The sequence below is a fragment of the Danio aesculapii genome, chromosome 14 (assembly GCF_903798145.1).
Source record: "Danio aesculapii chromosome 14, fDanAes4.1, whole genome shotgun sequence".
Taxonomy (NCBI): Eukaryota; Metazoa; Chordata; class Actinopteri; order Cypriniformes; family Danionidae; genus Danio; species Danio aesculapii.
In genome coordinates, this window is record NC_079448.1 from 1,683,680 (window position 1) to 1,754,171 (window position 70,492).

The 70,492-nt window shown below is 35.5% G+C and overlaps 3 protein-coding genes across 3 annotated transcripts in view; 1 reads left to right on the forward strand and 2 right to left on the reverse strand.

Annotated features, from left to right (window-relative positions):
- The window catches only part of arl9 (ADP-ribosylation factor-like 9), a 7,466-nt gene extending 7,422 nt beyond the window's left edge, over window positions 1–44 (reverse strand). The window contains exon 1 of the mRNA XM_056472680.1: window positions 1–44. This exon is cut by the window's left edge and continues 636 nt beyond it. The gene's annotated coding sequence lies outside the window, so the exon portion shown is untranslated.
- Window positions 45–1,860: 1,816 nt separating this feature from the next.
- srp72 (signal recognition particle 72) lies at window positions 1,861–24,946 on the reverse strand. Its single transcript, XM_056472187.1, has 18 exons — window positions 24,821–24,946; window positions 23,936–24,056; window positions 22,441–22,564; window positions 20,788–20,931; window positions 20,583–20,694; window positions 17,309–17,340; window positions 13,822–13,946; window positions 12,860–12,917; window positions 12,633–12,764; window positions 9,430–9,558; window positions 8,623–8,695; window positions 8,481–8,545; window positions 6,596–6,691; window positions 5,726–5,907; window positions 5,272–5,409; window positions 3,784–3,821; window positions 2,830–2,989; window positions 1,861–2,458 (listed from the first exon to the last, which is right to left on the reverse strand). The coding sequence occupies exons 1-18, from the start codon at window positions 24,918–24,920 to the stop codon at window positions 2,275–2,277; spliced, it is 2,013 nt and encodes a 670-aa protein (XP_056328162.1). The 5' UTR covers window positions 24,921–24,946; the 3' UTR covers window positions 1,861–2,274.
- An 8,302-nt stretch (window positions 24,947–33,248) lies between these two features.
- Window positions 33,249–60,663, forward strand: adad1 (adenosine deaminase domain containing 1 (testis-specific)). Its single transcript, XM_056472474.1, has 11 exons — window positions 33,249–33,408; window positions 36,325–36,459; window positions 36,913–37,083; window positions 39,473–39,547; window positions 41,904–42,029; window positions 47,660–47,783; window positions 50,334–50,504; window positions 52,590–52,822; window positions 56,302–56,536; window positions 57,986–58,118; window positions 60,374–60,663. Exons 1-11 carry the CDS (start codon window positions 33,249–33,251, stop codon window positions 60,485–60,487), a joined length of 1,677 nt encoding a protein of 558 aa, XP_056328449.1. The 3' UTR covers window positions 60,488–60,663.
- Window positions 60,664–70,492: the final 9,829 nt, after the last annotated feature.

A 70,492-nucleotide genomic window follows, 5' to 3' on the forward strand; every position in this document is an offset into this window, starting at 1 on the left:
AAGGTGTACAGCGGCTAACGTGTTTGATAGCGGTAATGAGCGGCTGATCCGGCAGAGGGAGACACCGAGAACTCAGAGTCTAGAAGGGATACAGCTGCGGTAACGAACATCAATATAGCATGATTTTTGGTGATTAATTAATATTTGTACATTATTCTGAGGGTTGGGCTACGTGTAGACGTTAAAAAATTATCATTATTAATAATTAGTATAAATAATACTTGGTATATTTGCTGATTTTTACATTACTGGGATGGTCGGGGTAGAGGTATACATGAATAAAATACAATTTAAAGATAATTTCATAAAAATATGAATAATACTCGGTATATTTACTGTTTTTACATTACTGTGATGGTTGGGGTAGGGGTAGACGCAAATAAAATATATTTTGATGGATAATTTCATAAATAATATGAAAAATACTTGGTATAATTACTGTTTTTTTAATATTACTGTGATGGTTTAGAGCTTCCAAAGCCTGTCAGGGCTTTAATGGACTCCTGAGATCCACTAAAGCTGCGGACGAGAGTAAATCTGCACATTTAAAGGTGTACAGCGGCTGATATGTTTGATAGCGGTAATGAGCGGCTGATTCGGCAGAGGGAGACACCGAGACTCTCAGAGTCTAGAAGGGATACAGCTGCGGTTGCTCTCATCATTATAGAAGGAATTTTGGTGACACTGTACAACAATAATTAATATTTGTACATTATTCTGAGAGTTGGGGTACGTTTAGACGTTAAAAAATATCATTATTAATAATTAATATAAATAATACTGTTTTTTACATTACTGTGAGGTTTGGGTAGCGGTAGACGTTAATAAAAGACAATTTAATACGTAATTTCATAAATAATATGAATAATACTCGGTATAACTTCTGTTCTTTTACATTACGGTGATGGTTTAGAGCTTCCAAAGCCTTTCAGGGCTTTAATAATCTCCTGAGATCCAGTAAAGCTGCGGACGAGAAGAAATCTGTTTTTACATCACTGTGAGGGTTGGGTTTAGGAGCTGTATCCCCTTCTAGCAACAACCACAGCGCCGCCCGCTGGACAAACACTGACGTTTATTTCTAAAATGGTAAACATAAACACAACGGTCTGCTCTAGAGCTTCAAATAACTTTTAAAAGAATGAAATGCAAAAATAATGGGCGAATTAAAGGTTTAATAATCAGCATAACAGATTTATATAAGGATAAAACGTACTCTGTACTGTAACTCTTAATATAATAATGAATAAGTGATCAAACTAAATATGTTGAGTCTTTAGTATTTCTTTTAATACGTCATCAAATGGCAGAATTCTCAATACAATTAACAAATGTGAATTGCGATGATTAAAATCAATAAAACAGATTATTTAATTTCCCAAACTTTGCAATTAATTATAAATTATTTATTTAATAGACACTGCATACTAGTTTATTTTGATTTTAAAACACACAGGTAAGCTATACATGTGCGTTTGCAATCGTAGTGTGTGGAAAAAAACAATGCATGATATTTCATTTTTTTTTAAACTGAGGTCTCTAAAAACATTTAGCAAATGCTTTAAAATGTTTAAATGAATAAAAAATATTTATATTTATTAAAACAAACCACATTTATTTGACTATTAATATCATTTTATGATTAGGCATTATTATTCTTAACTTTTTATATGCAATTATAAGTTAAATAATATCACATAAAGCACTGCACAATACAAAGATGAAGAAAATATTGATTATATTTGTATAATTATTTCATCTATTCGCATCAAATTAAAGGACATTTAGAATCAGAGTGATGTTCGCAATTATGTCCAACAATGATCTTTAGTGTATAACATGTGGAAAACACTGAACAGCGGATGGGTTTTTCCAGGAATCTCTTTATTAAGACGTAACACTGGAGATCGGCCTCCGCTTGCTTCTCTGACTGAGGTGTTTGTTTTAAAATGAGCAGGGTTAAAAAATAAATATCTGAAATTTGCATAAACAGCCTCTATAGTGACACTGAGTTGCTTTATTAAGCATTCATAAACCAGGCAAAACAAACAGGAAGAAATCATCCAGAAAGAAAACAATCATCAACATGTTTCAAATAAAAGGCAGAAGTGGGAAAATGCCGTCGGCACCTCAACATTGATATGAATGCATGGACTGAACGGTAAATAAAAACAATGTATTGACAGAAGAGACAGCCTCCGATTCCTGTTCATCAAAAAAATCATGTCTTCGTCCTGCTGTGTGGTTCAGTGTAAAAGCGAGCGAGCAGAAATGTCTCTACCAGCCTCCTTTTCCTCCCTTCTTCTTCTTCGGTGGGGCTTTTTTGCGAGCGGCTGCAGGCGCGGCGGGTTTCTGCTGGCGTGGAGGAATCGCAGTGCTGCTGCTGCTGCTGCTGGGGGCGCCGGTGCCCGAGCCGGGACGAGGAGACGTGGGGGGACTGGTGGCGGTTTTACTGGCGTCACTGGGGAATAAAAACAACAATGCAGTCGATACAGCTGAAAAACTCAGTGAGTAAATGAATCAAAAAATGAATCAAGAAAAAAAAAAATCAAAAAAGGAGACCTACTATGCCACTTAACAAGATGTAAAACAAATCTCTGATGTCTCCAGAATGTATGTGAAGTTTCACCTCAAAATAGCACACAGATAATGTTCTCTAGCTCTCTGAAAATGACCCTGGCGTTTTGGTGACTGTCGCTTTAAATGCAAATGAGATTGTGCTCATTTTTAAAAAAGAGGGCGGAGCTACAAATGCCTTTGTGTCAGCATAGTGGCATATTTAAAAACAGGACTAGTGTTCTCTGTGTGAAAAAGGTCAAAGATTAAACTCACAGTTCAGCAGTAGCTCCAGATGTTGTGCCCTGCGTGCCGCGGCCGACCTGCTCCTTCTTCTTGCCCTTCTTTTTACCGCGGTAATACGAGCGCTCTCTCATTGGCAGCCAGCGCTCCGGGTCAGGACTCGACTTCGGGTCGTAGTTCTTAGGGAGTTTACCTGAGAGAGAAAAACACCACTGACAATCATCCTCAATCTCTGTAGTGCTAATTAAAGCAATAACACCCATGAAGCTGTGTGAACAGTCAGTTTATAACCGCTAGGAAGGATTGTTATTGATAATGATATGGAGTGGACCATCTAAAAACCCTTTCTGTTAAAAATTCACTGTAAATCACGGCTTGTTGCTTTTATAAAATTATTATACCTTATATGTGGCATGTTTACACAACAAAAACCAAAAAATACATTTATTTTGTTACTGTTTATTAGCGAAAAGGCTCCCAGCACAGCAGCTTAAAATGTAGCTCAACCTATCAGAATCAAGGACTAAAACTATTATATATATATATATATATATAATATATATATATATATATATATATATATATATATATATATATATATATATATATATATATATATATATATATATATATATATATATATATATAACTATAAATATATATACACACACACACATACAATATATATATATATATATACACACACATACACACACACACACACACACACACACACACATATATATATATATATACATATATATGCACACACACACACACACACACACACACACACACACCCACATATATATATATATATATATATATATATATATATATATATATATATATATATATATATATATATATATATATATATATATATATATATATACATATATAATGTCAACACCAAATTTTTCTTTTGGATGCAATTAATCATGATTGATCTTTGCCCAGCACTAATATTTCAGTCATCAGACGTACCTTTCTTCTTTTTCTTCTTCTTTTTCACGTCCTCTGGGCTGAAACAAAGCAACCAGTGTGTTAAACGAACAAGAGTCTAACAGCAAAGTAATTACAGCACAGAAATGACTGACCCAAGTGATTCTAATCATCAGTCAAACCACAAAGATTTAAAACATTGACCTTATGTTCACGACAGAAGTCAGAATGTTAAGAGTTTAATGTGCATATTCTGATGTATCTTACGGTTTATGCTGCATGCTAGAGAAACTATATATAATAAAAAAGCAAGTTTTTAGTAAAGCATTTTTATGGTTTTTACAGTCATTATAAACTGGGCTGCACGTTTATAGACAGTTTTATTCGTTATGGACAAATAAATAAGTATATTTTTGCAAACAGCAAGTTGCAATACCAATATACTAAAAAAATGCTTTTCTTACTTGGTGTTTTTGTCTTGTTTCTAGTCCAAATATCTCAAAATTCTTAAATTAAGATGCATTTTCTAGACAAGCACAACATTTTGTCTTGTTTTAAGACATGAGTCAAGATTAAGTGAATTTTACATGAAAACAATCTAAATAATCTGCCAATGGGGGAAGCAGATTATTCTTATAATCAAAGCAAAGACACGATTATTTTTAGTCTTAACTCATTCAATTTTACTCTACTCACTCAATTTTAGCTCAACTCATTGTTCAAGCTCTTGTTTTCTCCAAACTGGACTATTGCAACTCTCTACTATCCGGGCTTTCAGCTAACTCTATCAAACCTCTTCAGCTGCTTCAGAACGCAGCAGCACGAGTGGTCTTTGATGAACCCAAAAGAGCACATGTCACTCCGCTACTCACCCGTTTGCACTGGCTGCCAGTTGCTGCTCGCATCAAATTCAAAGCTCTGATGTTTGCTTACAAAGCGACCTCTGGCTTTGCTCCTTCATATCTGCTCTCACTTCTACAGATATATGTGCCCTCCAGAAACTTGCGTTCTGTGAATGAACGTCGCCTCGTGGTTCCATCCCGAAGAGGGAAGAAATCACTTGCCCGAACTCTCACATTCAATCTGCCCAGTTGGTGGAATGAACTCCCTAACTACATCAGAACAGCAGAGTCACTTGCTGTCTTCAAGAAACCACTAAAAACTCAACTATTTAGTCAACTATTAACTATTTAAATGACTAAATGTAAATGTAGTCTCCCGTTGGCAGATTATTTTGCTTGTGAGAAAAAAAACGCTTCATTTTGACTCATTATTTCTGAAAGTAAAACATTATTTACTGCTTGTCTTTTATGCTCCTTTAATTAAGAATTTGTAGATATTTGGACTAGAAACAAAGTTACAAAAGCTTATTTTGAAGTGTGCTTATATCTTAAATTAAGATATATAGTGATTTTGGTTTTATTTACATTAAATATATATGCACAGGAATAAATCTACTGAACCTTTGTCTCCAGATGGATTCTGGCTAAAGCCCTTTAGTGAGTTTTAAATGGAGTTAAACAGAGTTACCCCTGTTCTTTAGGCTGGCTTTCACCGACAACTTTGGCAGCTTTTTTCCTGATATACGTGGCTCCGTGCGAATTCTCCAGCTCATCGACGTCCACATTAAAGGCCATTTTGTCCGGCGAGGGAAGGTGTTTACTCAGACTGAAGAAAACCAAGCGCTCAGGAAAACACAGCAGAAAAATCAGGCTAAAACTATTTTAGGTCACATTTCACAGTGTTAACAAACCATTAACTAACACTACTCGCTTAAAAAACTACTAATTAGCTGTTTATTAATAAGGTAGATGTTTGGTTTAGGTGGGATAAGGGATCCAGAATAAGATCATCGTTTATAACTACTAATGAACAGTTCTTGACAATAGGCTAGTAGTTAATTGCATGAATTGTGACCTAAACTAAAGTGTTACCCAATTTTACTCTTCCATAACTAAGTAGATGCAGGCGTGTGTGAGGATACGCTTTGGCCTTGTCCTGATCCACCAGCGAGTATGCGGAGATGAGCTGAGCGAGTGTGTGGATGTCGTTGGTGTTTTGTTTCCACAGCTGCTCCAGGTCACTGGTGGCCTCTTTCTTACGGCCGTATTTCAGCTTGTAGTTTGCAGCCTCGCGCACCAGAGAAAGGTGGATGCTAGAGCCCGGCTAACAGAAGAGACTGATGTTATTTTGCAGATTTGGACTCGGTTGCATGAAAGTCCAAAGTGACTTATGATTGAGGAGGAAAGAAGAGGCAATACACACAACAAGTGCTGATTATACAAAGGAAATGTTTGTGGCTCAGACGATTAAGTGCTAGAGCAAGGTAAAAGGAATTTAAGCCTGGAATTTAAAGACTCAATACATAATCGACTCGATAAGGGAAAGAAAACAGCACAGATGATGTGCAATGCTCATGTTAATAGAATGGGTTGGCGTGGGTTTCCTCCGGGTGCTCCGGTTTCCCCCACAGTCCAAACACACGCAGTACAGGTGAATTGGGAAGGCTAAATTGTCCGTAGTGTATAAGTGCGAATGAGTGTTTATAGATGTTTCCCAGAGATGGGTTGCAGTTGGAAGGGCATCCGCTGCATAAAACATATGCTGGATAAGTTGCCGGTTCATTCCGTTGTGGCGACACCAGAATAATAATTGACTAAGCCGAAAAAAAAATTAATGAATGAATGAATTTTGATACTGGCCGTAGCTGTATCCCTACTCAGTTAAGAAATTGTTGCAGCGCTCTTAATAAAATCCCTTAACTTAGGGATTTTTTTTCACTCTTAAGTTAAATTACTGAAGGACTTTCATGCAACCGAGCTAATAAAGTCTCTCTGAATCCCCGCAGTTTTACCTGCTCTGACTGATAATACTGGATGGCTTGAGAGAAGACGTCGATTGCGCTGTCAATGTCCTCTTCGTGCGTGTACATCGTGATCAGAGCAGAAATCTGCGGGAAGAAAAAACACGAATCATTAATAAAGAGAGTGATAACATTGTTAAAAAGTCTGCAAAAGAAATTAAAACAGACTATTTAATTTAGTCAAAACGACTTTTCAAGAGCGTCAAAACGACTTTTTCTTAAGAGGAACTGAAAAGAAAATATTAAAATATATAGATATAATGCAAAAACATATTGTTTCAATAAATATAATTGGTAGCTTTAGTACAGAAGTATTTTATTGAAGTTTTTGTGCATTTTAGCAAATATATATATATTTATACAACAGTTATGTTTGGTTCTGAAATCTGATTGGCTGATAGCCGTGCGATATTAAAGTAATATCAGCACTCGTACAGCCTCTTCACCCTTATAGTGTATTACTCCGCCCACATAGAGTGGCAACAAGAGGACTAAAGTTTGACAAATATTGCTGCTGTTGGACAACCTAATGTACTTGAGGCTTTTTAGGTGACAATATAGTTGTTTAGATTGCAACTATGCTGTTTATTTATAAGGATGGCGCCTATTTTAAATACTTTTAAAAATTTGGGGAGATTTGAGCGCGATGGTGACCATCAGCCTGTCATACTGAGCAGAGCAAAGACGGTTGATTTTCTGCCACAAGATGGTGACAGAGACTGCATAATAAGTCCTTAGGGGAGAAAACTTGATTATGCTGTTGAACTGTTGTATAAACACAATATCACATGTGGAGCAGCGCAATATGGCTGTTTATTATCACTGGTGGAACACTATGGCACTGGGTCTGTGGTTTCAAGCCAACACACGCCTCCCACCAGTGCCGATATAGAGATATATAGAGATATATATATATATATATATATATATATATATATATATATATATATATATATATATATATATATATATATATATATATATATACACATACATACATATATATATACACACATATATACATATACATAAATATTTGTTAAATCTTAAGTTAAAACATCGATTTTGTTTTGAAAACATCTGAAAACAGCTTTTTTTTAATTATTTTTTTGTTGCAAAAATCTATTATTGATGCTGATCTTTGTACTTTAAATATCCTCAGCAGTTTACAGAATAAACAAGCTATTTTACTCAAACATACAACTACAAATCTTAAATCCACAGAATCTGACAAGTGTCAAGTGGTCCTAATTTCTCTTCATTTTGCACATACTCCAAATAATATACATATATAAATATTTAGTTTAGTAAAGATATGATTTATAAATAACTCGTTATATTACACTTATATTTATAAAATATAATAATTATATTCATATTAAATAAAATTTCAGTTACATATGAGACACATTATAATTTATACATAATTTATATAACATAACTTGTAACTTTAATGTTGAAGGACATCAACAGAACATCGTTTTATAGTTTCCTAAAAGAAATTGAATGTTAAAACTTTTAAAGCCCTTGGAAGAAACTTGGAAGTTGCTGCAGACCTTCATGTCAGTATGATGATGTATTTTAAATGGAATATTGAGAAGGGGGCGGTGCTTTATTTTTGTGCTCCTCCTCTCTTCTTTTACTCACAGCATAGTAACAGGCGGAGGGGCGTGACTAAGCATAATTCAGCCAATCAGAGTCAGAGAAGCAGATTTTCAGTGTTTGATTAACGTTTCCCAAAACAAACCGTTTTTTCAGTGTATTAACTTGCATGGATTAATTGTTCACTTTAAGACCAACAATGTGCGCTAGCAAAATAAACACTGCACATTTTTAAATGTCATGCAAAAAGCCAAAAAAACTAAAGAAACCTCACCATTCCGGGTTTGTATTTAAATTCTTCAATGGACTTCAGGATGTCACAGGCTTTGGTCACATGACCTGACGACGACACAGAAATAACACCTCTTTGTGAGTTTATTCTTCTCGATCAGTGTGTCAGTGTGTGTTTAGTTTACCTTGTGTCAGGTAGAGTTGAGCCATTGTGAGTTTGATTCCAGACGCACTCTCAGGATGCTGATCTGAAAACCTCTGCAGAAACACAGAAAACACGTTTATTTAAGCTTTTACTTTGCTTACGGATTAATCGAATCATTGGATAAATTAAGAAAAGCAGCTACAACTCAGGTGTGCTTTACTTTTTGAATAATTCAACAGCTCATCATCAATTATTCAGCTTATACTACGTTATCCACAGCTGCAGCACTGTTCAGATGTTGTGTTGTAGCACTAGTTTAATACACATCTCCTCCAAAGAATTATGGTGTGATTTTTGACTGTGAAATAAATGATATGGAGCTGTAATGCACTCAAAACCTGCCGGAACTACATGACACACAGCTCTCAAGAATGTTTTTTTTTTAAAGCATCCATGTTACTGTCAAATAAAACAGCTGTCAAGGCAACTTTCCCCCGTAAAAAAAAAAGCTTGCCCCAGTTCTTTTGAACTGTAAGAATTATTTTAACTTTAAAATGTGTCTTATGTGCAACACACTGCAAAAAACATGGGCATAAATGTCACAGATCTCCATCATTGTATAGAAAATCAACACAAAAGTAGTGCACTGGAATGGGAGGCATGCATTCTGTGTGCATTGGGCTCCTTAAAAAGTTCATCAGCCAATCAGAATCAAGCAATTAACCACTCTTTTTTTCTATTGAAACTTTATTTTTTTGTTAAATGAACAATGGAAAAGGCTCTGTGTTTGAGGTATAACAGGCTCTTCATATCACAAATGAAGGGTGTGTGGTGTGTGTAAATGTACCTGCAGGAGCTCTATGGCTTTACTGTGCTGTTTCTCTCTGCAGAGCTGAGCCACCTGGATGAGGACGGGTCTGGGGTGAGCAGGATTCTGGGTCTGGAGACTCGACAGCAGCTTATTGCACTGATCAGCCTGTGGAGGGACAGTCCAGAGGTCAAAAACAGCCAAAATAAAAAATTTAAATAAATATTATCATGCATGGAGATAGGGTTGGGTGATATGAGCTCAAATCAAAACCTCGATTAGACTGGACTTACACTATATAGGCTAGATTTACTCATCTGTTTGTAACTTGAGCAGTCAAAAAGCAATCAAAAAAACAAAATAAAAGTCATGCATAATTGAACACTTTTCATTGATTTTGATTATTTTTATTGCTATTATTTATTCGCTTATTATTTTCCCGCCACATAGTCCATTGTGTTATCATTTGTAGTGTAAATATAGACTTAATACACTGGATTTACACTATAGACTTCAATATAGACTGCATTTACTCATCTTTTTGTAAATAAAATACTCTTTTTTTTAAATATAATTAAAGTTATTGAATCATGTACTCTCATTTGTGTATATGCTCTATATGTAATGTACATATGCAGATATTTGACTGGACTTGTGAATATGTGCAGGTATAGATTTCTCATGGAGGAGCATGATTAAGTATCTGTACAGTTGTGGACGTGCATGTGCATATGTATTTACATTTCAAATATGTGTACTTATTATTATTTGCTGGCATGGGAGGGATTTGGGGTTTGTTCTTTAAAATGTCAAAAACTTTAAATAAAATTTATATAAAAAAGTGATTGAATCAAACTATTTATGCTTATTTGATGAATACTTTAAACTGAAATAAAAGCATTGCTTGAGATGAAGACTATAGACACTCTAATACATGAGACTTACACTTTAGACTTACGCAATATAGATTACATTTACTCATCATTTCGTATGAAATATTACTGAATCAAACTATTTGACTTCAGACTGAAATAAAAGCATTGCTTGAAATGAAGACATGCTTTCGAAAAAAGGTCACATTTCAGCAAGTTTCCTTCAAAAAATTTAAAATAACTTTTATTTTTGATAACGAAATAAATCAATAAATTTTCCATGTCAAAAGTGGAAGATAACCAGCATGTTATCAGCCTGTGAAGGGACAGTCTAGGAGTAAAAAAAAACTATCAAATAAAAGTCAAGCATACAGATAGGGTTGGATGATAAGAGCTAAAATCAAAACCTCGATTAATTGAACACTTTACATCGATTTTGATTATTGAACGATTATTTTATTTTTATTGTAATTATTTATTTACTTATTTTCCACCTAATAGTCCATCATCTGTACTGTAAATATACACAACTAGATTTACTCATCTTTTTCCTAATGAAAGAGCATTATTCTGCAATTGAAGTTATTCAATCAAACTATTTATGGTTATTTGATTAATACTTCAAATAAAGACATGTTGTGGAAAAGGTCACATTTCAGTTTTAAAGGGCACGTATGGTAAAAATCTACTTTTCAAGCTGTTTGGACAGACATATGTGCATGTATGGTGTATAGACCGTCTTATTGGGGTGATATAAACACACCCAGTGCTTTTTTTTTCAATTTAACAACATAAAAACGGTGGACCAATTGGAGCGGTTTTCAGACCGACCGCAACTTTACGTAGGAGAGCGGTCCCCCCGCCCACCAATATTGATTGACAGGCGCATCATCATTATATTCTCAGTTTGTTGATTCACGTCCGCCATTTTCAGCGTGAGTCGAAGCGATATCACTAAAGGAACACGCTAGCTTTATTTTTAGATGCAAGGCTCATTGGGCTCAACACAAGATCAATATTCTCCACATTATCGCTCTAATCGGAATTATTGGTTGTATCTTTAGGTAGGTTTGCAAACATGTGTACTTCTCATTGAGTCTACCTTATACTTCAGCCGTTTGCATTTCTCGCGATCCCAGAAGCTCCCTGTGATCTTAACTAGCATGCGTTTTACAATTCTAAACTTTGCACAGAAACCTATCTTTAGAATTCAAAAATGCGTGGTGCGACGATTCGGGACACTTCATGTTTCTGCTGCGCCACAGAGAGTGTCTGATGTGCTGTGTCGCGGCTTTGAGCGGTGCATCCGGTGCCTCAGTCAAAGTTTATTCAGTGTGCGTGGTTATTAGTTTCTGTGTACAAGCTCGGCACTTGAAACTAGCACACAGTTGGCTGTTAAACTGTACAAAGACACATGATTTTGTACTCTCTGCTTGGTCTGTGTCCGAGTCGTACATGTATGACTGAATGCTGTATCTCTCACTCCAGCTCGTTCTCGCAGTCTTCCTGTCAGACTCTGTTGCAAACGCAGAGCGGGTGAGCTCATGGCCCCGCCCCCTTGTTACGTTGGCGGGAAACCGAAACTAATCTACATGTGAAGCAACACACCCATAAATCAGCGAGCTGTGGACACGCCCCCAACATGACACACTTTAACACATTATAATAAACAAATCTGAATTGTGTTTTAAACTGAAGCTAAACTGGCACACTCAGAAGAACCAGAATATTAATATTAAATCAGAAAAAGAGGTAAACTGTGTGCCCTTTAATGTAAAAAGCAAGTTTCCTTAATAATAAAATAAAAGAGAAAACAACTTGAATGTTTGACAACCAAATAAAGTGAAAAACAACCAGCATCCTTTGCAAGCATAATTACAATGAAAACGAATAGAATTTTAAATCCTGCAATGAGAAAAATAGTAACTTGCATCTCCTTTCAACAAAATGCTGTGTGTGAGTGTATGTGTGTGCACTTCTCTATATGAAAACACAGCTTTATACATGTAACAAATGAAAGTCACAAAAATGAAAGTTAACAAAGCATCCATCAATAAAATACAGTTTTATTTGTATTTGTTTCTATTAGAACTTAATTTGTTAATTAAATGTACCGGCCGTTTATTACAAGGTTTTCGAAGCGTAATATACACAACAACAACCCAGTCAATATTGCACTGCTTAGTATTCCAAATCTCAATAAGTCATTTTTTCAACTTGGAAAAAAGATCAAGGTCCCATAATGCAATTCAAACGCATAAATAAATGAGGGTAAATTAAGACATGCTAATTGATGCATCGTTTTTACAGTGTAGGTTATAGATTTGTTCATGTTTTAGTAAAATCCAGCAGAAAAAAGCATCCACTCACCTGATTGGTGTACATGGCCAGCAAGGCTTTGTTGATCTCAATGGCCTGCAGCTGTTTTTTGGCCAGCTTGTGCTCTACGCCTTCAGCATTGGTCAGTTTCACCTTCTTCTTGGAGTCAAACACATTTTGGTCCTGGAGGTTCAAAACGCACAGATTGAAACCATTGCTTATATATGAGAAAGCATCTAATTTAGCTTTAGTCCTTTAAGCTTGTGATAAATGACTACCTTATTAATGGTGATGATGTTGTTGGCTGTTACAGCCAGCAGACCCACATCTGACGGCCTGAACATAATGAGACAAGTCTAAATTCACTGCACAAAACATAATGTGGCAACTTCAACACCAAATATTTCTATATTATGACTGCAAATTTCAGACAAATCCAAAGCATTTCAAAATGCTGCAAATAATTAATCCACACAAAAGCAAACAATGATTAAAAGGGGAAAAAATACATCATAATTATTCATAATAATTTTATTATTTAACAGAATGTGTTGATTTCTGAAATCTGCAACTTACAGAATGAAATCAACATCAAGCGCTCAAAACATGGCAGACATTTATAATGGTGTTGAATTTCACACTTATATTTACAGCATCGCTTTAATGATATTCATTTAAACAACAGATATAATTTATAGTGAATTCCAGTCAAATCTGTTTTATATTTTCACATTTCTGTTCTTAATATTATTAAATGTAAATAATTTGTTGTGGAGTAAGAGGACATAAAAAATACACGTCTACAATGTTTGTTAACATTTAATTTTAGATAATTTAATCTAATTTGTGAACAAAAATATAAATTACTTACAAATAATGCAACTTGTTTATTTTAATGTCTTAAAAAATTATTTTGACCCAGTGTAGCTTACAATACTACAATCATAAGGCAATACATTTTTAATTTGTGTAACCACCTTTTTTTTTTGTCAATTTCACTTTCTATGAGATAATATTCATGCATTTATTGTTTTTAATATCTCAGCAATGCAGTTATGACCAATCTTAGCTTATTACCAAGTGCATCTTAGATTCTGGTAAAATACTATGGTTGGCAATACACAAAATAGGTGGGTTTTATATTTTGTTTAACAACATTTTTTGCAATTTTCCATGCATATCCGGGCATATACTTCTTTGCAATTTAATTAATCTAATTATGAATAAATTGTGTACGCACTTGAGTTTAATGACTTGACTGTAGAGTTGCAGAGCGTCTTCGGTTCTGCCCTGCAGCTGAATCACATACGCCATCTGAGAGTGAATGACGGCCAGTTCAGCGTCGATGTCCTCCTCCGTCATATCCTAAAGAGGATAAATCACAGCAACCAAATCACATAAATACAGTCAAAGTCTAAATGATCCGCCCTGCTCAGCAATTTTTATTCTTTTTGAAATATTTCCAAAGCGATGTTTAGCCGACCTGCTGATGACACTCAGATCTACCTAGTTTTATTGCCTAATGACTATTAGGCAGCCCCAATTGACACCCTCTCCCAATGCATGGATGAAATAACAGTTGGATTTTCTAAAACACTCTTCAGTTAAACAAAGAGAAAACTGAAGTCATTGCATTTGGGAGCAGAGATGAGGTTCTCTAGGCGGATGCGTTCCTTGGCTCTAGTGGTCAAGCAACAAAAATAAGGTCAAGAATCTTCTAGAGTCAGATCTGAGTTTCAGCAGTCATGTTAAAGCAGTAAGTAAATCAGCATACTACCATCTCAAAAACACTGCAAGAATTAGATGTCTTGTTTCCAGTGAGGAAACCTATTCATGCTTATCACCAGTAGGATAGATTACTGTAATGGACTCCTCACTGGTCTTCCCAAAAAGACAGTCAGACAGTTGCAGCTCATGCAGAACGCTGCGGCCAGGATTCTGACCAGAACCAGAAATCAGAGCACATCACAGCTGTCCTCAGGTCTTTACACTGGCACCCAGTTAAATTCAGAATAGATTTTTAAGTATTATTACTGATCTATAAATCACTAAATGCCCTAGGACCTCAATACATTACAGATATGCCCACTAATTGATCGCTCAGATCAACAGGCTCAAGTAAATTAGAAATTCAGTCAAAGCAGGGTGAGTCGGCCTTCAGCTGCTAACAGCGCCCCCTACTGCTGGAATCAGCAGGAATGATCAGATGTGCTCCAACATTAGGCATTTTCAAATCAAGACTGAACACACATTTGTTTAGCTGTGTTTAACAAATGAGCATTGTGCTACGTCCCACAGATCACACCATCATGTCTTTCTTTTCTTTTTCATTACTTTAAAACCTGTTTTAATACACTTTTATCTGTTTTTAATCATTTTTATTCATTTATTTGTATTTTAAGTCTTTTTTTATACTTGTTTATCTAAAGAATTTTTATTGTGTATGAAATTTACAATATAAATAAACTGGTCTTGCCTTAACCAAGGACATTTTCACAGCATTTCCTATAATATTACTTTCTTCTGAAGTCTTGTTTCTTTTAGTTAGGCTGGAATAAAAGCAGTTTTAATTTTTAATACAATGTTATGGTCAATATTATTAATTCCCTTAAGAAACATATTTCTTTTTGATTGGCTACAAATTAAACAACTGTTATCAACTAACTTGCCTAATTAACCTAATTAAGCTGAATACTAATATCTAACTAGTAAAACTGAGGATTAAGTTTATAATTTTAGTTTGTTGATGTACATCTGTACTTTGTACATGGGTTATATCTAAATGTAAATAATTTAATTGTTTATTTTAATTCATTATTATTATTATTTATTCATTTTTTGTGTGCACAGTGGTCCCTGTTTAATCACGAGAGTTACCTTCTTAAAATCACCCGCAATCTGTGAAATCCGCAAAGTAGTCTGCTTTATTTTTTACAATTATTATAGATATTTTAAGGCTGTAAAACCCCTCACTACGCACTCTAATCACTTTTCTCAGACAGGCAATAACATTTTCACACTTTTCTCTATTTGTTTAAACACGCACGTATCTTCTACCTTCCTTTAGCATGTCCAGAATCCTACTTTTTGTGCGATGGTTAGCATCTTTCTCTGTCTTCTGGGTGCTACTGCAGGTGCTTTTAACGGTACAGAATGTTTCGTCGACATTAGGGTGTTTGTTGGGGAGAAAACTCACACACACAGTACAGCACTTCAGAGTCACACTGCTAGCGCTTCATGTCAATTTGGCAAGCTGAATGCATTCTGTACTGTACAGGAGACACAGCATGGAGAAGATTGATTGACAAGGGTCTACAGCCAATCAGGACCCAGAACACAATGCGCTAATCAGGACGCAGAGCACAATGCGATGTAAATAAAAAGCATGTCAAATTGCACTAAAAAACTGTGAACTGCGTTATGGCGAGGGACCACTGTAATTGTTATTTCATTTTGTTTATGGGGGAATGGTTGGGAATAATATTTGTTTAAATTTTTCTGTGAAACCATCATGCTACTTCTGTAAAAGTTTTATAAACGGATCAAAAACAATAAATAAAAGTGCATATTTTTCAGACCCCCTAGCTTTTCATAATTCCACGACTGCTGAACCCGATGCAAAATCAACAAAAAAAATATATATATAATAATAATAATATATTTCTAAAAATAAAAAAAAAACGCAAAATTTTGTGATCCTGCAAAATTGTTAATTAAACGCAAATTATCAACAAAAAATGTAAATAATCTCATAATATATCTAATTCCAAACCATATAATCAAATGATATTTATTTTGGTTAGCAATTTATTATTTTACACGACTTATAGACGTTATAAACGCAGAGCATGTGATGTATTTGAGTGTCTCTCAAAAAATGACGTCTCACCTGCGCCCTCACAATCATTACATACATCATTACATGTTTTGAAGCCTGTGCAGTAAGCAGACGCAGATGAAGTGCGAGTAATTTACATGTGAAGTCAATGCAAAGATTGGATTAGACATCCTAGGAGCTTTGTGCGTTTGACGAGCTTCAGACTGCAAAAGAAAGTGGAAAACATCTAACAAACGGAGCAATGAACAGACAGAACAGCAAGCTTACAATGATGGAGATTGGTTCAAGGATGACGGCCGCTGGACGTGACTGAATCGAAGGACATTATTTGTACTTTACATGTATGGCTGGTATTATGATGTTTGTGAAATCGGTAAATGATTTTGTTTAAGTTATTCCCTGCAGTTAACTAGAGAAAACGCTTCCCTGCCATTGACGAGTTTTACGGCAATCTGTGTTTTAGGTGTATTACGTTAGGGGAAGCCCTAATGCATGTCCTGAGTGTGGTACATGATGTCAGATGGTCTAGGGAGTGAAATCTGAGAGAAAGTAAGATCGTGGATAAAAAGAAGAGCTATACAACCTTCCTTTGGCTTAATCCCTACCGTTTTAGATCTGGTCTTGACAAGAGACCAAAATAAACAAGGTTTATTTTTTGGATTTGTGTCATTGTCATTGTGTCAGATTGTGTTAGATGTGCACATCTAACATAGTAGACTACTTAATATGGTAAATCATTTTTATATATATTAATAATCGCAAAATTGTCCGCAAATTTCTGGGAATTACAACTAAAAAGTCATTGTTATCACAAAAAAAAACCTTGAAAAACTAGGGTGCCTGATTTTTGCAAATACATCAGATCACAAATTTGGAAAGGATTACTCACCGAGTCCTCGGCTAAAGACTTCCTGCAGAGCTCTGGGGGAACAAACAAACAAAAAAAATAAATAAACTGAGGAAAAAACACATAAATTGATCGGCTCATTCATAATTTTCTCAGCCAAGTCATATTATCCTTCAGAGATGAAGAAACTCAAAGTGAAACTGCGTAGGCGTCCCGGCGAGCTAAGTTTGCAGCAAAACTGCTGAGATATTCATAGTTTAACTCAACCACACATTTACATCCACCTGGATCAGATTTATCATGCTAATCACTTCAGTCTTTGACAAATATAAAACAAACCAAAGCATTTTAACACCGACAGATTTTATGAATAAAACCGAAAGCTGTAATGCCCTGCTGGTGGTCTTTCCTGGTGATAAATAATTTGGCAGTTTCAGGATTGCACAATCTTTCCCAGCAGATCAGCCCACGGGATTGAGTAAAGCTGATTAAAAACATACGATCACCAGAGACGCTCAGTGACCGCTGTATGGTTTTAGAGATCTGGTCTCTATTGAATGTTTATGCATATCACATGTAGGGGTGTGACGATAACCGCATCACCGCCATAATGGGATGTCAACCGCAGTGATGTGGTTATTAACGTCATCACCGCCCATTTTAGTTTATTATTTATTTTTGCTTGTGAATCTTTCAGGATTGTATAGAAAAACAGAATAAACTAAATAAAAGGAATGAAGGTCTGCCCTGAGTATTTTCCACTTAAATTACAAATTTAGATTACTAAACGAAAACACTGAATCCTTTTTAATAACCAGCATAGGCTGTTTTTATTTTAAGCTTTAATAAAGCAGGCCTACTAACTCAAATCAATCGCTCCACAGAATATGAGCATTTGTAACGCTGTAATTTCTATATCCCAATCCCTTTATCAACATTTTTAATACAAGTCATTATTTTAAAGATTATGACTTGAGAATATGATTTTACATCAAAGCTGCACTTTTCTCCTCCCTCGCGCTGAGCTCAGGTGACGGAGTGTTGTGAAGTAGTTAAACTCTCAAACTGGCACAGGAATATCAGTATATTAATATAGGCTTTGCTAAAAGTCTCGTCAAATGTAGGTCTTTCATTACAGTAACAGACACGGATGCTGCGACCACGGTGATACAAATATTTTTACTTATTTAAAGTAGGCTATAGCATATAATAATTGTGTGTAAAGACATTTATAAAAAAATGTAGCTAATATATCACAGGGGTTTGTGTAGCAGCAATTACAGTGGAGCATTAATTAAATCCTTTTTTCCTGTGGAGCGAAATAAACACTGCACAGTTGTGTAGCGGAGGGGGACGCACAAAAATATATAAATCAGATCATTTTCGTCGGAAGAAAAATATTCTTTGAAAGAATTTTGTTTTGTACAATTTGTATCTTAGTTTTTGTCGGTCAGTTATTTATAAAATAAACAAGATAGATAGACAAACAGAAAAATAGATAGATAGACAGACAGACAGATATACAGACAGACAGACATAGATATACAGACAGACAGACAGACAAATAGACAGACAGACAGACAGATATACAGACAGACAGACAGACATACAGACAGACAGACATACATATACAGACAGACAGACAAATAGATAGATAGACAGACAGACAGACAGATATACAGATATACAGACAGACAGACAGATAGATAGATATACAGACAGACAGACAGATATACAGACGGACAGACAGACAGACAGACAGAAAAATAGACAGAAAAATAGACAGATAGATAGACAGACAGACAGACAGACAGACAGACAGACAGACAGACAGACAGACAGACAGACAGACAGACAGACAGACAGACAGACAGACAGACAGACAGACAGACAGACAGACAGACAGACAGACAGACAGACAGACAGACAGATAGATAGATAGATAGATAGATAGATAGATAGATAGATAGATAGATAGATAGATAGATAGATAGATAGATAGAGTTGTTAAGGTATGCTAGATGGTTGAGTGTTTGCTAGGGTGTTGCTAAGGTAGGATAGATGGATAGATAGAAAAAACAATATACACGCATTGTTTAATATTAATAAACTGTGCTCTATGGTTTTCTAGGGAGCCTAACAATATTCAGGTACAAATGAATGTAAAGTAACATGTCCTCATATAAACAAAGATGATTAAACCTTGTTAAAATCACAAACTTTATCATTTCTTGTGCCTGAATTAGGGCTGTGAGATTTGGGGAAAATATCTACTTGTGATTTTTATTGACAGATGTTGCGATTTCGATTTGATTTGCGGTTTAATTTTGTAGTCAAGCTTCAGCTCAATAATCTGTGGCTTCTTACTGCTAAAGAAAGAACTGAAAGGATACTAACTTACCAAAACATTTATTTAAATTTATTTTTAAATATTCAGAAACGAAACATTTTTTTCCCCAGAGCAAACAGTAAACACAAATAAAATTACTTTTCCTTTCTGTAAACAAGCTGAACTCAAATTAGAAAGATAGTGTAGCTTATTATAAAAACAAAAAATATATAATTATAAAAATACAGAACTAACGTGGCTGAAACAACTCTGAAAGTGTACTTTGCTGTTGCTTGCTACTAGATTGAGTGTCACTGGCAATACTTTCAGTATACTTTTTAGCAAGACACTCCTCATATAGCTGCCTGTGGTGCTTTTTTAGGTGCTGGTTGTTGTATTTCCTCGTGCTGTGTCAACAATTCTTACAAATTAGCAGTTTTTGTTTGGTGTCTGTGACTTTGAAACCAAAATATTCCCTTATTACAGATGTCCTATTTTTCTTTGATATTAATTCATCTGTTAATGCTTCAGAAGCAGCAAATGTCATCTTCCTGCTTTCCTATTTGTTTCTTTTTATTGTGGGCATTCTGCATAGTTTGGTTGCGCAATTCTGATTGGATAGAATGAAAATGTGCTCACTCTATTGGCTAGTAAGACTAACACACAGACGGCAGTCACGCATTTGCTCTGGGTGGGAGAAATCAAATAATACACATATATTTCATATCGCAGCCTCTTGACATTAGCTAATCGCAACGTTTCAAATCATGAATCGATTTCAATTAAACGCACAGCACTGGCCTGAATGCTTCAAGCCAATACACATCCTATCATGTATTATTATCAATGTTTGCAGAGTATTGCTGCTGCATATGTGAAAACTGGAATGAGTGTCTGTGCCAGATGGGACACAAATCAAATGTCACTTGAACTATGTAGTGTAAATGCAGTGTAAAAATCCCAGAAATTAAAGGCATGAACTCTGACCTTCAGCTTTCTGCAGTTTCTTCATGGCCTGGCCGAGCTCTCCTTGACCAATCAGACAGCAGGCAGCGTTATAGCACAACTCATATGAGCTCTCTGGTAAACCCAGATCTTCCTGAATACAGAAAAAAAAAACCTAATCAGATGCTGTGTGTGCAAATAAAAGCAAATCATCAGACATTTAAAGATGATGGTGTGTGTTTCCCACCGGTGGGGTGTTTTCCCAGGTGCTCTGAGCAGCTAATACAGCAGACAGATTGGTCTTCCTCTCCTCTTCATACTCGTCCTGAGAGTTTCTGATCAGGTCTTTATACACAGCCAGACACTCGTCGTACCGCTCCAATCTGTACAACTACAAAAAATAGATTTATTAACTCATCTCTTATAACTGATTTATTTTCTCTTTCCATGATGACAGTAAATAATATTAGACTAGATATTCATCAAGACACTAGTATTCAGCTTAAAGTAACATTTAAAGGCTTAACTAGGGTAATTAGGGTAAAGTTAGGGTAATTAGGCAAGTCATTATATAACAGTGGTTTGTTCTGGAGACAATCCAAAACTAATATTGCTGAAGGGGGCTAATAATATTGACCTTAAAATGAGTTTAAAACAATTAAAAACTGCTTTTATTCTAGCCAAAATAAAACAAATAAGATGCAGTGGGTAGCACGATCGCCTCACAGCAAGAAAGTCACTGGTCACTTATGATGATGAAGACCAAAACTCCCATGATTCCACACTGAGTCAAAGAGTCATCAAAATACACCTTTGTTTGTTGTGAATACACGCCCTCTAGTGGACAAAATTACACACTGTCCCTTTAAGAAATATCATCTTATAGAGATCGTTCAGGCCAAAATGACAAAAATACAAACTATTTAGTCTCCCTCTAGTGTTTTCAAACATTTATGAGTTTCCTTTTTCTATTGAACACAAAAGAAGATACTTTGAAAAATGTTCAAAACCTGCAACTATTGACTTCCATAGCCGAAAAAACAAGTGCTATGGAAGACAATGGTTACAGGTTTTCAACATATCTTCTTTTGTGTTCAACAAAAGAAAGAAACTGGCAGCAGTGTTTATTAGTGTTTATCACAGCGGTGGCTCAGTGTTTATCACTGTCGCCCCATAGCAAGAAGGTTGCTGGTTCAAGTCCCGGCTGGGTCAATTGGCATTTCTGTGTGGAGTTTGCATGTTCTCGTTGTGTTGGCGTGGGGTTCCTCCGAGTGCTCTGGTTTCCCCCACAGTCCAAACACATGCACCATAGGGGAATTAAATAAGCTAAATTGGCTGTAGTGTATGTGTGTGAATGACAGTGTGTGGGTGTTTCCCAGTGTAGGGTTGCAGCTGGAAGCGCATCCGCTGCGTAAAAAACATATGCTGAATAAGTTGGCGCTTCATTCCGCTGTGGTGACCCCTGATTAACAAAGGGACGAAGCCAAAAAGAAAATGAATGAATGAATGAATGTTAATGTTCTTTGTTTCATATATTATTTATTTAAATGCACTTATTATTTGCAAATAAGAAAATCAATAAAATGAAAAACTAGGCAAGTCTTAACACTTAAGCAAGTCATTGGACAGCAGTGGTTTGTTCTGAATCGAAAACAAATTGAATATGATGTAGTAGTGTTAACGCCATGCATAACCTTAATGTTAAAATGAGAACACTAGTGGAAATGGTACTCAAGCAAAAATCTGTCATCAGTTTAATGACTCTCTGGATTGTGTTCAAAATATCAGGCATTTGAATGGACGAGCGCTGCAATTTCTCAATTTATCAAAGCTCCATTGTTAAATTAGCATCTTTGAATTGAAAAAAAAACCTGTAGGACACAAACTACAGGATTCTCACCACTTGGCCGTAGAGCTCCTTGAGTTTGTCTGTTTGCTCTGGGATTCCCTGGATAGTTTTCAAGGCGTTCTCCACTCTGTTGAGACGGTATTCACAGTAGGCCTTCTCGAACCCGATCATGTCACTACAGAGACAAAACCCAAAACACTTTCATCCATTTTCACCATTATTTACAGAAGGTTAGTGTAGTAAGAATCACTGTATGATTTGATAATGTGTTAAATTACTACTTAAAGATTACTGTGCAGCCAAAAAACAATTATTTATATTTATAATGTTGAAGTCACAATTGTTATTATTTTTTAAAAATATTTCCAAAATGATGTTTAACAGATTCAGGAATTTTTCACAGTATTTCCAATAATATTTTTTCTTCTGTAGAACGTCTTATTTGTTTTGTTTCGGCTAGAATAAAAGCAGTTTTTATTTTAAGATCAATATTATTAGCCCCCTTGAGCAATATTTGTTTTGGATTGTCTCCAGAACAAACCACTGTTATACAATGACTTGCCTAATTACCATATCCTGCCTAGTTAACCTAATTAACCTAGTTAAGCCTTTAAATGTCACTTTAAGCTGTATAGAAGTGTCTTGAAGAATATCTAGTCTAATATTATTTACTGTCATCATGGCAAAGAGAAAAGAAATCAGTTATTAGAGATGAGCTATTAAAACTATTATGATTAGAAATGTGTTGAAGAAATCTCTCCGTTAAACAGAAATTGTAGAAAAATAATATAAAGGGGGCTAATAATTCTGACTTCAGCTGTATATTTAAGCTCCAAACCACCAGGCTTTATCAATTTGTCCCCAATATAATACATTTTAGTATGACCACTTGTTCTATGGTACAGATTAAAATAAGTATGTTTAATGGTTTTTTAATATCTACAGGTGAAGTCAGAATTATTAGCCCCCCTGTTTATTTTTATACTCGATTTCTGTTTGGTGGAAAGCAGATTTCTTCAACACATTTCTAATCATAATAGTTTTAATAACTCATCTCTAATAACTGATTTGTTTTCTCTTTGCCATGATGACAGTAAATAATATTTGACTAGATATTCTTCACTAGTATTCAGCTTAAAGCGACATTTAAAGGCTTAACTAGGTTAATTAGGTTAACTAGGCAGGTTAGGGTAATTAGGCAATTTATTGTATAACGATGGTTTGTTCTGTAGACTGTCGAAAAAATATATAGCTTAAAGGGGCTAATAATATGGACCTTAAAATTGTGTTTAATAAATTAAAAACTGCTTTTATTCTAGCCGAAATAAAAGAAATAAGACTTTCTCCAGAAGAAAAAATATTATCAGACATACTGTGAAAATTTCCTTGCTCTGTTAAACATCATTTGGGAAATAATAAAAAAATAAATAAAAATTTTAAAGGGGGGCTGTATATAGAAAATCCTTAGTTTATTAATAGAAAATCTATAAAATGTTCAAATAATAAAAACAAACACTAGTGCTGAAGCCGTGCTAGAGCGTCTCACCTGGTCAGTGATTTAGTGTGAGTGTTTATGACATTAAGAGCCTCTTTAAAACCTCCATTCTGAATCAGACAGACGATTTTACAGCGCAGCGCCGTCACGTCATCCTTGTTATCATGAAGAACTGTGAAAACAAAGCAAGAATCAGTAAACAAAACTTACTAGATGCATTACTGAGAAAATTAAAAAGCAAGTTAACAATATGGCTGTGCATTATGATGATATACATTGTTTGGACAAAATAAAATGTCTATTGTTTCATTTTAAACTCTATTATTTATTTAGTGGTGTGAAAAAACCTAATAAAATAAAATGAAAACCCTTTACATGTGGTATATATGTAAATATATAATGTCAATACACATGTAAATATACAATGTATATAAACTATTTATTGGCCGAATTTACAGAAATGTTATTATATTGTTATACATCGTGAAAATTATGTCATATTACTCAGACCCAGTTAACAACAATGTAAAATCTCTCAAATTAAAACTTGTATACTAACAGTATAATGTCATTAAGTAAGATTAAATAAAAAACACACACATTTGGATCTTTAAAAGGGAATACAAAACGAAGACATCTGTCAGCCTGTTTATATTTAATCCAGCCCCTTATGACACGTAATCACTCACACAGACCCCTAAAACCCTCCAGAAAGTCTTCAAAACTACGAAGACACGCTTGAAGAGTTATAATATTGAATTAAACACAACATTTGGCTTCAAAAATCAGTCTTTTGTGTTAAATAAACAGAATATTAGCGAATCTGCTGCACTGCAGGTTAGACACATGCTACGGGGGACAGCTGAGCTAAACAGTGATTTATATCTCCAGTGAAAATATCAGGGCAAAAATGTGACTGAAATGTTTTTGATTTACTTTTGTTGACAGCTTTCAGTGCTCTAGTAAAATCTCCGTTTTGTCCGCAGCGGTTGATTTCGGTCCAGAGAGCAGCAACGGGCCCCGATCCGCTCGCCATCTTCAGCCATATGAGCGGAACCTGTGTGCGGCAGAATAAGAGTCTCACCAACCACCGGTTAATGCAATAAAAGTCAGCAACCTGACGAGACTATTACATATAAACGAGAATATTATATTAATATCATTCTATATAAATCAGTGGACGCGATACATAATAACAGACTTAAATAAAACATTTTCATTTTGGGTATCGTGTCATATTAGTTTGTTGTTGTTGTTGTTGTTGTTGTTGTTGTTGTTGTTGTAGGTTCTTATACCATTCAAATAATCTTTATTTTTTTATTTTATTTTTTAAATTATTTTAATATAACAATGTACATTGTGTCACGGCAGCTTAACATAAATGAAAAAAAGAGCAAATAATAAGCTTTTTATTGAATTATTATATTTCTTCTGCATGTGTTTACTTACTAAATATGATTCACAATAAAAAAATCTAAAAGCATTTATAATATAATATAATAGCAATATAATTAAAATTATATAGATTTTTTGGGGGAAATTATAATGATGTTAGTTAAAAACCTGTAGTTTTTTTGTCTTCTATTGGTGGCATATTAAAACCAATACACTGACTGACATAAGTCTTGTCGCTGATCCCAGTTGTAAGAGCAACAAATAATAACTCAACTTCTAGATGATCATTTGTAAAAGTGGCAGAAGGTGGATTTTTTTCTGATGAATCATCTGTCGATCTGCATCCTAATCATCACAAATACTGCAGAAGACCTACTGGAACCAGCATGGAGCCAAGATTCTCACAATAATCAGTCAAGTTTGGTAAAGGAAAAATCATGGTTTGGGGTTAGACTCAGTATGGAGGCGTGTGAGAGATCTGCAACATCAACAGCCTGAGGTATCAAGACATTTGTGCTGCCCATTACATTACAAACCACAGGAGAGGGCAAATTCTTCAGCAGGATAGCGCTCCTTCTCATACTTCAGCCTCCACATCAAAGATCCTGAAAGCAAAGAAGGTCAAGGTGCTCCAGGATTGGCCAGCCCAGTCACCAGACATGAACATTATTGAGCGTGTCTGTGGTAAGATGAAGGAATCATTGAAGATGAATCCAAAGAGTCTTGATGAACTCTGGGAGTCCTGCAAGAAGGCTTTCTTCACCATTCCAGATGACTTTATTAATCAGTGATTTGAGTCATTGCAGAGATGTATGGATGCAGTCCTCTAAGCTCATGATGGAGTCAGACACAATATTCATTCTGTTTCCTCTGCAGCATGAGCACATATTCTATACTGGACATTATTGAAGGTTCAATGACAAGACTTTTGTCTAAACAAAGTCAGACCTTACTGTCCTAATCAAATCATTAATAATCAAGGCATGATCATATTTTATTGTGCTCAAATAAGCATCATCTAGAGGTCTTTGCCTTTCATATTAGCCACTTCTGAAACCAAATGATCAACTAGAAGTCCAGTTATTATTCGTTGTTCCTAAAAGTTGGATAGGTGACAAGACTTTTGTCAGGTAGTGTAAATCCTAATATAATATGTCACAAACACACTAGAGACTCTTAAATCGAACTGTTTTTAATTGTAAAAAATGTATATTTTGTAATGTTTTAATGGTATTTGTAGTGGGGAGAAAAATAACATCTGTCATTTTTAAAAAAATTAAGAAATTAATACAGTAAACACACTGTAAATCTATTAAACATGACTCTACAGATATACCATACACAGGCTGTGCTTCCCGGATTGTTAAGCACTTTTAAAGATCTCATTTTCCCACGTGAGTATTATTATCATTTTTATTTTTGCATGTTTCCTGATACGCAAAGCAAAAAAGACAGTATCATAAACAACTTCTACTCTCATGTGAACTGGTATAAAAATATTTATACAGCAGGAATAAAGCCTTAACGGATACAGCATAAATGGTCCCACAGTAAAAAGCATATTTCGGTTTTGTCACCCAACATCCTCGCATTGTTTGGAACAAAGGAACTGATGTTAGTCCGGGAAGTAAGACTTCCATATTTTTAATAAAGCAAAGGATGACCAAAAAACCCACCAAGGTCACTGAAAGGCTGCTAAATTGAAACCAAACCCATAGACAAGCCGATCATTCATTAATTTCATTCATTCATTCCTTTTCCTTCGCCTTAGTCCCTTTATTCATCAGGGGTCGCCACAGTGGAATGAACCGCCAACTTATTTACATTTACATTTACATTTAGTCATTTAGCAGACGCTTTTATCCAAAGCGACTTACAAATGAGGACAAGGAAGCAATTTACACAACTATAAGAGCAGCAGTGAACAAGCGCTATAGACAAGTTTCAGGTGTTTCAGGTGTCCAGCATATGTTTTACACAGCGAATGCCCTTCCAGCTGCAACCCAGTACTGGTAAACACCCATACACACTCATTTACACACACATTCATACACTACAGCCAATTTAGCTTATTCAATTCCACTATAGTACATGTGTTTGGACTGTGGGGGAAACCGAAGCACCTGGAGGAAACCCACGCCAACATGGGGAGAACATGCAAACTCCAGACAGAAATGTCAACTGGCTGTGCTGGGACTCGAACCAGTGACCTTCTTGCTGTGAGTTGACAGTTATAACCACTGTGTCGCCCTTAATCTCTTTGTATAAGCAGCAAATGACACAAAACACATGAAAACATTCATATGAATTGTTTAAAGACTCCTCGGATGCTCATGTGGTGTTTCTGAGGTCAGGTTATGTAGGTCAAACCTTATCATTGCACATCTCAGATTTCTTTGATAACAATTCATTCATCATTTTCTGCTTCTCTGCACTGGTTTCCAATTACATACTGGCTTCATTCATTCATTTTCTTTTCAGCTTAGTTTTATCCAGCATATGTTTTACGAAGCGGATGCCCTTTCAGCTGCAACCCAGTACTGGAAAACATCCATACACATACACTCATTCACACACATACAATACGGACAATTTAGCCTACCCAACATGCAAACTCTACACAGAAAAGCCAACTGACCCAGCCGAGGCTCGAACCAGCGACCTTGTTGCTGTGAGGCGACAACGCTACCCACTGTGCCACAGTGACGCCTATAATGAAAATATGGAATTTCATATGCAGCAAGTCTCTTTATAATGTTCATTGTTAGTTGGACCATTTGATCTTTGGTTTTCTAGCTTTGAGTAAATTCTCATTGGACTGAATTAGGCAGGGATAGATTACAGCATTCACTGCATAAAAACATATTTATTCAAATTGTCTAGATTTTGCCTAATAGAATTCTCGCTAAAAGGTTTCTTATTGTAATAATAGTCAATATCAATTTTCACCAGAAGGGGGCACCGCAAATCAGTTCACAAATTGAACAAGAGCCCATATTTACTGGTACTTTTCCAAGACTTTGTGCATTGGTTACAACTAGATTTAGAAATGAGCTGTTTTAATTGAGACACAATATCTGCTCCAGTGAAATCAGGGCACATGTTTACCCTCCCTGTAAAACACAAAGCTGTTATTAAATCAATGTTGTCATAAATCAAACAGTTCTATCAAGTCTTTTCATTCATTCAGTTTTCATTCACTTGCATCAGCTTATTTACTTTATTCAGGCATCAGGATGTCCAGCAGATAATTTTTTCCACATATAATTTTTTCAATATTATGCATTTTTTGAGTTTAAAAATAACGAAAAAAGAATGATTTTAATACATTTTTAAACAAAATAGTTTTAACAAAGTAAAAAAATACTAATTTATATCGTCTTTACCATGATGACAGTAAATAATATTAGACTAGATATTCTTCAAGACACTAGTATTCAGCTTAAAGTGACATTTAAAGGCTTCACTAGGTTTAGCGTAATTAGGGTAAAGTTAGGGTAATTAGTCAAGTCATTGTATAACAGTGGTCATTGTATAACAATCGAAAAAAAAGATCTTAAGAGGCTAATAATATTATCCTCCGCTTTTTCTACATGTTTAAATAAATATAGTATTTAATAGCCACTTTAGTATGTACACCTTACTAGTACCGGGTTGGACCCCCTTTTGCCTTCAGAACTGCCTTAACACTTCATGTCACAGATTCAACAAGGTACTGGAAATATTCCTCAGAGATTTTGCTCCATATTGACATGATAGCATCACACAGTTTTTGCAGATTTGTCGGCTGCACATTCATGATGCCAATCTCCCGTTCCACCACATCCCAAAGGTGCTCTATTGGATTGAGCTCTGGTGACTGTGGAGGCCATTTGAGTACAGTGAACTCATTGTCATGTTCAAGAAACCAGTCTGAGATGATTCACGCTTTATGACATGGTGCGTTATCCTGCTGGAAGTAGCCATAAGAAGATGGAGACACTGTGGTCACAAAGGCTGTGGCATTGACACAATGCTCAATTGGTACTAATGGGCCCAAAGTGTGCCAAGACAATCCTCCCCACACCATTACACTACCACTAGCAGCCTGAACTGCTGATACAAGGCAGGATGGATCCATGCAATTATGTTGTTGATGCCTAATTCTGAACTGACCATCCGAATGTGGCAGCAGAAATGGAGACTCATCAGACCAGGCAACGTTTCTCCAATCTTCTATTGTCCAGTTTTGGTGAGCCTGTGTGAATTGTAGCCTCAGTTTCCTGTTCTTAGCTGACAGGAGCGGCACCTGGTGTGGTCTTCTGCTGCTGTCGCCCATCCGCCTCATAGTTGGACGTGTTGTGTGTTCAGAGATGCTCTTCTGCAGACCTCGGTTGTAACGAGTGCTTATTTGAGTTACTGTTGCCTTTCCATCAGCTGGAACCAGTCTGGCCATTCTCCTCTGACCTCTGGCATCAACAAGGCATTTGCGCCCACAGAACTGCCGCTCACTGGATATTTCCTCTGTTTCAGGCCATTCTCTGTAAACCCTAGAGATGGTTGTGCGTGAAAATCCCAGTAGATCAGCAGTTTCTGAAATACTCAGACCAGCCCGTCTGGCACCAACACTCATGCCACGTTCAAAGTCACTTAAATCCCCTTTCTTCCCCATTCTGATGCTCGCTTTGAACTGCAGCAGATCGTCTTGACCATGTCTACATGACTAAATGCACTGAGCTGCTGCCACGTGATTGGCTGATTAGAAATTTGCATAAACGAGCAGTTGGACAGGTGTACCTAATAAAGTGGCCAGTGAGTGTGTATATAGATTATATATATAAAAATAATGAATACATTCACAATTATTTTGTCTTTAAATGTATTTGTGGCCCAAAAACACTATGTATCTTTCAGTATTTCTCCTTTTTTCAGCCTTATTGCTGCTTTGTCAACAATATGTTGATTTGTTTACAGTAAAAACAAGTGGTTAATCATCAGTCTGGGCTCTTTTCCAGCATCTCGACTAATTCTTTGTTCTCTTCCGGAGTTGCTGCACACACAGAAATATACTCAAAAAGAAAGAAAGAGTAAGTGCCAAGGAAACAATTGACACAAATAAAATGCCAGGTACACTGTATCATATAGATCATTAAGGACTGCTGACAAAGTGGAATAAGTACTCCTACATAATGTATAAATATATATATATTTAGATGTAAGATAATATCTGCAACCCATCCAACAGAGCTGTTTGCTTTAACTGTACCACTGAGTAAACCATATACCACAGTGTGTCAAAAAAACACCTACGCTGCACTTTGCATGCTTGTCATTGCACATCAAGACATAGCCTGGTCATGCAAAACTAATCATTTACATTATTCATAATAATAAAAGACACTATACCAAAAACAGTGAGTCCAGATTCAGGATTGTGTCTGCATGCATGGAAACAGAATTTAGGGGAATGATTTCAGTGACGTCCTTTTCTTATAGATAGGTAGGTTTTTCCAGGCATCAATATTAGCGTGTGGGCTTTGAGGTAGGATGTCTTGCTTTTTTTGCTCATCATAAAGCTCCACTGTTAAAAAACACCACATATGTTTCCACTGGGGTGTTTAACGTCAAGTTATCCAGGGATCTGTTGATAATAATTAATGCATTAATGTTTTTTTTTTTAAGAAATCACGTATTGTTTGGCTTTGATCATTCGGACAAAATAAATTTAATTAAAAATAGAATAAAAACGTACATATGTTGTCTGATTTTAATCACTTAAATAAAAAAATAAATAAAAAAATGAAAAATAAATGAAAATAATAAATAAATAAAACACAACAAAACAAAACCTTACATTTATTGTTTGATTTTGATCATTAAAATAAAATAAAGAAATAAATAATAAAGAAAAAAATAAAATATTAAACAAATAAAACAAAATAAAATCTTACATTTGCTGTTTGATTTTGATCAGTAAAATAAAATAAAGAAATAAATATTAAAGAAATAAAAATAATAAAGAAATAAATCAAAACAAAATCTTGTAAATATATTGCTTATTGATCTTTAAAATAAAATTAAATAAATGAAAATAATAAATAAATAAAACAAAAAACAACTAAAAATCTTACATATATTGTTCGAATTTGATCATTGAAATAAAATAATAAATAAATAAAAATAATAAATAAATAAATGAAACAAAACAAGTCAAAACAAAATCTTACAGATAATGTTTGATTTTGATTATTATAATAAAATAATAAATAAATGAAAATAATAAATAAAATAAAACAAAACAAAATTTTACATATAATGTTTGATTTTGATTATTAAAATAAAATAATAAATAAATGAAAATAATAAATAAAATAAAACAAAACAAAATTTTACATATAATGTTTGATTTTGATTATTAAAATAAAATAAAAAGTTAATAATAAATAAATAAAAATAATAAGTAAATAAAACAAAGCAAAATCTTACATATATTGTTGTATTTGATCAGTAAAATAATATAAAATAAAACTAAATAAAATCTTACATATATTGTTTGATTTTGATCATTAATATAAAATAAAATCTTAAATATTTTGTTTGATTTTGATCATTAAAATAAAATAATAAATAAATAAAATAATAAATAAATAAAGCGAAACAAAATCCTACATTTATTGCTTGATTTTGATCAGTAAAATAAAATTAAATCTTACATATTTTGTTTAATTTTGATCATTAAAATAATAAATAAATAAATAAATGAAAAAAACCCTAAATATTTTATATATTGTGGCAGAAAAATCTTACATATTCATGCTGTGGTGACCCCTAATAAAGCAGGAACTAAGCCAAAGGAATGTGATTAAATTAAATTAAATTAAATTAAAATGGCAATTCATTCTGCTGTGGCGAACCCTGATATAGCAGGGTCTAAGTCAAAGGAAAGTGAGTGAAAATATTATAGTTTTATTATATCAGATATAATTTCAGATGATTATTACAGCGCATCATCTTTGCAACAGTAAAGCATGTATAGCTCATGCAAAGTGTGTCTCCTGTTCTTTTGATGTCAACATTGTGGTTAATAAAGGTCTTCTATTTTTAGTGCATGATGAAAAAAGTAGCTTGTTGCACACAGAGTGTTGAGTCATATACATCTCTGGAAAACTCTGTTTTCATGAGTAACCAGTAAAAACCCCTTTGGAGTCCCCAATGCACTACCAGCTTTAATGTTACTTCCTGATGACCGTAACAACCCCTGTCACTAATGAAAAATACATATATATTAAATATAAAACCTTGGTCTGCATACAAAATCTTCTACGGGTGTACATCAAAGGCTTGGAGAAGATTATTTTACATTGAAAACGTGCAAGAGAGTGCATCTGTCAATCTGTCTATCTAGTGTATACTTTCAAGTGTGTGCATATTCAGATTCAGTTGTGTATTGAGGTCGCTCGGGGTAAGTGCACGAGCGTTTGTGTTTATTGTGTTCGTTTAAATTAGTGTTTATAATATTTAATGCTTGAATGATAAGATAAAATAAACCTGGGTCGTTTTCAGTTTATTTTTTATTGTTAACGTCGTCAACTAAGTTAGATTAGCGCGCTAGCAGCATGACTAGCCTATGAATCGGCGTTATTTCACTTCAGTCCGTATTATTTTAACGTAAAATATCATATATCATCGCTGCGTAAATATTAATTTAACTGAAATGTGTTTTATGCGATTTTGAAGACTGAAACGCGAATTTAAACGTCGATGAATGATAAGGCCGCGCGTTCCTCCGTCATAGATTAAAGTAGCTTGTTCGTCGTAAACATTATTGAACTAACGTTAGCTGTGACGAAGTAACTAGGGACCTGATACACCATTTACGACATTATCTCACATTTTAAGTTGTTTTTGTGTCAACATACAATTTAAATAATGTTATTTTTTGTCTTTCTTACTGTATTTGTGTCGTGGAAGCAGTTTTTTTCTTAAGATAATGATGATGAGGGCTTCGGGCTCCAGAGGGTCCAGCATGACCCACAGTCCCTGGACAAACAATTCTCCATCACCTCCACCTTTCTCAGACTTCACCGACATCAACAACAACAATAACAGACGTTTACCTGGACAACCATTGGTCACCAACACCAAAATCAGTTAAGCAGCATTGACATTCAGTTCATTCTTTTGTGTTTCTGGACAACTGAGGTACATTTTAAATGACTGACATTTTCCTCTAAAATGAGCATTTTTATCAGGCTCCTGTGTATATGTTCAGTAATATCACTTTTATGGCAAAGAATAAGTCCTTTTCCTTCTCTTTAAAGTGAAATATCTTAACATTAACAAAGGAAGCCGAGAAAAATATTCATTTTCGGTTGAAATTTCAGACGGCACTTAGAGGTTTTTGCATCTGAACTCTTCATTTGGTTATTAGGGTAAAGTTGGTTTCATATTCGCACTTTTAGACTTTCTACTTAATATTATATTTTCAGAAAAGTATTCTTTGCAAACTCTAAATAGCGAAATCATATTAGCAGCCAAAGACCAAGAAAGTACAACATTGTTCACAGTCAAATAAATAGTGCTACTGTTGTTTTAAAGTCGTTCTTGCATGCTATTTCTGAACTAATATTTAAAGTAGCATGGTAAACAATAGCTTGTCACTGATCGAATGTGTGCATATACAACTAACTTTACTTTAATAAATTTGTTGTATATTCTCACAATCTGTCTTTCACCTTCACAATGTAATTTCAGAAAGGTATTGTTTGCAAAATCTAAATGGTAAAATCATATTAGCAGCCAATGACTATCCAAGTACAACATTGTTCAGAGTCGAATAAATAGTGCTAATGTTGTTTTGAAGTCATACTTGCATGCATTCAGACCGAATATTAAAAGTAGCATGTAAGACATTGTCACTGTTCAAAAATAAACGAATGTGTGAATATAAAACCAACTTCACCCAATTTTCAGGACAGACCACCATTGTTGTTTATCTATAGGCTTATGTGTTTAATGTGTTAAAGGAAAAAAAAAATGGAAATTTACTAAATGTTAAAGGTATAGTATCAAAAATGAAATTTTACTGACTGTTTACTCTACATCAAGTAATTCCAAAACATTTTGACACAAAAAGAAGATATTTTGGTTACTCATTTCTTCAGAATATCTTCTCTTCTGTGTTCAACAGAAGAAAGAAACTCATAAAGGCTTGAAACAAGCGAAGGGCGAATAAATAATGACAGAATTATGTACTTTTTTGGGAAACTATTTCTTTAAATGTCAAGTGGTTCTAAACACTTATGAAATTCATTTTTTTTTTAATTGAAAACACACACAAAATATAAATTTTTTTTTTTTACATTAACCTCTTAAGGCCCAAGCTGTTTTTTTTACAAGCATTTTTTACTTCTCTTTGCTATTTGGGCTTATTTGAAGATAATTAGAATAAAACCTGAGTATCATATTTTGATATGATGTACTTTTAGAGAAAAATGATGTCCATATATGTGGACTCGTGGTCCGAATTTCCATAAAACACAATAAAGTTACCTTTGTGTAATAGAATGAAAAACTCTTTATTTCTACCTTGAACACAGCTTTTTTTCCTGACTGTTTTTAATGCATTATTAACACATACACACATTTTATGAACATGTTTTGACTATCAGTAAAAACAACATTTTTGTCCCCATTTTGGACAGTTGAAATAGTGTTTGGGGCATTTCATATGCTGCAAAACAGTTGCAGGATGACACTGTATGTCTGAAACAAAATACAAGACATAAGAGCTAAAATGTGCTGTCCACGTATGTGGCCACTAAGCCCTAGGAGGTTAAAGAACCAGACACTGTTAGAGTAGGGATTTCAATGATTATAGGAGGATTTACAAGGGATCTGGTAAAAAATAATCTGCGCAGTGTCATTTAGACTACTAATTAAAAAAGAGACCTTCCCAACTGTCTATGTATGACTTTTTATGTCAAAGATTTAATATTAAAAAGATGTGATTCTCTATACCACATAAAATAGATGCTGTTTTTTGTTAGATGGGAAGAATAAAAGATTAAAACACATTCAATGTCAGCCTGTGGGACCATTTACGGCTACATATTTACACTATAAAATTGTAGTCTGAACATAAAGCAATCATGACAAACTAATATATCATTTGAAAGCTTAACATTTTTAGTTTACACGTCTGTTGACTAATTATTGATAGATATTTCTAAGCATTTATTCATTCATTCATTTTCTTTTCGGCTTAGTCCCTTTATTAATCCGGGGCCGCCACAGCGGAATAAACCGCCAACTAATCCAGCACATTTTTTACGCAGCGGATGCCCTTCCAGCCCAACGCATCTCTGGGAAACATCCATACACACTCATACACTACAGACAATTTCATTCATTCATTCATTCATTTTCTTTTCAGCTTAGTCCCTTTATTAATCTACAGTGGAATGAACCGCCAACTTATCCAGCATTTGTTTTACGCAGTGGATGCCCTTCCAGCCGCAACCCATCTCTGGGATACATCCACACACACTCATTCACACTCATACACTATGGACAATTTAGCCTACCCAATTCACCTGTACCGCATGTCTTTGGACTGTGGGGGAAACCGGAGCACCCGGAGGAAACCCACGCAAACGCAGGGAGAACATGCAAACTCCACACAGAAATGCCAACTGACCCAGCTGAGGCTCGAACCAGCGACCTTCTTGCAGTGAGGTGACAGCACTACCTACTGCGCCACTGCGTTGCCCTCTAAGCATTGATTCTTTAATTATTTTCTTAATCATAAAGCTGTGTAACTTTTCACTCGGTCAGATCACAAGACCAGACTTAAATCTATGCACCAAAGAGTTGAAGATTGGTCATCATTTAAGCTGAACATGTTATTTTAATGTTTGTGTTTAAAAGGGTGGGGGCGACTTTTTTAGTTAGGAATTGAAGATGTATTTAAACACATCATAAACATCTTGTGAAAAGGATCGATTGAGAGGAAAAAGTGTAGCAGGATTTTACATATTTGTCTTGCAAACATTGCTCTTTTGCAGATTCGAAGCCGAAGATTCTTCCCCGTGAGTTGATCGACAGGTATAAGCGAGGAGATACTCATCCGGTGTCAGCGTTGTACCAGCTCTCACAAGTTCTGCAGTTTCAGCTGGATCTGAAAGAAACTGTTACCACTGGTGAATGTTGGATTTCACCTTACCTCTATTATTACACTGCAGTGCATGCATGCATTCACACTGCAAACAATGATTTCCATCTTGTTTCTTGTCCAAATGTCTTAAAGTTTTTAAATCAAGGAGCATTTTCTAGACGAGCAAAAAATGTTGTCTTGTTTTCAGAAATAATGCATCAAAATTAAGTGTGTCTATCCTTAAAACAAGAAACATAATCTGCCAATGGGGTAGGTAAAATAATTTAAAGCAAGAGCAAGATTATTTTGCCCACCCTATTGGCTCGTTTTAAGGAAAAACTCACTTAATTATGACTCGTTATTTCTGAGACAACATTTTCTGCTTGTCCAGAAAATGCCTGATTTGAGAATTTGTAGATATTTGGACTAAAACAAGATGAAAACTCTAAGAAAAGCCTTTTTTGCAGTGCAACGTTTGTTCTCTGTGTTTTGTGAGCAGCAGGGATTTCGGGGTTTTACTTTGCGTTCTGCGCTGTGATCGATGGAATCCAGTATAAGACCGGCATGGGCACCACAAAGAAAGAAGCCAGAGCCAAAGCATCAGAATTGGCCCTCAAAGAGCTTCTAGCGAGTCTAGAGAATGATGAGATTCCTTCAGATACTGATACCGGTAATGATCGAATGATTTGTAAATGAACATTTTCTCAAATATATGCATGAATGTACATGTTTATGTATACACTATAAATATACACAGTACACACACAAATAATGTAAAATTTTTGTTTTATTATGTAAGTAATCCTGATGAATCTTTGCATAATATAATATAATATAATATAATATAATATAATATAATATAATATAATATAATATAATATAATATAATATTTTTGTCTTTGCTTTCAAACCTTAAATCATGGAGCTTTTATGGTGGGAAATTGTGGGGAAACTTCATTCATTAATTTTCCTTCGACTTAGTCGCTTTATTAATCAGGGGTCGCCACAGCGGAATCAACCGCCAACTGTTCCAGCATATGTTTTACACAGTAGACGTCCTTCCAGCTGCAACCCAGTACTGGGAAACACCCATACACTGTAAAATTCACACACACATACACTGTGGCCAATTTAGTTAATCAATTCCCCTATTCACCCTATTATTTGCCAACCAGCGGGCGCAGCCATTTGAATCTTTTTGGCTCGAGACTTCCGGTCTCATTCACTTCCATTCATTTTTAGACATTAAAAACTGCTCGTTACGCTGCTTGATGTTGGAAACTGATATTTTGTTATTATATTATTCTACTTGGTCTGTATAGTAATGCAAACATTTGTTTGTAGAGCAAGTAGTTTGACCGTTTTCTGCGGTTTATTATTCCTAGTCATTTCTCCCATTGGGGACCTAATTGGAAGTTCTAAAACAATCGCGAAAACAGGCGCACTTCTGCATTTTAGAATAAGGTCAATAGTGCATGTGTTTGGACTGTGGGGGGAAATTGGAGCACCTGGAGGAAACCCACATCAACACGGGGAGAATGTGGGGAAACTTCACTTTTGAGATGCTTCTTTAAATCCTGTCTTTATTTTAATGCTAAACTAAAGTATTCCCATTTGGATGGAGGACGCATGTTGTGTTCCATCAAACAATGCTTAAAATAAATGCAATATACAGTATAATGCAGCACATCAGTTTTCAATGTCAGTTTTAAGCATAATAAACACTTCAAATCAGCTTTTTGGTTTTACCCCTAAACTGACTGTTACTGGCACTGCTTTATTTTCCTCCAGTGCCTGCTTGCAAATAATATCGTGTGACCTTCTGCTCGACTTTTTCCATAGAATCGATGTGAGCACTTAGTCAGCCCTTCCATTATTGATATAAAGAAGCAAACTTTGAAATTCAATGTGAAAGTTTCCCCACTCTCTCCCATCGAAAACAGCCCATAATGTGTGTCATTTTACTGAAACCGCGGTGAAGCTCTTTCCTGTTTGAGGTGGGGTGCAGCTTTTGTCTTTTGATGCAAAAATCAACAACAAAAAAATGATGTTCACGGATTGAGCTGGCATTTAATCTTATCTTCTGCATCATTTTCATTTGCGTAAATCTAACCGTATTACCTTATAAGCGTATTAAAACTTTGAAAATGATGACAGCACATAATATTAGACTAGATATTCTTAAAGACAGTAGTATTTAGCTTAAAGTGCCATTTAAAGGCTTAACTAGGTTAATTAGGTTAACTAGGCAGGTTAGGGTAATTAGGCAAGTCATTGTATAACGATGGTTTGTTCTGTAGACTATAGAAAAAAATGATAGCTTAAAGGGGCTAATAATATTGACCTTAAAATGGCTTTTAAAAAATTTAAAACTGCTTTTATTCTAGCCGAAATAAAACAAATAAGACTTTCTCCAGAAGAAAAAATATTATCAGACATACTGTGAAAATTTCTTTGTTAAATATAATTTGGTAAATATTTAAAAAAGAAAAAAAAATTAAAAAGGTGGTTAATAATTTTGACTTAAACTATATATGTCAAATTTTTATTTTGGATGTGCTTAATCCCTTAATGTTTGCCTAGCTAATATGATATACTAGAATAGTTAGTGGTTCATTCCACTGTGGTGACCTCTGATAAATTGGGGACTAAGCCGAAGGATCATGAATAATATAATATAATATAATATAATATAATATAATATAATATAATATAATATAATATAATATAATATAATATAATATCTGTTACTACTCACTCTGGTCATATAATATCTGTGGTTCATAAGTAGATTTAGGGATTTGAACACACTATTAATTAGCTTGAATGCATATTTCCTAAGTGAATCTCATATATCGGTCTTGTATATAAAAAACACCTTGCAACACCATCCTGAAAACTAAATTTTAATTAGCTAAATAATAAAATCTCACACACACACATACACACACACACACATTAAATCTGAATATTGCGAGACTTGAATGTACAGGTCTTAAATGTGCAGGTACTGCTCATGTTTTCTTTAAATTGTGTGTTTTATTGTTTTCTTTTTTCAGTGGGCCCTCCTCCTCTACCAGTAAGAGAGAAAGAATCAACAATCCCACAAGTCCATTCTGGAAGAGCTGTGATAGGTAAATCATTTCTTGAAGTGTGGATGTATTTAAAGGATCACTCCACATATTTATGAATAGGCTCATTTTACAGCCCTACTAGAGTTAAACAGGTCAGTTTTACCATGTTTGAATACATTAAGCCGATCTCTGGGTCTGATAGGAGCACTTTTGGCTTAGCTTAGCATAGATCATTGAATCGGATTAGACCATTAGCATCTCACTTAAAATTATCAAAGAGTTAAGCTAATTTTCCTATTTAAAGCATAACTCTTTTGTAGTTACACAATGTACAGTAAGACAATATTTTCTAGGCTGAAATATCTAGGAACTATACTTTCATTCTGGTGTAATAATCAATGAACTTTGCTGTCGTACCATGACTGCAGCATTAGCAACGGTATTTTAAAAAATCTCGCAAGCATCTATTTTCAGGCTTTGTGTAATATTATTGCGCTGCTGCAGTTATTGTAAGGCAGCGAAGTGTCTTAATCATTACGCCAGAATTAGAGTATTGTTTCTATTTATATCGGCCAGGAAAATAGTTATTAATAAAAAAAAAATATATATATATATATAATGTCTGTCTGTCTTATTTCACAATGTAGCTACAAAAGAGTCGAGCTTTAAATAGGAAAATGATCAAAAAATCTCTTTGTAATTTTTGTGCGAGATAATGGTCTAATTCGTTTCAATGAACTATGCTAAGCTAAGCTAAATGTACTTGACCCAGAGATCAGCCGAATAGATTCAAGCATGATAAAACTTATCTATTTAAATCTAGGTAAGCTGTAAAATGAGTCTATACCCTGGAATGGTTTATTAATAATTGAAAATAGGATGTGATCAAATCTCTAATGGTCAAATGGTCTAATATGATTCAATGAACTAAGCTAAGCATAGCTAAAAGTGCCAGACCAGGAGATCGACTGAATGGATTCAAACATAGTAAAACTCAACTCTCTAACTCTAGAGAAGCGGTAAAATGAACTTATTCCTAAAATAATGTTGGAGTGTTCATTTAATATTTGATAATAGTAAAATGATCAAATCTCTTAAGTAATTTTTGACCGAGATGCTAATGGTCTAATCTGATTCAATGAATTATGCTAAGCTAAAAGTGCCACTCCTGGAGATTGGCTAAATGGATTCAAACATGGTAAAACTCTACTTTTTTTCTCTAGGAGAGCTGTAAAATGAGTATTATTTCTAAAATAAAGTTGGAGTGTTCATTTAGTATCTGATAATAGGAAAATGATCAAATCTTTAAAAAAGTTTTGTGCGAGATGCTAATGGTCTAATCTCATTCCATGGGTTATGCTAAGCTAGCTAAAAGTGCCAGACCCGGAGATCGGCTCATTGTGTTCAAGCACGGTAAAACTCACATATTTAACTCTAGGGGAGTTGCAAAATAAACTTATTTCTAAAATAAAGTTGGAGTGTTCATTTAATATTTGATAATAGGAAAGCCATCAAATCTCTTTAGTAATTTTTAAGCGAGATGCTAATGGTCTAATGGGATTCAATGAACTATGCTAAGCTAAACAAAAAGTGTTACTCCAGGAAATTGGCTGAATGGATTCAAACATGCTAAAACTCAACTTTTTTTCTCTAGGAGAGCTGTAAAATTAGTGTATTTCCAGGACAAAGTGGAGTGTTAATTTAATATCTGATAATAGGAAAATGATCAAATCTCTTTATTAATTTTTGAGTGAGATGCTAGTGGTCTAGTATGATTCAATAAACCAAACTTGTGGTTGTTAAGTGAGTGAAGTGTCCATCATTCCACACTTCATTTTACCGGCTGAATGAGTGCACTGTGTCAGTGTGAACGCACTAGTTACACTATTTATACTACAAAATGGCGTAGAGTAGTGCATAAGTATGCGATTTGGGATGCAGCTTAAGCTAAGCTTAGCTAAAAGTGCCAGACCAGGAGATCGGCTGAATGAATTGAAACATGGTAAACTCAACTTTTTCCTCTACGAGAGCTGTAAAATTAGTGTATTTCCAGAAAAAGTGGAGTGTTCATTTAATAATTGATAAGATGAAAATGATCAAATCTCCTTAGTAATTTTTGAGCGAGATGCTAATGGTCTAATCCAGTTTAATTAACTATGCTAAGCTTAGCTAAAAGTGTCACTCCTGGAGATCGGCTGAATGGATTCAAACATGATAAAACTCCACTATTTAACTTCTGGAGAGCTGTAAAAGAAGTCTGCTTACAAAATAGTGATTATTCAATAGTCCGTTTAAAAACTGCTCAAGTCAACGCTTAAATGTTTTAGCCATCATAACCTCTTCTATTAATGTGGAAATTGTAAATATGTGAACGTGACTAATAATTTAATTGTGGTTGGGTTTTTTTTTTACACAGAAAGAAAGAACCCTATAAAGGACCAGGTTCCCAGCGTGGTGAGGGAGATGTTTACAAAGCTAATGGACAATTACCCAGAATTCTCAGGCTGTGGCGGAACGTTGGCTGCATTTGTCATGCTCTCTCGTAAGTCAAAACGCAGCGGATGTCAGCCCACAATTTTTAACTGTGGTATTTGTATTTGTACGTCATGTGATATTTAAAATCTGAACAGATACAGTCTGTCCTGCACAGAATCTGCCTCATCAGATCTCGCAAAATGCGTCATCAAAATAATTATGGGTAATATTTACCTCAGAAACCTCAGTCTTTTTGGGTAGCCTTTTTTAATGATGCTTAAGAAAAGAGCATGTTTGTTAGACTCATTTTGATTTATGATTATTATAATAAAGTTTAAATAATTATTTATAATGATAAATATTACATAAATATTATGGTAAATGTTTATTAGTGCTGTGCAAAAATTAATCTCATCCAAAATGAAAGTTTGTTTTGACAGCATTTAAGTGTGTGTATTGTGTGTATTTATTATGTTTATATATAAATACACGCATGCATGCATAAATTTCAGAAAATGTTTATTTATATTTACATATAAATTATATATGCATATGATACAAATTAGATATAAATTTAAATATTTATGTGACAAAATGTTTTGTATAGTTTTATTTCTATGTATGTGTGTGTATCATTCATTCATTTTCTTTTCGGCTTAGTCTCTTTATTAATCTTGGGTCGCCACAGCGGAATGAACCACCAACTTATCCAGCTCAAGTTTTATGCAGCAGATGCCCTTCCAGCTGCAGCCCATCTCTGGGAAACGTCCATACACACTAATTCACACACATACACTGCTGACAATTTAGCCTGCCCAATTCACCTGTACTGCATGTCTTTGGCCTGTGGGGGAAACCGGAGGAAACCCACACGAACATGAGGAGAACATGCAAACTCCACACAGAAATGCCAACTGACCCAGCCGAGGCTCGAACCAGCGAAGTTCTTGCTGTGCTAAACTCCTGTTAAACTTTATAACATATCAATATATTACTTTATAACCAATATATTACTTTCATAATAAATATATTATAAAAAAAAAATATTTTGGATGCAATTAATTGTGATTAATCTCACTAGTATTTTTATATTTATTGTTTATTATTTTACTATTGTTAAAAAAGGTAATAATGTTATTATAAATAACATTATGTTTGTAATGTGAGCGGGATGCTGACAAGGAAGTGCGGAACCAAATGCAGGGTTTATTTACAGAATGGTCAATACAGGAACAAACAGATGTATACAGGCAATCCAGATTCGTGGTCAAATATCAGGCGAGTGGTCAGAAGGCAGGAAGCAGACAGGAGTAAACAGTAAAACAAGGCAAGGGTCTAACACAGCAAAACATGGCAAGAAAAACGTGTCGTAATGTTCTCAATACTGTTTAACGACTCAGCAAGAAGGTGTTCGTGTGCGCTGTATTTAAAGTACATCTAATCAGTCTTTGAGCAACTTCCATCTGCACTAAAAAAACTATTCAAAGATGATTCGTTGGATTTACTAAATTTTTTTACGTTAAGTGGTTGTAAACAATTTATTTGCGCAGAATTTAAACAAACAAATTAAGTTGAACATTGTTAAATTTAATTTGTTTGTTTAAATTCAACACAAATAAATTGTTTGCAACAGTTTTGCATGCAACATTTTTTTCAGTGTGTGTGAGTGTAATCAATCGTGATTTGGAACAGGTGTGTGTGGTGCATGACTGGGTGTTGTAGTCCATATATCAGCGTATTTGTAGTCCTTTAGCGATCTGCATGTTTACCAGCAATCTGCCAGGATTAGATCGCTTGTGATTGTGACAAAGTTACTTATAACTGTTTATAAGTATTTATATTTTTATAATATAAATATATATAATATAATATTTTATTAATTTAAAAACATTAAGTGATCACAATCCTCCTTGAGGAGTCTAAAACAAAACATACTAGTGGATAATAAAAACAAAATCCAGTTGAAGACAAAATTACTAGCCCTACTGTGAAATTTTCAAGTGCTGTTTAGACAAAGAAAAAAAGTATTTTTCAACATGTTTTTAAAAGTAATAATTCTAATAACTACTAAAATATATCTAAAGATTATTATTTTAATTTTTAAGTTAAACTAATAGAAAATACTGTGAAAAATGTCCTTGATTCATTAAACATCAATTTCAAATATATTGAGTTAATGTATTATTAATATAATTTATTTGTTTTAAAGTCATGTTGCAGTGGAAAAAAGAAATGCAGGTGATCTGTAGTCTCTTTGGTAAAATTTTAATGAATTTAAGTTGGAATTTGACATTGATTGATATGTTGCTGTTGTTTGGAGCAATCGATGCACCACGCTGTACTTCAGTTCTGTCAGTGACCAGTGTATGAACTCCAAATGAAAATCCTGTCACAGAAATCCTCATTGGGTGATCATAAATGAATGGAAGTGCGCTTTCTGAAGTTGAAAAAAGGTGTGGGAACTGAATGGCCGGATGCTCAGAGACGATGATGAATTAAAACACATGTCCGGACAGGAGCATGACCGGAGAGAAAATGTATGGAATTTGTCTCGTGTACACTGAACGACTTCCTACACTAAAATAGTTTCGGGAAATACTGTAGCACTTCCAGCAGGACATTATAGACATGCTTGACTTTAAAGAGACAGTTCAATACAAATACAATTCACATTTTTTGTTTCTTTTTGTTTTTTTACTAAATATTTTAAATTAGATTAATAAAAAAATGTGGAAAATGTGACTTTTTATCTTAAGACTTTTTATTCTTTAAAACTATAAAGAAAGATATATTTTTAGTCTTTCATGATTCGTAGAATGGCATATTTATACATATTTGAGAATAAAAATAAACACATACTTACAAGTGCAAATCAATCGCTGGGTCACGTAAAGCAAAACGATGATTCTGTGCAAGAAATTGTACATTATTTACAATATTATTAGCTAGGGCTGCTTGATTATGGCAAAAATTGCAATCATGATTATGATCACGAATATTTCTTTTATATAAATATAAAATATATGTACACACAAACATACTTTTACACTCACCGGCCACTTTATTAGGTATTTATTTGGGACCCTCTTTTGGCTTCAGCACTGCTTTAATCCTTCGTGTCATAGATTCAACAAGGTACTGGAAATATTCCCCAGAGATTTTGCTCCATATTAACATGATAGCATGACGCAGTTGCTGCAGATTTGTCGGCTGCACATCCATGATGCGAATCTCCCGTTCCACCACATCCCAAAGGTGCTCTATTGGATTGAGTTCTGGTGACTGTGGAGGACATTTGAGTGCAGTGAACCCATTGTCATGTTCAAGAAACCAGTCTGAGATGATTCACACTTTATGTCATGGTGTGTTATCCTGCTGGAAGTAGCCATCAGAAGATGAGTACACTGTGGTCATAAAGGGATGGACATGGTCAGCGACAATTGTTACTAATGGACCCAGAGTGTGCCAAGAAAATCTCCCCCACACCATTACACCACCACCACCAGCCTGAACCGTTGATACAAGGCAGGATGGATCCATGCTTTCATGTTGTTGATGCCAAATTCTGACCCGACCATCCAAATGTGGCATCAGAAATGGAGACTCATCAGACCAGGCAACGTTTCTCCAATCTTCTATTGTCCAGTTTTGGTGAGCCTGTGTGAATTGTAGCCTCAGTTTCCTGTTCTTAGCTGACAGGAGCGGCACCCGGTGTGGTCTTCTGCTGCTGTAGCCCATCCTCCTCAAGGTTGGACGTGTTGTGTGTTCAGAGATGCTCTTCTGCAGACCTCTGTTATAACGAGTGCTTATTTGAGTTACTGTTGCCTTTCTATCAGCTGGAACCAGTCTGGCCATTCTCCTTTGACCTCTGGCATCAACAAGGCATTTGCGCCAACAGAACTACCGCTCACTGGATATTTCCTCTTATTCAGACCATTCTCTGTAAACCCTTGTGATGGTTGTGCGTGAAAATCCCAGTAGATCAGCAGTTTCTGAAATACTCAGACAAGCCCGTCTGGCACCAACAACCATCCCACGTTCAAAGTCTCTTAAATCCCCTTTCTTCCACATTCTGATGCTCGCTTTGAACTTCAGCAGATCATCTTGACCATGTCTACATGCCTAAATGCATTGAGTTGCTGTCATGTGGCTGATTAGAAATTTACGTTAATGAGCAGTTGGACTGGTGTACCTAATAAAGTGACTGTATATACATATATATATAGATATGCATACATGTGTATAGTTGAGAAAATGTTGATTTTATATGTATGTATGAAATAGAATAAATATAAATAAACATCTAAATATTTTAGTTTTGTATTTTTATTTATGTTTTGCTGATTTATAACCAGTATTTATACACAGTGAGTATACACTTATGTAAATACAAACTTTTATTCTGGATGCGATTAATCACAATTAAACATTTGACAGCACTAATCAGTTTACAACCACTTGAGTAATTTTCATTTTTGCATGAACTGTCCCTTTAAAGCATTATAGAGATTTATGCTGTTCATTCAATATTTGCATGCCATTGTGTATAAAGCAGTGATGCATGTTTGTTAATGTTTGTACTATATCATGTGGGTGTTTAATGGCCTGAAGAAATTCCCACTTTGAAACCCTGAAGCCATCAGATAACATTAGTCCTTAAAATTAACCAGACGAGGAAGCAATTAAGTAACTTCCTTTTGAGTCTTTCACCGTTTCTCATCTGGAATGACGTTATCCGAAGGTAAACCAAACATCAGAAAGTAAAGGAAGTGTTGGAATATTGGTCTTAGGTTATGTAGCGTCTACAGGATGTTTAGATGTTGTATACAGATGTGCGATATTACACAAGAGGAATGGCCACGGAAGCTGTCAAAGCATATTTTTAGGAACATTTACAGTAAAAGGCAGTGAAATTGGAGATGTTCCCAAATGGGGGTTAGATTTGGCTCAATGTTAACACTTTGTTGGCAGTAAATGTGATGGAAGTTAAAACAGTTCCGGATATAATCACACTTGAGTTCCATGCCAGAAGCTATAGCACTGTTCAGAGTTAGCGTTTGTTTGTTTTGATTATTTTAGGGTTCGTTCTGGCAACTAAAAAACAGTACATCTGCTAAATTCTTCATTATTTTAGTTCATTGATATAAGAATGTTATTCTGATGAACTGAATAGTGTTTAAGTCATTCATAGAAGGGATTTAGTATCAAAATAGCTTGAACGTCTGTTTGTTTTTGTAAGTATTACACTGCTGTCATGACATTCCAAGGTATGTTACTGCATTTCCAGATAACTGATTAAACTAATAACTCCGGCTCCGTGTACCGTGAATCATCTTGATCATATATATATAACGGATCATTCTGAATGTAAATCAGCAGCAGAGATCAAACCACAGCTGGTTTATATATATATAATATACTATCATAATAAAAAGTGTTAAATACTTAAGCTCATCCATCAACATGATTTCTGCATCAGTTATTTCTAAATATAATATAGCTGTGTAGAATATAGAATTTTTACTTCATGAACTACTTAAATAAATATTATACTTTGGTGCATGACTCTCCTCACAAAATATGCAAGCACTTCTTTGATCGATGTATAATCTGTCTAAATTTAAGTTGCGGTTGTCAGTTTGTTGCCTTGTTTTATCCTAATCCAAACACGAAATGTCTTGTGTTTTTGGTCTGCAGCCACAGGATGCGAGGTTGTTGCTCTTGGCACAGGCAGTTCTAACACCAAAGCCAGTCCGGCACCCACAGGACGAATCCTGCACGATTCCCATGCAGTAGTAACAGCCCGGAGATCACTAATGAGGTAGTGGGGATTCAGTTATTGCAGGTTTCCATTATTTTGATGTATGTGTTTGAATTAGAGTTCTCTTTGATGGCCAGTTCAGAGAGATAATGGTGCATTTAACAAAACCACCGAGACTTGTTCTTTTTTTTGGATTCACTTAACTGAGCGTGTAGAGACTTTGATGTTAAGACCTTTTGTTTACATTCTTGAAAAGTATTTGAGTTCGAAACAGATTTTTGGAAGCGGATGAGTTCAACTTAGTAAAACGTGTGTCAGCAAATTTCATTTAATTTAATGCAGTTGTGTTCAGTAAAGCTCAAAATCCTTATAATAACATTAATTTTAATACACACAACTGCATTCCATTCTAAATCAAAGCAAAAAATGGTTAAATGTATTAATACTCTAGAGAAAGTGAAAAAAACAATATTAGGCTTTTAAAAAAAATGCAGTGTCAGCAGTTTTGTAATCATACTTCTTAAAAAAAATCTAATGTTTACTATATTAATTAAAAAATGCCTTGAAAATGTAGCTTTCTAGCAAATCACTGAACTTCTGGCACGTTTGAATGGGACTGCTAGTCCAGGACGATTGTAATGCACACCAGAAATCCTCTGCATTTCTGGGTTTTTGCAAAGAAGCATCACCATATCATGCTTTCTTGCAGCACCATGCTTTGGTATCTTCAGACTGTACTTTGGTTTGAATTCAGTGTCTAGGGCAATGGTCTCAAACTCAATTCCTGGAGGGCCGCAGCTCTACACAGTTTAGCTTTAACCACCTCCAACTCACACCTGCTTAATAGTCCCTAGTAGTCTTAAACGACTTGATTAGTTGGATCAGCTGTGTTTAATTATTGTTGAACCAAAACTGTAGAGCTGCGGCCCTTTAGGAATCGAATTTGAGACTTATGATCTAGTGGCTGCAGACAGTTTGTCGAAATTAGTATTTCAGCAAGAATATTACCCCAAACACACCTGTAAGCAAGCTGCATCTTTGTTCTAGACCAACAACATGTACAGTATGTCCAGCCCAGTGTCCAGATCTTAACCCAATAGAACACTTGTGTGCTGACTTCAAAAATGCAGTTCAAATGTGGTGTGCGGTATCTGTTCAAAGGTGTTATTAAACTGTTATTAAACATTAAAGTATGAATTAAAATAAGAGTTTTGTCACCTAAAATCTTTAGGAGCAGAAATATAATGTAATAAATCAAAATTAAAACCAGCTATTGAAAAAAAATCTAATAAAATACAAACTACAAAAATAAATGTAATTATTTTTATGTTTATTAAAATGAACAGCATCATCTTGCTTCCAGACCAACACGATTAGTGGCCAACCCAGTGTCCTGAGCTTAACCCAATAGAACACTCATGGGTTGACATCAAAAATGTGGTTTCTGAGGCAAAACCAAGAAATGCTGATTAATTGTGTAGTGTGATACCTGGACAAAGGTGCCAGAAGTTGGTCAACTCCATGTAACAGCTTATCAAACTATTAGATTCATTAAAGTAAGAGTTTGGTCACCTAAAATCTTTAGAAATAGAAAAGATAATACATTTAAATTCAATCAAGTCATTGAAAAAACAATACAAACTCCAAAATTTCAACTAAATATAATTTAAAAAAAAACATGTTTTTCTTGATTTTTTTTTTTCATGTTTATTAAAATGAACAGCAGCATCTTTCTTCCAGACCAACACGATTAGTGGCCAACCCAGTGTCCTGACCTTAATCCAATAGAAAAAGTGTGGGTTGACATAAAAAATTTGGTTTCTGAGGCATAACCAAGAAATGCTGATTAATTGTGTTGTGTGATACCTGTTCAAAGGTGCCAGAAGATGGTCGACTCCATGCAACAGCTTATTAAACCATTAGGCTAATTGAAAATAAGAGTTTGTTCACCTAAAATCTTTAGAAATAGAAAAGATAATACATTTAAATTCAAACGAGTCATTGAAAAAACAATACAAACTATAAAATTTCAACTAAATATAATTAAAAAAAATGTTTTTCTTGATTTATTTATTTTTTTTTATTTTTTATTTTTTTCATGTTTATAAAAATAAATAGCAGCATCTTTCTTCCAGGCCAATACGATTAGTGGCCATCCCAGTGTCCTGAGGTTAACCCAATAGAACACTCGTGGGCTGACATCAAAAATGTGGTTTCTGAGGCAAAACCAATAAATGCTGATTAATTGTGTAGTGTGATACCTGTTTAAAGGTGCCAGAAGTTGGTCAACTGTATGCAACAGCTTATAAAACCATTAGATTAATTAAAATAAGAGTTTGGTCACCTAAAATCTTTAGGAATAGAAAAGATAATACATTTAAGTTCAAGCGAGTCATTTAAAAAACAATGCAAACTATAAAATTTCTATTAAATTGTATAAATATTTTATGTTTCTTTTGAATTTTCCTGTTTATTAAAATTAAGTTTTATATTTTCCCCAACATATGAATTTGAGTAAATGTAAATAAATGGCAATGAGTCATTAGTCAGTCAATGATTGATTTAAAGCACAAATGGATGGAATTTAAAATGTGATTATATGTGCTGCAGGTTTCTCTACAGGAACTTGTTGCTGTTCTTCAGTAATAACAGTGCTCTGAAGGAGAAGTCGGTGTTTCAGCAGGACGAGACCACCAAACTGCTCAGCTTCAAAAATCACATCACTCTGCATCTGTATCTGAGTCAGCTGCCCAAAGGAGCATCACAGATCCCGTCTCAGCTGTAAACACACTACCAGACACACACAAAGCAGAAAAGCACACCTGACCTACGTTCAAGAATTGGTTAACTCCAAAATAACTTCCATATTAATAGATTTCCTGCTGTTTGTTTACCCTTATTCATCCAAGATTTTCGTTACTTTCTTATTCAGTCGTAAAATAGAAAACATACCACGATTTACTTGATCTTTTCCAGTGTATATGCACTTTTTAACTACAAAAGTTTGCATCTCAGAGCTAGTGGTTTAACATTATTTACATTTTTGTCTAGAATTTGATCAAATGTCTTGCTAGGTTTGGCACCTCGGATCATTTAGAGCCTTCTGAAGCTGCATTGCAACTTCAATTTGGACATTCAATTCAATTCACGTTTATTTGTGTAGCGCTTATACAATGTAGATTGTGTCAAAGCAGCTTCACATTAAAGGTCATAGTAAATAGGAACAGTGTAGTTCAGTTTGTAGTGGACATGCAATCCGCTGATCTCCATAGAAGTGCACTATATGGAGAAAAATCCTGCATGTTTACATAAAAAAAACGAAGAAAAACATAAATATAGGGTAACAAGGGGTGTTTAAATTATCTGTATTTTTTATTGAACTGACCCTGTAAACCTGTAAAGCCTGACAAGTAGTTAAAAATAGTTTGAAGAGCTCATTTAACATTTAGACAGAAATAAATGCAGCGCATGTTGATTCATAGATTTAAAAAAATGAAGTAAAATAGGCCATTATGTGCTGATGTTTATATGACAAAGAACAATTCTGATGCTTGAGATTTTAATAACATTGTAACGTCATACTTTCTTTTTATTTTCATTCGGCTTAGTCCCTTTATTCATCAGGGGTTGCCACAGCAAAATGAACCGCCAACTATTCAAGCATATGTTCTACACAGCAGATGCCTTTCTATCTGCAACCCAGTACTGGGAAACACCCACACACACTCATTCACACACATTACGACCAATTTCATTCATTCATTCATTTTCAGCTTAGTTCTTTTATTAATCTGGGGTCACCACAGCGGAATGAACCGCCAACTTATCAAGCATATGCTTTACGCAGCGGATGCCCTTCCAACTGCAACCCATCACTGGAAACATCCATACACACTCATTCACGCACATGCACTACAGTCAATTTAGCTTACCCAATTCACCCATACCACGTCTTTGGACTTGTGGGGGAAACCGGAGCACCCGGAGGAAACGAACATGGGGAGAACATGCAATCTACACACAGAAAAGCCAACTGATATATCCAAGGCTCGAAGCAGTGACCTTCTTGCTGCGAGGCAACAGTGCTACTCACTGAGCCACCGTATCGCTCATAACGGAGTACTGTGTATATGCAACAGTATGTCTTAGGAAGATTATATTTAATGCTTAGTGTGATGAAGCTTTGTTGATGATATATATCATGCAATACAATGATGACTGAGATATGTTTTAAAGACTCTTTAAAGACATTCACCACTGAGGAACAGAGAAACTGAAGGTTTTGGAAATAAACATGATCATATATTCAACTCATGAATTTAAAAACCAAATTTGATCTTGAATAATTGTTATTTTAATATTTAGCTAACTAAAATCTGTAAACATTTGATCGCATAAAGACAAGGAAGGTAACTTTTACTAGATCATCAGCAACCGATTAAACAGCAAAGCTCTTCAGTTTAACTAAAGTTAAATTATCTGGATTCCTCCTTTGTGCATGCTCACAGAATGGCTTTTATTTGAAAGATGTACAGTATAGGTGACACTTTATTTTGAGGGTCCATTTGAGTATTAGTAGACTGTCTGCTTAATATCTGCTGATACTGCTACTAACAGACATTGAACTGACTATAAGAAACTTTGCAAGTACATGTCAACTTAAACTAAGCCAACCCCAACCTAACAGTCTACTTATAGTCTAATGAGAATTAGTTGGCATGTATATGCAATATAACTTAATTCACCAAATGGAGCATCAATTTAAAGTGACCGAAAGTGACCCAGACATGCTTATCATGCAGGACATTTCACAGAAAGCTATTTGATTTCTCAACTTAAATGCCAGCATTTATTCTTGTTTTCTAGCCGCCTCAACCCTCTGTCCATCTCTGCATGGGAGGTGAATAATCAGATCAGTCTTCACGTGGTGGTGGAGGGGAAAGTCTTCTCCAAGTTCTCCAGCTCGTATGAGCAGATGGGCTCGCATGTGGTCAGTATGTCCGCCACCGATAAAGTCATGCAGTGGCAGGTGTTGGGCTTCCAAGGGGCGCTACTTAGCCACTTCATTGAGCCCGTCTACATGAGCAGCATATTCATTGGTAAGTGTTTATTATTATTATATATTGTATCTGACCAATAAAAGTGCTCTCATTTAACTATGATTTTCTATCGATACAATACTATTCATTTTCTGGTGAACTGTTCCTTTAAGACATGTGCAACTTGTCCTTTTTTCACGCACATGTTGTTTGCTGTTCCCAAAGTAACCGAAGCACAAGCTGTAAAGGCTCCACCCTCTTCTGGAAACAGGGTGGGGGAGCTGCAGCTTATTTACATTTAAAGAGACACAAGAAATAATGTGTTTGCAATAAAAGTGCACTCATTTAAGGATGATTTTCTAATGATTATGTAATATTCATTTTCGGCTGAACTCTTTCTTTAAAATATGTGCATATGTTTTGTTTGCTTTTCCCAAAGTAACCGAAGCACAAGCTGTAAAGGCTCCACCCTCTTGTGGAAAGGGGGTGGGGAGCTGCAGCTTATTTGCATTTAAAAAGACACACAAGAAAACAGTATATGTTTTTTTTCCATCCAAAAGGGCATTTATACTGACACATTTAGACCCATAAGATAAGAAGCAATATTTATGGGGCAGTTTGGATTTTGCTGAAGATTTGGAGTATCTTATGTGTCTATAGCAAGCAGATTGGAGATTTCAGACATATTGGACATTGCTTCAGTGAAAACATGGAAAATAGATCAGTTTATTATTAATATATTTGCTCCTGGGGCCTGTATCAAGATGATAAGCGATCAAAACTCAGGGTTACAGGATTAGTATTGAGTTGACAAAATTAAACCAGTGCAAGTTTTAAAATGTGTAGGTTGTTTATGGTCAACACTACACTGGCAGCTTTGCCCTGCTGTTCTGTTTGAGTATACATGGGCTAATATGCATACTTGCAAAGATTAAAAGGTTTAAAAAATTACAGGACTGATACAGATGCAGTAATACTGCACCTTTAAAGGTCTCGTGAAATTAAAGGGCACCTATAGTAAAAAATCTAGACAGACATATGTGCATGTATGGTGTATAGACCGTCATATTGGGGTGATATAAGCACACCCAGTGCTTTTTTTTTTCAGTTTAACAACATAAAAAACTCTGGACCAATTGGAGTAGCTTTCAAACCGACCGCAACTTTACGTAGGAGAGCGGTCCCCCCGCCCACCAATATTGATTGACAGGTGCGTCATCATATCCTCAGTTTGTTAATTCACGTCCGCCATTTTCAGCGTGAGTCGAAGCGATATCACTAAAGGAACACGCTAGCTCTATTTTTAGGAATTATTGGTTGTATCTTTAGGTAGGTTTGCAGACATGTGTACTTCTCATTGAGTCTACCTTATACTTCAGCCGTTTGCATTTCTCGCGATGCCAGAAGCTCCCTGTGATCTTAACTAGCATGCGTTTTAGAATTCTAAACATCGGTTTCTATCAGGGTACACTCAAGTCGATGGCTGGGCGCCGCGGACCGCTGCAGAAACCTATGTTTAGAATTCAAAAATGCGTGGCGAGACGATTCGGGACACTTCATGTCTCTGCCGCGCCACAGAGAGTGTCTGGTGTGCCGTGTCGCGGCTTCGAGCGGCGCATCCGGTGCCTCAGTCAAAGTTAATTCAGTGTGCGTGGTTATTAGTTTCTGTGTACAAGCTCGGCACTTGAAACTAGCACACAGTTGGCTGTAAAACTGTACAAAGACACAAATGATTTTGTACTCTCTGCTTGGTCTGTGTCAGAGTCGTACTTCTCTCAGTCTGCCTGTCTGTGTTGCAAACACAGAGCGGGTGAGCTCATGGCTCCGCCCCCTTGTTACGTTGGGCGGGAAGCTGAAACTAGTCTACATGTGAAGCAACACACCCCTAAATCAGCGAGCTGTGGACACGCCCCCAACCTGACACTTTTTAACACATTATAATAAACAATCTGAATTGTGTTTTGAACTAAAACCTAAACTGGCACACTCAGAAGAGCCATAATATTAATATTAAATCATAAAAAAGAGGTAAACTATGGGCCCTTTAAAATAATATTTTATAGATATTAGTACAGTGCTTCTCACAGGTTTGAATACATTTGATACTTGTGGTGGTAGCCAGATTGAAACACACCTTTTACCCACAGCACATAAATAGTTAACTATATGCGGCAAACAACACATAATTAGATTTTCAACACAATTTTTTTGTCTTAAGCTTTTTCTTTTTTAATGGGTTAAAGTAAAAAACAACTATTTCTCTGACTTTTATGCTATTCAGGAGCCATGCGCACCTACTGACAGGTCAAATCTGCTTCTCTCTATCTCTCATTCAACTTCAGGTTGCTTTATTGGCATGACATTTTGTACAGTATTGCCAAATCATTTTAAATATATAAAATATGTAATATATTGACATCAGATTAATAAAATATACAGCAAATGAATCCAAAATGACAGAAAAAGGAATAAAAACATCCAATAACTCAAAAAGTTTGAATAATTACAAGATTAAAACGTGTAGATTATTTAAATAAGACAAATGAGTTGACAAATACTCCGCAGCCAATTTAGATGTAGCTTAATCCTCTGAGTATTTAGTTTCTCTGAGTCGTTTAGATTAAAGAATTAATTATTTAATGTCTCTCTCGCTCTCGCGGCTGTGCATAAAGTTAGCGGAAGCTTAGAAAACGAAAGCAAAAGCAAATCCCGGACATTTTAGTAGATTTAGAAACCCCGGCGTGATGCAAAATGGTGAAGATCTCTGTGTTTGCAGAGCACGTGAGACTATCTGTAGGAGTGTTGACAGATCTAATGCACACTGAACGAGCAGTATGAAACGGGTAAAGGACAGAAGTTCTCCACTACTTAATCAATCACGTATGTTTGGTTATATTAGGCGGATACAAAATAAATGTAAAGGCGTGATAATAATAGTAAAACAATCTGTCACTAAACATACTTGGGTGGCCATTAATATGCCTGGGCAGCCCACCCAAGTGTGGGAAGCACTGTAGTATCTGTATGTTAGTTTTAAAGATATCTATAAACTTGTATTATAAGCTCTGTGGTACAAAACAGTGATGAAATTCACATTTAGAAGATATAAACCTGATATAAATATCAATCTTTTTGTCACTTCTGCCTAAATTGATCACCAGTATTTCACATCACCTCATACTTCAGTTTCTCATTTAATCTTCTGACCAATCAAATGCTCTCTAGGGTCTGACATGCCCCGCCCCTTTATTATTTGGCTTTCATTTGATGCGCTTGAGCTCAACCACTTTCACTGGCAGAGCTATGAGAACAACAAAACACTGTTGGTTGTTTCTTATAAAGGTGAGGAGCTACTCTGTCTCGCCTTCATGTTTCTGTTAACATTAGGTCAAACATGGACTAAAAACAATTCGAAGCACTATGCAAGACCTTTCAAGCTACATTCATGGTGCCTAAAACCCAGCATTGGTTCAAACTAAACTGAAACTGGCTAATGCATCTTCATTATACAGCCCCTGGTGTTGTTGTTTTTTTTTCAGGTGATGGCAGCTGCAGTGACATCCGAGGTATGGAGATGGCGGTGAACCAGCGTGTGGATGGCATCACCTCAGCGCTGCCCTTGTATTACTGCGTCTACCGGCCGCACATCAGCCTGGTGTCTTCAGCCATTCCTCCAGACACACGCCCCACACAGAAGTTCCTCAGCCTCAACTGGAGCCACGGAGACCTCACGCTGGAGATGGTGGACGCTCTGGAGGGAAAGTCCACAGAAGAGTGAGTAGACGCAATCTGCATTAAGGATAGGTAATATGGATACTTATTGCAATAACAATATCATTAGCTATGTTTACATCCAAAGATGCTAATTAAACTTACAGTTAAAGTTAGGATTGGCCCAAAAAAGTCCTGTACTTTTAGAGAAAAGTATTATTGTTTCTATAAAAACAACAAAAAGTGTTGTCAGAACACACATATGCAATGTAATATCTATTTAATTCATATTGCGCGCTGTTTGGTAATCTCACAAATAAACCCACCAGAAACCACATCTGATGCCAAAATAAATATTAAATATTATTAATAATGTTATATCAGTTAATCTCTTTTTTTTCACTGCAATTTATTCACTGCAGAGACTGATTGTAGGTTTTATTTTAATCATGAAAGTCTAATTCTGATCATGGGGAGAATTTGAATTCATATATTGCAAATGATAAGATTTATTTATCCTTAAATTTCATTTTATACCATATATATTCATAATGCACCATGTATAAATAAAACCACTTATTCATTCATTCATTCATTTTCTTTTCGGCTTAGTCCCTTTATTAATCCGGGGTTGCCACAGCGGAATGAACCGCCAACTCATCCAGCACATGTTTTACACAGTGAATGCCCTTCCAGCCGCAACCTATCTCTGGGAAACATCCATACACACTCACTCACACATACACATACACTATGGACAATTTAGCCTTCTCAATTCACCTGTACTGCATGTCTTTGGACTGTGGGGGAAACCGGAGCACCAGGAGGAAACTCACGTGAAGGCAGGGAGAACATGCAAACTTAACACAGAAACGCCAACTGACCCAGCCGAGGCTCGAACCAGTGACCTTCTTGCTGTTAGGCGACAGCACTGCCTCGCCCTATAACCACCAAAATGTAGGATTTTAGTGTACTGTTGATCATTTGACTTTTTATTATTTAATTATTCTTACATTATTCATGAAGTTAAAAGCAAATCAATGTGTCAATAAATGATTGAATCGATTGATTAATGTGTACTAGGTGTGTACTAAGAAATAAATGTAACATGAATTATGTAGGTCCTAAATAAAGCGTTTACAAACATTAAACATCTTTTTTTTTCCACTTAATATACAAAATTAAATATTTACATTCAACTAATATTCAAAACAGAAAAATATAAGCATACAACAAACAAATGATAAAAACATTCAGTATATCCTACATTTATTAGAAACTTCCATGTTTTTAAAGTGAAAATGAAAGTGAAACTGAAACTTTGAGTTAAATGTGCTTTACAAAACTTGCATGTCTCTAATTTGGCATTATCACAAATTTATGGCACTTAAATTTAATTGCATTATACATCAGAATAATCTAATTTCAACCATATATTGAAAGTTGGCAAGCCTGTTTGTTGTGCTGATGAAGCTTTATTACGCATGTCATGTTCATTTGTGCTTTTTCCAGCTCTCCGTTTAAGAGCAGTTCAGCTCTGGCCAGCCGTCTGTGCAAGGCAGCGATGTTCAGTCGATTTAATTTGGTAGCTAAAGAGTGCCAGAGAGAGGAGCTGCTCACCGCTGTCACCTACAGAGAGGCAAAGGTACTGCACCCTGCCTTATTTACAGCACACACATGAAGAGCTGAATCTCATTTCTGATCATTGCTGTTGACTAATATTGAATTGAATACTATTGAAAAAATCCAAATAAAATAAAAATACAATAAACAAAACCATACATATGAAACTGCTAAAATAACCTCAGACTTGTAATTGTATCTACAGTTGAAAACAAAATTATTAGACCTCCTATGAATTTCTTTTATACATATATTTATCTCAGAATTGCTTATTTCTCTTAGGAGCCAAGTTTTGGCAATTTAATGTGCACTTAGATTTTTCAATGGAAAAATTCTTTATTCATTTATTCTCTTCATTCATTCATTCATTCATTCATTCATTCATTCATTCATTCATTCATTCATTCATTCATTTATTTATTTATTTATTCATTCATTTATTTATAGAAAGAAATAGGCTTATTAAAGTACCACAGAGTTAAACTGTTGAGGTTTACTATTTTTTATCTATTCAGTCAATCTGACTGGAGCACTTTTAGCTTAGCTTAGCATAAGTCATTGAATCAGATTAGACCATTAGCATCTCACTCCTAAATTTAAAATTTTGGTAAATTTATTGACCTTAAAATTATTTTAAAAAAAATTACAAACTGTTTTTATTCCAGCTAAACTAAAATAAATAAATAATTAAATACATAAAAAGACTTTCCCTAGAAGAAAAAATATTATAGGAAATACTGTGAAAATGTGCTTGCTCTGTTAATCATGAAATATTTGAACAAAATTTCACATGAGGGCTGATAATAGATAGATAGACAGACAGACATACTGATTGATTTGATTGATTGATTGATTGATTGGATAGATAGATAGATAGATAGATAGATAGACAGACAGACAGACAGACATACTGATTGATTGATTGATTGATTGGATAGATAGATAGATAGGTAGATAGGTAGGTAGGTAGGTAGGTAGGTAGACAGACAGACAGACAGACAGACAGACAGACATTGATTGATTGGATAGATAGATAGATAGACAGACAGACAGACAGACATATTGGTTGATTGATTGATTGATTGGATAGATAGATAGATAGATAGATAGACAGACAGACAGACAGACAGACAGACAGACAGACAGACAGACAGACAGACAGACAGACAGACAGACAGACAGACAGACTGATTGATTGATTGATTGATTGATTGGATAGATAGATAGACAGACAGACAGACAGACAGACAGACAGACAGACAGACAGACAGACAGACAGACAGACAGACAGACAGATAGATAGATAGATAGATAGATAGACAGACAGACAGACAGACAGACAGACAGACAGACAGACATATTGGTTGATTGATTGATTGGATAGATAGATAGACAGACAGACAGACAGATAGACAGACATACTGATTGATTTGATTGATTGATTGATTGATTGATTGATTGGATAGATAGATTGATTGGGTAGATAGATAGACAGACAGACAGACAGACATATTGGTTGATTGATTGATTGGATAGATAGACAGACAGACAGGCAGACAGGCAGACATACAGACAGACAGACATATTGATTGATTGATTGATTGATTGATTGATTGATTGATTGATTGATTGATTAGATAGACAGACAGACAGACAGACAGACAGACAGACAGACAGACAGACAGGCTCATTTTACAAGTACCATAGAGTTAAACAGTTGAGTTTTGTCATCATGTTTGAATCCATTCAGCTGATCTCCAGGTTTGGTGGGAACACTTTTAGCTTAGCTTAGGATAGATCATTGAATCTGATTAGACCATTAGCGTTTAATTCAAAAACATAAAAATAGAGTATTAATAATTTTCCTGTTTAAATCTGGACTCTTTTGTGGTTTACTAAGAGTAAACATCATTTACTAAGACAGACAGAAAATGAAATGGTGATTTTTGAGTTAGAAATGGACATTTTTGAGTGAGATGCTAATGGTCTATTCTGATTCAATAATTTATGCTAAGCTAAGCTAAAAATTATCGTGCCAGACTCACGGATCAGATGAATCAAATAAAAAATGATTAAACTCAACTGTTTAACTCTAGGTTTGACTAAATGTTGCTAAAAAAGCTGGAGTGTTGCTTTAAACTTTCCATATCTGATACATGGTCAAATATGGGCACTTTGAAAGGAAATCATTCTTTAACACAAGCTCCTACATGTTTATCAATTCAGTTTGTGTTGAATGATTAATATTGACCGTCTTGTTCTTTAATGAACGTCAAGATGATGGCGAAGCCATACCAGGAAGCGAAGAGCATGCTGAAGTCCTACCTGGAAAGAAAAGGCTACGGCCAGTGGGTGGAGAAACCACCAATCAGTGACCATTTCTCCATGTGAGAATCCACTTTCAGCCGCCGCAATGGCATGTTTAGTTCTCTGTGTGTTTAAATTTGCTGTGAGTGCATGCTAAAGTGCTTTTTGGTTTGCATGTTTGTTTTTGTTCAGATTTTGTTGTTTATCAATGGCAAAAAGAAGGCTCCTATAGACGACAGACAGCACGTGTGTTTGTGAACTGCGGAAACTTAGTTTCTTTATGCAAAGATATTAAATAAAAACAGTTGAAGACAAAGTGTCAGATGATAACAAACGGGGATGTTCTGTTTTGTTTTTAGGTAGAAATGTAAATGAAAGTGTTTGTTTTTTGATCATACATTGACATTACTGTCAGAATGGTGTTAAAGAAATCATTATGTAGGAATCTTCATTCTTTTTACTGTGAGTAACAACAAAAAAAGACAATTTGGAAAAAGATTGCTTTGTAATCGTCTCTTACGGACAACATTATTGGTTAATTTTGAGTGAGTAATGGACATTTACAAGTGAGATGCTAATGGTCTAATCCGATTCAATTATCTATGCTAAGCTAAGCTAAAATACAAATAAATATTTTTTTATTATATAATATTTTTTAATATATAATCATAATTTATTATAGAATTTTATAATTTTATAATTTAGAATATATATAAAAAAATTATCAATAAATCATATTGTATTTTATTTGTGAGTTCTCTCATCAGATCCAGATCGGTTAAATAGATTCAAAAATGGTCTAACTCACCTGTTTAACTCTAGGATGGTGTAAAATTTAAAGAGTGTAAACAAAAATCTTATTTACAAATAACAGTTCAAAGTTACAGATGATAACAAACGGGCATGTTCTGCTTTGTTTTTAGATTAGATTAGATTTAGATTAGATTCAACTTTATTGTCATTACACATGTACAAGTACAAGGCAACGAAATGCAGTTTAGGTCTAACCAGCAGTGCAATAGCAGCAAGTGCAGGATACAGGTATAAGTTATAAAGTGCAGTTATAGAAAAACTATGGTGATATTTACAGATGGATGTACTATCAACATTATATACAGGTTGTATTAGCTATGAACAGAGGTTCATAACAGAACAGAACATTTTTAGGTAGAAATGTAAATGAAAGTGTTTGTTTTTTGATCATTCATTGACATTAATGTCAGAATGGTGTTAAAGAAATCATCATGTAGGAATCTACTTGGTTTTTTCAATTTTACTGTGAGTAACAACAAAAACACACAAAAAACACATACCTGACTGTAGCTGGGTTTCCATCACCCTTTCTTGATGCACATTTTGAAGTATCGAGTGGAGTGCTTTTCGTACTTAGACTTTGGTCTTGTTTTTAGTTCAGATATCTAAAACTTCTTAAATCAAGACGAATTTTCTAGACAAGCCAGAAATATTGTCTTGTTTTTAGAATTGTTGAGTCAAAATTAAGTGAGATGTTCATTAAAACAAATGAAATAATCTGCCGATAGGGAAAGCTAAATAATATTGTTTTCACTTTGAAATAACTTTACTTTGCTTACCTCATTGGCATATTATTTTGCTTGTTTTAAAACTCCAAATAATATGCTCACTAAAAAACTCACTTCATTTTAACACATTATTTCTGGAAACAAGACAACATTTTTAGCTTGTCTGGAAAATGCTTTTTGATTTAAGAATCTTTAGATATTTGGACTAGAAACAAGACCAAAGTCTAAGCAAGAAAAGCGTTTTTTTGCGCTGTAGAAATGCCAAATTTCAAATAAAAATCCCTTCATTCACAAAAAAGGTAACGTTAGGCGATACACAGACATACACACACACACACACACGAATTGAACGTTATAATAGTTTGTTGTACAGTTGGTTCAATTCCACAATTTGGTACGATTGCATTCAAATCAGAAAATTGCAATATCACTCTGTGTGACTGTATGACTGTATATCGGCACTGCTGGGGCACTAAGGCACTCGGTCACAAATAAATGATCATTGCTAAACTAACCTTCAGCTATATTCTGAGTCAGCTGACAATTGATGACAGCAAAGCGGTGTTAGTGTGACACAGTGTTTTTATGTTTGCTTGAGGTGATTTTGCTGAAAAAGACTGATGCAGTGAACATTGATCATTTGGTATCAGAAGTGGCTAATATGAAAGGCAAAGGCCTCTAGATTACACTTATTTGAGCACAATAAAATATGATCATGCCTTGATGTTGACTGATTTGATTAGGACAGTAAGGTCTGACTCTGCTTAGACTAAAGTCTGGTCATTGAACCTTCAATAATGTCCAGTATAGAATATGTGGTCATGCTGCAGAATGAATATTGTGTCTGACTCCATCATGAGCTTGGAGGACTGCATCCATACATCTCTGCAATGACTCAAATCACTGATTAATAAAGTCATCTGGAATGGTGAAGAAAGCCTTCTTGCAGGACTCCCAGAGTTCATCAAGACTCTTTATGTTCATCTTCAACGCCTCCTCCTTCATCTTACCCCAGACATGCTCAATAATGTTCATGTCTGGTGACTGGGCTGGCCAATCCTGGAGCACCTTGATCTTCTTTGCTTTCAGGAGCTTTGAAGTGGAGTCTGAAGTATGAGAAGGAGCGCTATCCTGCTGGAGAATTTGCCCTCTCCTGTGGTTTGTAATGTAATGCGCAGCACAAATGTCTTGATACCTCAGGCTGTTGATGTTGCAGATCTCTCGCACGCCCCCATACTGAATCTAACCCCAAACCATGATTTTTCCTTCACCAAACTTGACTGATTTCTGTGAGGTTCATGCTGGTTCCAGTAGGTCTTCTGCAGTATTGGTGATGATTGGGATGCAGATCAACAGATGATTCAGTGGAAAAATCCACCTTCTGACACTTTCCCAAATGATCAACTAGAAGTCAAGTTAATATTTGTTGCTCTTACAACTGATCCACGACAAGACTTTTATCCTGCTACTCTTCAGATCCTTCTGAAGAATCCCACATTTTCCTTGCATGTTTAAAGAGTAAAAGAAAACATCCTGCAACATATAGCAGAGAAGATCTGTCTCTTAAATGCATTATGGGTCACTTTATAGGTGGTTAGTGAAACTACTGAGAAACAGGCCACCGCACGGTGTGTGTTTGTTGTGCCCTGTTAAAACTACATTACAGGAAACCTCAGGGGCTTCCTGTCAAAGGTGTAACTGCATCCAAGCGCTTTAAATATGTGTTTATGATAGTACTACTCATGCAGGGATCTTATCTTCGGCTTTAATGCATCTTGATGTTTGCCTCTCAGTAAGGTTTGTAAACTATTTATTGCCTAAAGTGTTAGCAGAGGAAGTGTTTCACACTTGCACTTTTTTGTTGGGGATTTGTTTTCATCTTTCTGTGAGAAACAAATGCACAAGTTTAACATGCACCATATAGGTCACGCTGTGGAGATGCATGGTGACGATTGTTATGTGTTGTGAATTTAAAGAAGAGACAAAACCAGAGAGGATTTTTGAGTATCGTCAAAGCAGAATCCTTTACGAAGGACTCGCTGTTGCTGTGGCGTTCATGGAAAAATCTCTTTACTACTGCAGCTTGCATGCAGTTAAATACACAATTTAGTGGGCAGTGCTTATTAGTACAAACAAACTGCCATTACAGGTTGAGGACAAATATCTTGTTTTCAGGGCCTTGCCTGAGAGGATGACCCGACCGTATGTTAGACGAAAGACACAGCCGGGCCTAGCACTTATAATTTGCGCTACTTTGTATAAACGATACTGTCAGAATCCATCTTGCAGTGTAAAAACATTATTTAAAGACATTTGCAATCTTTCAGGTGTTCACTTGTAAGATGCTTTGTGCTCTCGGTGCCTGAAGTTGGATTGTGGGCAATGGATGTGACGTTCATTTCCTTCGTGATGCATTTTGTTATTCAGTTGTGCAGCTGAGGACAAAATGATGATCCCAGTATTTAATATTTGCAACACAGGCTCATTCTGAAAAACACAGCCCTTTACATTTCTGAAGAGCACAAATTATGTAGCAAGAGGTACAGTACGTATGGCTGCATTTCGTCTTTAAAACGAACGCTACGGGGCGATATGACGCCGTTCTTTTTCATGCTTAACAGCTGGCTACAATTCACACAGGCTCACCAAAATTGGACAATAGAAGATTGGAGAAATGTTGCCTGGTCTGATGAGTCTCCATTTCTACTGCCACATTCAGATGATCGGGTCAGAATTTGGCCTCAACAACATGAAAGTATTGATCCATCCTGCCTTGTATCAATGGTTCAGGCTGGTGGTGGTGGTGGTGTTATGTTGTGGGGGAGATTTTCTTGGCACACTTTGGGCTCATTAGTACCAATTGAGCATGGTGTCAACCAGGGGCGTCGCTTGACCCCATTTACCAGGGTACGTGCCCCAGTATAAATCACCAGTGCCCCAGTAAATGCTTTGAGATACGATTTACTTTATATTCAAGTGTATTTATTAAGAGTGGTAATCCCAGAATAAAGACGTTATTCTCTATGTGCAACCGAACCACTGCTGGTGAAAGCAATGTAGTTGAATTAAAAAACAAACTGAGCATGTGTGCAGAATAAAAAACATACTCGCATGCCTCACGCACTGCTGCTCCTTGACGCTGATGCTGATAAGTCCCGCTTGTAAACATGCATGCCGAAATAATAGCTGTGCTGCTCTTGCACTGTGAAACCGACGTAACAGTCTTTTATGCGGTAGTGTCGCACGCAGTGAGTTTTGCAAGTCGACAAAACAAAGTTTAAATAATATGATGGTGGTCTTAATTTTATATATTCTATTATTTTTTAAGGTGGAGCTGTGCCCCAGTAGACCTTAATGTCTAGCAATGCCCCTTTATGACCACAGTGTACTCATCTTCTGATGGCTACTTCCAGCAGGGTAACACATCATGTCATAAAGCGCGAATCATCTCAGACTGGTTTCTTGAACATGAAAATGAGTTCACTGTACTCAAATGGCCACCACAGTCACCAGAGCTCAATCCAATAGAGCACCTTTGGGATGTGGTGGAACGGGAGATTGGCATCATGGATGTGCAGCCGACAAATCTGCAGAAACTGCGTGATGCTATCATGTCAATATGGAGCAAAATCTCTGAGGAATATTTCCAATATCTTGTTTAATCTCTGCCATGAAGGACTAAAGCAGTTCTGTCCAACCTCGTACTGGTATGGTGTACCTAATAAAGTGGCCGGTAGTGTATACAGTAAAAACACAAACTTTTATCTTGAATGTGATTAATCATTTAACAGCACTACTATATTTCAATAATTTATATATTGGACTACTCTATTGATGTCACAAGGATGGCCATTATACACTTTAAAGCCTGCATGCGCTCATCAGTTGTCAGCTGACTCAGAATCCCGCTGAATGTCAGTTTTAGCAAGGATCTTTTCTTTTTTGGTAATGGTGGTCATTGAGAAATGCTAGTCAGAGAGCTACAAAACACTTCAGAGGTTTAAAGTGGACTTCCGAGCAGAGAAGACAGAATTAGACTTCAGGAGAAAAGTGCATTTAATTTGTTCAAAAAGGAGATGGGTTTAGGACAATGAATCAAAGCTGATATTTGTTTGTGAATCAACAATAAATGATTACTTCAGTAGAAGTATAAAGGCCTTTGTTTCAATATTATTTGAGTTCAAATACAAAAGTGCATGATTTTTAATTATTTAAGTAATTAACGATTATTTTTCAAGATAATAAAATTACCAAAACATGTCAAACCACGCTGATAATAATGAATATTCATGTGAAACCACATTCACACACTGAAGACCATTCAGAGCAGATTGTAAAAATCAGTGAATCATTTACAGAAGATTTACTCTGCGTCTGAACAGATGTTTTGGATCATTTGCTGAAGACTCACTCTGAATAGATAATTTGAGTCAGTGAATCATTTACTAGAGACTCACTCTGGACAGATGAATTGAATGAGTAAATCATTTACTGAAGACTCACTCTGAAGAGATCTTTTGAATTAGTGAATCATTTGATGGTGACTCACTCTAAACAGATAATTTGAATCAGTGAATTGTTTATTGAAGGCTCAATCTGAAAAGCGTCTGTTAAATGACTAAATGTAAATGTAAGAGATCTTTTGAATCAGTGATTCGTTTGCTGAAGACTCGATCTGAACAGATAATTTAAATCAGTGAATCATTTACTGGAGGATCACTTTGAACAGATCATATGAATCAGTGAATTGTTTACTGGAGACTCGGTGTGAACTGATCATTTGAATCAGTAAATCATTTACTGAAGACTCTGAACAGATCATTTGAATCGGTGAATCGTTTACTGGAGACTCACTCTGAATCGATCCTTTGAATCAGTGAATCATTAAATGGCAGCTCACTCTGAAGAGGTCTTTTGAATAAGTGAATTGTTTACTATAGACTCACTCTGAACTGATCAAATGAATCAGTGTATCGTTTACTGGAGACTCGCTCTGAACTGATCATTTGAATCAGTGAATCTTTTACTAGATACTCTTATTAATAAAGTCATCTGGAATGGCAAAGAAAGCGTTCTTGCAGGACTCCCAGAGTTCATCAAGATTCTTTGTGTTCATCTTCAACGCCTCCTCCTTCATCTTACCCCAGACATGCTCAATAATGTTCATGTCTGGTGACTGGGCTGGCCAATCCTGCAGCACCTTGACCTTCTTTGCTTTCAGGAGCTTTGATGTGGAGGCTGAAGTATGAGAAGGAGCGCTATCCTGCTGGAGAATTTGCCCTCTCCTGTGGTTTGTAATGTAATAGGCAGCTCAAATGTCTTGATACCTCAGGCTGTTGATGTTGCAGATCTCTCGCACGCCCCCATACTGAATCTAACCCCAAACCATGATTTTTCCTTCACCAAACTTGACTGATTTCTGTGAGAGTCTTGGCTCCATGCGGGTTCCAGTAGGTCTTCTGCAGTATTTGTGATGATTGGGATGCAGATCAACAGATGATTCATCAGAAAAAATCCACCTTCTGCCACTTTTCCAAATGATCAACTAGAAGTCGAGTTATTATTTGTTGCTCTTACAACTGGGAGCAATGAAAAGACTTCCGTCAGGAAGTGCACAGCCTCCGCAGTGGCAGATCAGCTCAGGAATTTGAGTTCATGAGATTGCATCAGTTTATGGTGTAATGATCTCACACAAAGACTCACATGTGGAGATATTTATTTATTTATTAATGTTCGGCTCCGGTCTTCTGTGCTCCAAACGCTCTCTTAATCTCATGTTTCCCCCTGATCCCTGGACATTTGCTGTTCAGGAAGGTGGGCGTCAGTCTTGTGCAATCGCCTGAACTCAAACAAGCATGGAAGTGACTAACGTGGTTAAGTGTTCAGTTTCTGGAGTCAGACATGCAGTTTTTTATGATGGAACTTAAAGGAGAGCTATTCTGCCCCTTTTTACAAGATGTAGAATAAGTCATTAATGTCTCTAAGAGTGTTCAGCTTAAAATAACACACAAATAATGTTTCTTACTCTCTGAAACTGACCCGTTTAGGCATTTTGGTGACTGTCGCTTTAAATTCAAATGAGTTTGTGCTGTTTTCAAAAGAGGGCGGAGCTACAAATGCCTGTGTGTCAGCATAGTGGCAGATTCAAAACAGGACCAGAGATGTATAAAGTACTAGAGACTAGGGGTGGGCGGTACACCGGTGTCATAGTCATCACCGGTGTGACATTGCGCCACGACATGGATTTTCTAATACCGTCAATACCGTAATAAATCAATTATGCGCCTTGAACGGCTGCATTTACATCAATAATAGCTAATTCTAAATAATAAGGCATTCAATTTTCTTCAAACGTTCAGTTGTGGTCTGAATACCTGTCCTTATACTACAGGGCTCGAAATTGCAACCATTTTGGTCGCATGAGCGCCCAAAATTTAATCTATGCGCCCTCATAACATATTTGGGAGCATTTGTGTGTCTGAATATAATGGTTGTAGTGCAATCTGATTTGATTTTCTCTAAAAACTTGCTGAATCGCTCTACCCTGCTGCTGTATTGGTTATTAGCTGTCAGTCACTCAATGCTTCCCGCTGTCAGATAACAGGGAGCTTTTGTTACTGCAGGAAATGCAAACGGCTGAAGAGTGAAAAGTGCACAGGTTTGCAAACCTCACCTAAAGTTATAATAATAATAATAATTGCGCAGATGACAGCGATCATGACATGAGGTAAATGCTGATCCGCCAGCTGAGATCAATCGAGTGTTTTTGGAGAAGGTGCCTGAATCTTGATGCGTTGCATTCACCGCGTGTTCAGCGCAAATGTCCGCTAAATATAAAATCTAACACTGTACACATCATCGCCAAAGAAACTCAGCTTTACTAAGTTTACACTGAAACTACGGCTCATAACAAAGAGCGGAATTGCGCCGGTGGTCATCATGAGAATCCTGCTCTGTCTGCTCATAAATTGGTGCGGCTGACTCGCCTGCTTTATTCCACCAACACAGAGAAATGAAGATCAGCTCATAACGAGACTGAGCATTTACAATGACCCAAACCAAAACTTTTAAAGAGCGAGAGAAGTGAGACTTTCTTTTGTCTGTTCTTCCTTGAGATGTATATTATTTTGCTATTGAAAGTAATACCATGATATTATACCGTGACCGTTCAAAAGATGAAAAATTAAAATATTAATTTTAGGTCATATCGCCCACCCCTACTAGAGACCCAGACTTAAGTAAAAGTACAAGTGCTCTATCAAAAAGGTGACTTGAGTAGAAGCTGAAGTGCTCTTTAAGCACCATACTTAAGTGGAAGTACTGAAGTATTCAACATTTTTTCTTCTTAAGTATTGCAAGTAGTTTATTTCAAAATTTACTAGTGTAATCTAAAGTATTGTGTAATGTAGTTATTAAAGAAAGCAAAGACATGCTGTTTTGTTTATTTTAAATATCTTTTTTTGGGGGGACGTGATTAAGCAGAACGAAAAGAAACATGGCTTACGAAACTGTTTTTCTCTCACGCTTGAACCACATCTGACAGATTATAACGGCTTTAACACACACCTTTCAGAGTTGTGTGTCACAAAAACACTCCATAATCCACTCAAAATGCTATCAAAACCCATTTTCGGATCACAGATAATGCTGTAAGTTCTAAACATTCTACCAGAAGATGCTGGTCACTATGGCGTCCTCCATGCAGCAGCCAAGAAAAAGGTCTATAATTGTAAGGAGTAGGGGTGGGAATCTACACTGGTCTCACAGTTTGGTTCGGTTATGATTATCTTGCCTTTGATTCAATTCGATATCTCAGTGCATTGCTGATGCTTTCCACACATAATTACATTTTTTTTTCACAACACAAGAATTTTTTAAAAATTAAAATCTATAAATATATTAATATTTATATATTATTTGTGATACAATTTTGCTCTTTAATAGAGCAGTAAGATATAAAAACTGTCCCCTTAATTTGACCTGCTCAAAGAAAACACTCTTTCTGAATGTATCAAAGAAAACCCCAATACATGCACAGAAGGCAGCATGAGCGTTTATATCTAATTAACTCATGTCAATATTATCCCGCTTGCTTTTTGAGCGCTGACAGGCGAGCTCTTACACCCCTATGATTGGTTATTGTCTTCACCTGCTCAACAGAAAGGCCTGCGATCGGCTTAAGAAATGAAAGCGCTGTTCACCGATGGCGGGAAGAACAGCCGCGGTTACAGTCTGTATGCACATATTGCGGTTATCACAGGTTATTCATAATAGACACAGTGGAGAAAACTCACACCTCAGACATGCTCATGTCAGGATCCACAAGTATCGCTTTAACAGCCAAGAGGAGAGGAAAAGTTACCTCACGAACACACCAGCGGGTCAAACGTCCAAAGTGAGAGAGAGAGAGAGGTAAAGATGGAGTTTTACAGCATTTCTCTGTAGTAGTAAAATAGCAGCTCATGTGCTGTGCCGCCTTCAGTGTAGTAAGAGTGTTATTTACTCGCCCTCGCCTCCTTCGCTATAGTATTTTACTGAAACATCGCGC

Bases quoted from the DNA above. Each gene is read 5' to 3' on its own strand.
- adad1 (XM_056472474.1), top strand. From the start codon at position 33,249: ATGATGATGAGGGCTTCGGGCTCCAGAGGGTCCAGCATGACCCACAGT. The intron at 39,548-41,903 runs GTAAATCATTTC...TTTTTTACACAG, and splicing joins TTCTGGAAGAGCTGTGATAG to AAAGAAAGAACCCTATAAAG. The intron at 52,823-56,301 runs GTAAGTGTTTAT...TTTTTTTTTCAG, and splicing joins CATGAGCAGCATATTCATTG to GTGATGGCAGCTGCAGTGAC.
- srp72 (XM_056472187.1), bottom strand. From the start codon at position 24,920: ATGGCGAGCGGATCGGGGCCCGTTGCTGCTCTCTGGACCGAAATCAAC. The intron at 17,341-20,582 runs GTCAGAGTTCAT...TTGTTCCCCCAG, and splicing joins GAAACTGCAGAAAGCTGAAG to AGCTCTGCAGGAAGTCTTTA. The intron at 13,947-17,308 runs GTGAGTAATCCT...TATCCTCTTTAG, and splicing joins AGTCTTTAGCCGAGGACTCG to GATATGACGGAGGAGGACAT.